Source organism: Equus asinus, chromosome 1 (assembly GCF_041296235.1).
Source record: "Equus asinus isolate D_3611 breed Donkey chromosome 1, EquAss-T2T_v2, whole genome shotgun sequence".
NCBI lineage: Eukaryota > Metazoa > Chordata > Mammalia > Perissodactyla > Equidae > Equus > Equus asinus.
In genome coordinates, this window is record NC_091790.1 from 116,695,373 (window position 1) to 116,767,461 (window position 72,089).

Here is a 72,089-nt window from a genome sequence, read left to right on the forward strand (position 1 = left end):
GGGTAGCATGCTATCAATGCTTGAGGGAATGCTTCTTTCACTGGAAATCAAAAGATACTGGGAAAATAAGATGTCAAATGGCTCAAATGTACTATTTCATGTGATTAAATTATGGAGTTTTATTTCATAATTTTTTTAATCAGTAAAACAATAAACTAGTTAATAGTTACATCTTCTAAACACACAAATATAAGAAATTATCAAGAAACATTTTTACTTTTTTGTCATGACTAATCTCCCAGCTGATTTATAGCTGAACAGGGTAAGAAAATGTCACGTCTTCCTTAAAATACACGTTTCTTTTTGGTGGGATTGTGTGGCTGTTAGTCTTTACTAGTCATTGAGCTATCTACCACATAAATTAAGGTCCACTCTTCAGATGGCTTATAGCTGGTAGAAAAGAACTCTACTCAGATTAGGAAGCGTGAGTCTCCTTTTTCAAATCTGAGAATTGCATGCACTCCTGAATGGGGGGAAATGGGCTTCCCGTCCACCTCTTCTCTGTGCAGGGGTTTCTACAGTATTGCAGAGAGGAACAAAGAGGATCCTCTCGTGCACTTTTCTCTTCATTGAGTGGATGACTTGGCAAATGTTCTAGATTATGTCAACAGACCTTCCTTTCTTTTTTCACCACACAGGCAGGGATGCTAAGCATAACTTTACAACCTGTATATTGTTCTTCAGTGTAAATGATGTTAAAATTTTAGATTATGTTAAAAATTTTTTATTCTATAGAAAAACGTATTCTACTTACACATACCCTTTAGTCCATAAACATAGACCATAGCCTCTTAAAGCCGTAAACAAATGGTATTGGAGTTCAGCTATGTGGCGTCTATATCATGGGCTTGTTCCTAGGATGGATAGGGCATGACTTGGGCTGACTATGTCTGTCTATAAATATCCCTGGGTAATATAGTTGCAGACATTTTTCATTATGCAAAAAGGATATTTATAATACTATCTATCAGAAATTTAGATGCTAACTCTAAACTAAGAGGAATATAAAAATTATTTCAATACTGCCTAGGAAAATGTGTCATATGGTTCAAACAATTAGGGAGAGATATCAACAAAGAGAAATCGTTTCTAGTAGAAAACTGTAAATAATGAATTTTACTCAAACAAGCAAGACCCTGAGTTACTATGAAGTAATCATCAATTATACATACAGTTTAATATTTTATCATAGCATTTACATTAGGATGGCAGGAAGCTGGGGTCCAGGGAATTAATTCACATGGTGCAGTGAGCTATGGGGTACCTTGTTCACTATCTCAGTGGCTCTTGAGAGTGATGCTGAGATGATGTCTCTTGTCAAACTTTGGGAAAATGGGGAGCTGCTGTAGCATGCAGGAGTCCTGAGAGCTCAGGAGAGCCCCATGGTATAGTGGGAATTGTTTTTAGGGGAAATCAGAGAACATCTAGAGTACTGGGGATATTGACAAACTAGACTTCCCAGAGGAGGAAGACCATGTTGATGAACAGACTAGACAGGGCACTACCTGGGCTCAACATGACAAAGATTCAGTGGTGTCCTTGATAGGTATTTTCCAACCTCTGAGGAGCTGTCATATAGTAGAAGGAGTAGCTCACAAAGACAGTACTTTTTCAAAAGACAGAACTCAGATGAGTGGGTGGAAAATTTAGGGAGGCAGATTTTGATTTAATATTTATATAACCCATGTTTTTCCACGTTACTTCAGGACACAGCATGATGTAGTGAAGAGTCAGACCTATTTTCAAATCCTGGTTTACATCTCAACAGCCATGAATTTGGGGCATGTTACTTGGGCCCTCCGAGACTTAGTTTTCTCAGCTGTAAACTAACAACACTAATACCAACTTCATAGTGTTATGATCGGCATTAAGGGTGAGAACACATAAAAAGGCCTAATATAGTTGTCATAAATGCTTGTCTTTGTGTGGCTACTGTTGTTATTTTCATTCAGCCTCATTGAAAAATAGGACCACAGTGGCATTAGTGAAACATTTGTTCTACTTCAGTTTCCTCCTGCTTTGAGGATATCTGGTCTTCTCAAATTCTTCTCAGGTAGTTCTGAGAATCCTCTGGAAAGAATATCACCTCTGGAAGAGGCTTCTCAGTTACTCTCTGGGTTCCACTACTTACTCTCCACCGTACTTCTCCTGTCTGGTTCTGATTCACTCTGGCAATATCTACTGTGGAAGCCACTGGTTGGTCAAAAACCTAAAGTAGCTTGAGGATCATACATCCTTCTTTTCCATCCCAGCTGTAGTCTGGTCCTGTCCATTCTCCAGAAAAAATCCCAGTCCTGATATACTTCCCATAATCAACTTGTATCTTACCCTCCGTGCAAGCTGGATTTAGTCCATGCTACCCTGTGATCCTAATGTCTTATGCAGAGATTTGTTTTATTTTTTCTTTTCTTCAGTGTACTTACTGCTTCAAAAGACTCAGTCTATTGAGCCCACTGGGGCTAGACGGAAATATGGAAGACTGACAATGTGGTCTATTCAAGATGGTCATACCATCTGACACCAGCTATTGCCTTTGGGTCAAATTTTGAATCACTGTCACATTGGTTAGCTTGGCTTCACTACTTCCACTGGCCTGACAAGCGAATCTGAATTACCATAGCTCAAATTTTCAAGCACAGAAACCTGTTACATGAAGAAAATGTTTTAATAGTTACACTTAGTCTCTTGAGTGGAATGAGGTAGCTCAGGAAACAATAACGTCCTTCCAATGGAAGTACGCAAACAGGGGCTCAATGCCATGTGAAGGAGGTGAAGGAAATAATTCTATATGGAGGAAGAGCAGAAGTGTGGGCTAAGTGTCCAATAAGGTCCTTCTCATCGATAATGTTCTATGGCTCTCTGGGCAATTCTGCCACTATGTTAGTATCGCGGACAGGAAAGCAAGATGCGTAGGAACAGTAAGAATGAGAGGAGGGAACAGATGCACATAGGTGCATACAAAGGCCAGTGAACCTTTATATAATGCTCCTTTGTCAAAAATTGGTTTGGTTATTTCTTTAGTTTTCTCTTGAGGATTATTTAACACTGTTAAAAGATGTGCAGCAGTCTCTTGTACACTCAGTAACTTAAATATAGACAATACTAAATATGTGAATAAATGAACATAAAAGATTGCCACTTTCCATTCATTTACTACCTTAGACTACAAGGTATCTTTCTGAGAGGTCATTTGCCTTGCCTTTCCAAATGGTAGGGCCGGGCTCATGGCTTATCTTTCCTTGTGGCTTTCAGAGATTCCAGGATCTTGACAAGCCACAGGAGATGCTCAGTTAATAACTAAAGTTCACCGTTTCACCCAGGACAGGTTGAAGAGTTACCGTGCTAGGTCTAAAATGGCCTGCTATGATCTCTGAGACTTGGGAAGGCCATTTTTAATGTGTGAGGGAAAGGATTTTCAGTTGTGCAGGATTTGAATTGTTTTTCTGTACCATGCAGCTCAGAAGTGAAATGGTTTAGATTAAGATAAATTGAACAAGAAGAAAGAAGACCCTGTATTCTAGTTCCAGTCTTACTAATTTCTAGCCATATGGTCTTGGACCAATTAATTAACTTCTTTTGAATCTCTGTTTCTTCATCTGTAAATACCATTCAAATTGAGCTATGGTGGTATTATTTGCTTACTGAAGGACAAAGAGATGTTTATGTACTACACTCAAAAGGTCAAACAGATGGGATTATTTTAGATTGAAAGTGCATGTGTAGGAGTCATGCCTTTTGTGAGCCATACAAATTCCCGTGGGGTCTGGTAACTTGCTATGTGCCCAGCAGGACCCCAACAGTCTTGTGACGGTGATAAATACGACACCATTCAACAAGGCCACTTTTTACACTGAGAGAAACCTGGGAAAGGAAACAAAACAAAAACATAGACTTCATTCCTAGGTAATTTGTGTGACTTAGGATGGGCCACTTTACCACTTTCAGCTCTTTAATTAATTCATAAAAAGAACCAAATTCTAACAAAGGAGGGAAGGCATGTAATTCGAACAGTAGGAAAGATTATCGAGCCCGTGAGGTGGGAAGTACAGGGCTCTGAAATGTATGGCTTCCTGCAATTCCTGGCTTTCTACATCCATTCCCCTCAAAAGGACAGACTTCTCATAAAAGTTAGCTCTGGACCATGCTAGTCAAGGCATTTATGGGAGTTGTTTAGGACGAGTGGTATGTTTGAATTGGGAAGGAGCTCAGAGATAGTTAAGGCTAACCTCTTAATTTTATAGATGGGAAAAGTAAGTCTCAAAGAAGTTATGTGAATTCTTCAAAATTGTATAGTTTATGAGAGAGCTGGAACCAGACTCACAAGGCTGTGAGCCGTTGGGGAATTCAAGTCTCTCTGTTCTGACCTGTTTTGCTTATTTTTGAGTTTACATGACAAAAGGTAATCTTATTTCCGTAATGTCTTAGTTTTAGAAAGCCTTGTCAATGCCCTCTCGTTTCTTGTCTGTAGAAAGAAAACGGATCTAAAAAGAAATTAATTTCACAAACACACTGACAGCCAGGAACTGCCCAGTGTTGGGCATTGATCATATAAATTTGCTACAAGATACTTGCCACCCTTGAATAGATTTCTTTTTCTTTCCTTCACATTATTGATATTCAGCAAGCTGCTTAGTCAGGAAAAGACAACACATTGTAAAGATATATACACACATAGAAAAGAGGAGTTCTATTTATGACTCTTTCCCACAGTGGTCTGGCTGTAGCACTGTCCAAGAGCAGTTTCCTCCCTTAGACATTAACTGCTGTCAATTTCTTCTCATGTGAAATAAGCAGATATTTTCTCTGCTAATGAGCTTTGTACTCCTTGGGAATCTTCTGTTTAAATCTGAGACTAAAAGAAAGAAGGCAAACTTTGTAGTGAGGGTGAAATGGAAATGACCATGGACTGTACTTCCCTCTCCGTCTGTGCATGGACATGGGAAAGAGTTTAGGAAAAAGGCAGTAGTTACAATGGCACAGTCCAGAAAACTGGGTGTCAAAGTCAGTGCCTGTGTCAGGGGGCTGCCCTGCTTTTTGCAATGTCTTGAACACTCTTAATCCTTTTGTGAATACTTGCTTGGTTGTAAGATAAGTCAAAGCAGAGTTGATGATGTCCTTGCTGAGAAAGAAATTGTGGCTGCTTGGATAAAGTAAAGGAGAGCAAAGAGAACTGTCTTTTAATAATAATAATAAAGTAATTTTTTATTTAGATCTGGCCTAGGAAATACGCCCTTTTGAAACTCTTCTTTTTTTCTTTTCGAAAAGTAAAGTGACCTGAAAGAGATTAAATGAGTAAAACGATGACTTTATGGGTTTAAAGCTACTGAGTTCCTACCGATCTCAATTTATACGGAAATTTACACCTAGATTCTGCACAAGAGAGGAAAGATTAACTGAGTCCCAAATGCACAGGAAGACACAGGACAGGCAAGTGAAAATTGTCCCAGGGGAACAAATAATCTCTCCAGCCCTGCAAATCATTTGCTTCTCCTCTATAGTTTGACTCTCCCAATCTGATTTCCAAAACAAATTAGTCCACCCCTGAAAAAAGAATACCAACTTTCCAACTGGCAATTACAAACGTGCCCCAGTCTGTGCGCATCTGATGAGTGAGCGTCTAGGTTATGGAAACAGAGATACCCTCTTCCCACTGTAATGTTTGTGGTGATAGGCTCTGTGTGGAAGATTAGTTCTCAATGTTATCATTCATGAATTACAGGGAATGAAAAACAGCAGGAAGGAAAGCAGTGAAGGATGTGCTAATGTTATGATGTTTTGGTAATATTTTCAAACCCTAAATTCTTCTCCTGATCAGACCATGTCACTTAAATTTAACACTGGAATAACATTGGCTTACAGAAATATTTTAACTGGTGTGACTTCACCCAACTCTGATGCCAGAGTTCAAAAGGGTGTGTAAATAAGATGGGAGGAGGGACACATTATCACTGACCAACAACAACAACAACAAAAGTAGCTCAAAACTGTTAACAAGCCTAAGTCGAGAATGATTGGAGGCTTGTGAAAAATACTATTTAATACAAAAATAGAAAAATTGCTTTTAGCAATATTCAGAGAAAGAAGAGTAATGGAGACCCAGTCATTGCACAGATAATGCAACTTTCACAATGTCACAGAGAAGGCAGAACTGCTGGTTCTATTTCCATCTTCTCTATCAGGGATCTTCGCTTTGGAAAGGAGCGGGCAAACGTCACCATTATGGTGGAACTGAAACCCTCACTTTGGAAAGTGGTGGCGAGGAAACAGCTGTATTCTGTAAGTCATCAGTTGAGAATCTAAGCTCAGAAAGTGCATGTTTAGAACATGAAATCTTTGTAAATTTGGTCACAAAATGTGTCCAATATGGAAAACTATGGAAAACTGAAAATGTTTCCCTCTATCCTGGAAAAATATAGATATAGGCTAATATTGTCCATTTCTTTTAGTAGCCTCCCGAAAATAAAGAAAAACTAGTGACTTTAATATAATTTCCCAAAAACTTTCTAGAAAATTACGCTAAGCTTATCAGCTTGCTTTCATGACTTATAAGTATCGGGAATAGAAAGCAGTGATAATTAGAAATCAGCACTGACTTATTAAAAACAATTCATGCCAAAATAAACTCATTGCATTTTTATAGTCTTCAGTCTTCAAAGTGGAATTTAATGGAATATTAGGTTAAACATGTAGAAATATGTGGAAATAAAGTCAGAGGAGACTCCGTTTATGGGAATTCATAACTGGCTGAAGAGCTGCATAAGTGCCATAAAATAATTTATGCCTCTATTAGTCTCTATTAGTGTGCAGCAAGAGTCAGTACTCAGCCAGCACTGTTGGATGTCTTTATTAGCAAGTCCAATGATGAAGTAGGAGTAAGCCAGGCTTACCAATTCCATGTCAGTTACCAAAATGGGCAATAAACAGACACCCCACTCTGCGGCTAAAGCGTGCAGGGCCTGGACTCCAAGGGGAGTTTGGATTCCAGCTCTACTTCTCAGGAGCTGTCTGGCTCTCGACCTGCACCTAGCAGGGCCGTGAAGGTCACGTGGGCTAATGCACGTAAAGTACTTGACTTGGTAGCTGGCACAAGGCAAGTTCTCTTTTCCTTCTCTTTCTACTCCCCTCTTGCCTGGAAAATGAGTTTTCAGAATTAATTTAACTGAGTCACTAGTGTTTTGGTTCATATGGAATAAGAGTCGTAAACAAAAATTGATCCAAGTGCCTAAAAACTGACATCACCTATATGCACAAAGTCCTCACTGTTCATGAGGCTGAATTCAAACATCACTACTAGTAGCTTCGGGTTTATTTTTTCAGGGTTTCCACTTAGCAAAAATACACACAAATAGTCATTATGTATTATTTCCTCTTCTTTCTAGGTAAAGGTTAACATGACAACTTTTTTTCACAAAAGGTACAAATACGCGCTATTAAGCACTTTTCTTTTCTCACCCAACGGTATATCCTGGAGACCCGAGACATCAGTATAGTGAGAGGTTACTCATTCTCTGGAATGACTCTAGTTAGTCCAGGTTTAGCAGGGTCAGTAGGAGTTTGCCAGACTTGTGGTGGAGGGAGTGGCTTTCCACAACCAGGAAACCGGATGTGTCAGGGTCTATTTGCCCATTTATTCAGTTTTTCAACAAATGTTTTTTGATACTTAATATGTGCCAGGCCATAGGCTAAATAGTTTTTCTTCATTATGTCATTTAATCCTCACCACAATTTTACGAAGTAAATAATATTATTATCCTCATTTTATAGATGAGGAAGTCGGGGCTAGAATGACTAAGTACGTCATCCAAGGTCAAAAGTTACTCCATAGAGGAAGTCCAATTTAGACCCACATCTTTCTCCAGAGACATGCTCTTAATCACACACTTGGCTTCCAGAGAAAGGGCAGGAATGGATCAGAGAGGGTGCTAGACGTGGGGGCAGCAGTGTAAATATCTGGGGGCGAAGGAAGATGAAGTGTAGAGGAACCGAAACTCACCTTGTGTTGAAGGACCTGTGAGTAGTACTAGCAGTTGCGCTGCAGGAGCAAAGCAGGAAACGTGGCAGAAGACGACTGCAGGTGCCGGCATGACGAGGGATTGGGAACCCAGCAGTGGGTGGCTTCAGTCCTGCTTCTTGAGCTTGGGCCAGGCTGCAGTGTGAGCATCCTGCTTCGTCAGGCCCTGAGCTTGGGACTGGGAGAGACTGCTGAGTCTGCGAGGCTGCAGGTTGCATGGGGTAAACTGCCACAGGAAAACCATGGAGTTAAACATGCTTGTGGGTGACCTAGAGTGGGCTCCGGGCTTCTCTGGGAAGCATGCGGGTCACCGGACCTCTTGAAGCTCTGTTGAGCTGCGACTCAGGCTCCTGCCTGGGTTGGGTCAGCACACTTTGGGTGTATCTGTTGTTTCTGCTGAATGCCAGTTGTGACAGTTGAGGTAATTGTCGAGCATCTTTATTTTTGACCCTCACTGTCCCTTTAAATTGCTTCACTGGGGCAAGCTCTTCTCTTTACAGTGATTGGCAGCCTCCGTGAAATCTTCTGTTACATTTAGATAATGAAGACTTTTACTTTATGTCACCAAACACTGTCACATTGGAATCATGAAGATGTCCCATATCAAAGCCCTCCCTGTTATTAGGGAAGGAGTGTAAGGCTGGCTTCTCCACTCTTTTCTTGCAGGATTTCTGTTCCTCTGTGCCTCTGTCCTCATTTGGCTAACTTTGGGGTTCTGAATCCCTTCCAAACAGGGCATGATGGAAGGGAGTGAGAAAAAGGTGCAGGAAAGTCCTCATTCACTCGACAATCCCCTGGTGATCCAGCTCCCCCTCTCTGGACTTGGCAGGTGGGCAAAGCCAGGTCATTCTACCACGGGCCCTCTCATGGGCTCTTAGAAAACCCTCATCTCTACCCCCACCCCTCAAATCAATGAAAGTCTTTCAACCACACTTCCCCTTGAGAAGGGCAAATGCTGCCCTGCTTAGGGTGATCACTTACTCATCCTTTAGATCCTGTGCATCCACCAGAAGCATCAGCGTCCACCAAGGTGTGAGTCATCATCTAGACACCCCTCTTACAGGACTTACAACAGCTCTCTGCCCGCTCAGCTCTGTGCTGGCTTCTCATGCGTGGCCTCCTCCAGGTCCTAGACCCACACTCACATATTCTTTGTTCCAGGACTCTGGGCCTGCTGCCTCATCTCAGCACAGCCCACTTCCTTCACATCCCTGTGGAAAAGATTCGTTGGCTCATCTCTTGTCCTCTAGATTTCCAGGTGGGAGTCAGATACCATCTAAAGTGCAAAGGACAAACAGTAAGTTGTTGCAGGAGTCGTAGTGAAGTTGCTTTGCTTAAGTGAGACTCCAGGGGCCAGCCCCTCCCACTACTCTCTCTAGAAAATTCTTCCTTGAGTCCTGTCTTGAAGTTCTCTGACTAGGTTTGAGGTTATGGCTATCATCTGCTCTCCTGGACAAGCAACGGCATGATTGTGACTCAGCAAAGTCCTTTTCAGATAAGTTGTCTCCTCTCTAAAAATTCTCTCCCGATCTCCAGCTGAAGACCCTTTTTCACTTTGATGTGGTTGAGGCATTTAAGAGTCATCTGAAGTAGATCTTAGCCACTTACTTTGAAACACTTTTGCTTCTTAGTCTATCTCCCCACTTCGAATGTGCCTGGGCCAAAAAATCCATTGAAATATCAGGTACACCATAGATATTATAACCAAGACAACCTCCTTTCCCTCTGCTTCAACCGGAGCACTCGACTACATGACTCTTCTGCTCATATTCCACAGTGGGAGCCCCATGTGACACTGGCAGCGTGATGGGGAAGACAGATAGCACGCAGGGACGCAGATAAAGCAGTCAGGACAAACTCGAGTGCATCGCGTGTCGAGGCAGAGCACACATGAGGAAGAGGTGAGTGGGGGCAGCCGGCTCTCTAGCTGTGCAGCCTTGGAGCAGCAGCACGTAACCAAGAAGGTAAAAGATAAATGCCTGGGTTCAAATCCCACCTCTACCACCTACTAGCTATTTGACCTGGTGAAGGGATTTATCCTCTCTATGACTTGGTTTCCTTATCTGTAAAAGAAGGATGATACTAGTTCCCTCTTATGGTTGTTATGAGTCTTCAAGGAGTTACTGTTTATAAAGTGCTTGGAAAAATGCCTGGCATATAATAAAGGCTACATAAAATTCCTTAAATAAATATAAAATGCTACTGTCTTTGTCTAAGTCTTAGGCCTTTGTGCTGAATGATTCAGAATTACCTTTCATTATTCAACTTAGCCATGGTTTCTTCTGAAAAACTTCAAATAAAGTTGTTGAGTTACTGCTTTCAACTCAGATCCTCGACATTCATTCAGGCATCACTTTTCCATGCTATCAAAGTATTGTATCCATATCAATATCACCACAATTATCCCACGGTATTGCAATTGACCTTCTCTCTCCATAGACTAGAAACATGCTGTTGAAAGTGGGAACCACAGCTGTATGACCAGAGGATCTGACACCCATTAAATATATGGTAACTGGATTAATAGAGGAATGAGCGATAGAGAAACTGTAATAGATAAGGATAAGATTACATACTTACGATTTGATATTTTTCTTTCTTTCAAGGTAGGAAGTCTTCTCCAGTTAGTTAGATATTTCACAGGTTCTACACAGAATCATAGTGTCCCGAGTCACTTATAAGACAAAGAGGCTGAGGATTCAACTAAAATTTAAATTTACAGAAACCTCAGTTGAGTTTAATTACTCCATGTAATATTTGCCACACTCGTCCAATATGTTGAAAATAGAATTCAGTTCAACAAATATTTATTGAGTGCCTTTCTGGGCACAGCCCTGTGAAAGATGTAAACAAGGGTAAAAGCTGGCCCTGCCATCCAGGAACGAAGAGTCCAGCAGAAAAAACAGATTTATAAGGGACTTATAAAACAAGGTGGAGTGTAACAAAATAAAAGCCTGGGGTTCTAAAGGAGAGGGGGTCATTTATTCACTGCTTCTTTTTAAGAGTTTGTTTTTAAAGTGAAGTTCCAATTCCTAATTACTTTGTGTCTTTCTGATTTGTTATCAACATTCCCTCTCTTGAATTTACTGTACTAACTGTGCCGGAAAAACAATTACATAATTGATTCTACAATTCACACAGAAATCAAAAGTCTGTTTTACAACAGACCTTCTTTTCCATCTTTCAAATTCTGTTTTCTTATCTTTTGAACGAGCCTAGGTTAATCTGTGTAGCATTTAGGTGGCAGTGTTCCCTGTATAAGATATTAGTGTTGTCAGTATAGAATTTTGGAGCTTGAAAGGAATTCAGAAGTCATCTAGTATAAACTTTATTTCTTTCTTAGTTTCTCTCTTTCTTCCTTTTTTTTTTTTTTACAAAAATCAGGAGGTGGCATAACTTAACAGCAAAGCTAGTCACCAGAACAGGCAAAAGAAAGCTCCGACGTCCTGATGCCCAGTACAATTCTTTTTCCCATTATACCATGCTGCTTCTAGAATAATTTTAGACTATAGGAAATGCAGTCCTCGAGAAGATATTTATAAGTCTCTGGCTCATTTAGCATGCCGTTGTTTGGGATATCCAGCTGCACACTTTGTTCTTGTCAGTAATAAATTGTTTCCTGACAATTTGGTTGACAAATGGGATCCCAGCCCCAGTGATTTGCACACATCTTTTAAAAAATGATCAGGTTAACCATTCCAAATAGGCTTTTTGTCCTTCACTCATCTTCTAGAATGGAGAGAAGGAAGACACAAGATCCTCAATAAGAGCATAAATCACAAGTACAGACAGAACTCGGTTTATGTAACACTTAGGGAGAAGGTGCCCTTTTATGAGCTTTTGTAATCCAATGGAGATTCTCTGAAAGCCACAAAACCTCTCCTCTGCCCTGAAACTGGCTAAGTTTGCTTTTCCAGCTTCCCAGTGGGCTAGGATACAAAGTTTGTGGACATTTCAAATATTTGAAAAGCAAAACAGGATGAAGAGGCCGGGGTATGCAGGGGTGGCCAATAAGGATTCTTTTACAACTCATATTTCTCTATTGGAAACTGAGCTTTCTGGTCACATCGGGGCAGAATAATTGATAGCAGCTGCAGATGGGAAGGTTTGAGCATGCCTCTCCCCAGGCGATACTTTCTTTGGTATTCTCTATGGTATGTTGTAAAGTATAGCAGTTCAATATTGAGTCATAGTTTCTTTAGTCACCTAAGTGGATTAAAACGATTTATTTATTCATTTTTCTTCATGAAACTTGCATTGTTCTATGTTCTTCCTTAGTCCACCTCTGATGGCCATGACATTTGCCCTGTTATCAGTGCAGGGGGTGTCGGGGACACCTTTTCCAGGATGCAGTGTGGAGCAGAAAGCGAGTAAACACAGTGAAGACAGGCTGACACCATCTCAGTGGCCAACTGGCCTCTTGAAGTCCGGAATCCTCGGCCTGATCAGTGAAGAGAAATGAGACTTAAACGAACGGGTCCTGTTTGAGCTTCCATTGTTAACAATAGCAAGATAAAGAAGAGCAAGTTGATCCTTGAAGTGTTTGAAGGTCTTAGTATAAGCAATAAACAAGTTGGAATTTAAGAGAGAATAATAACTCAAAATGGTGAAAAAGAGTCCAATATATTTCAAAACTGACAAGTTAAAAAGAGAAATAGAGGAGCTTTTCTAAGATGGATCCTCTTAAAAGGCAGTTCTTTGATTCCTTTAATAAAATATTTCTTCAAGAACTTCGTATTACTTTCCTTTAGTGAAGAGTTCTCATTTTAAATGCTCCTGTTATGGTAAATAGAATGGAAAGGGTATGAAAAGGCTATTAAAATAATTACAGAAGTTCAGGTCATAAATTATCTGTTGATTCAGCCTGTCAGCAGGTAACTCAATTGCTTCAATGTTAAGACTAATTGGCTAGACTAGAGAATTCGCTATAAATGACTTGAGACATCTGGATCAGATATAAGTTAGCAGCTCTGCCAGTGGGATCCAATCTGCACTGAGAATTCCCCGCGTTTGAGCAATAGTCATCAGGTGTTATTGTGTTATTGGAATTTTGTGATATTAGTTTACCATCATGCCGCAAAGCATGATGGGATAAAACATAGGCATTATAACAGCGTGGGATAATGGTAACCAGGAATTTGGGTGGTTCATCTGATAGAACATGGCCAAATGAAACAGTTAGCTAGTGAATGTTTACCATGGACTGGTTCATCAGCTAACTAAATTATTTTCTGTTGCTATGTTCAAGAAAACTCATATTTAACCAGTTTTGCATGCTTCCTAAAATGCCTAACCTAAAAACTACCATCTTGCCCAAACTCCTCCTTTCCTGCCCCTTTTAAAAACATAAGACCAGGCATAGTTTATACTTTCATATTGGCATGTGTGTGTTTATGTAGAGTGGATCATCTGAAAAGAATCATTTCTTTTTTAAATAAAGAATCTCCAGGGACCAGAAAAATGCAGGGTCTAGCCAAACCCGGAAATGAAGTCAGCAGCAAGGCACCGTGGTCTGACTTAACCCCCATATCTTTGTGATTTGCCACTCAGCTATTGTCCTCTCTCTGTAAACATTGCTAATTGGCTGAAAAACAATAAAACCAGGACAGTCAACAAAATCCTGCCTTACTGGTTGCGTTCACCTAGTGACCAGCAAAGCATTTTCAGTGTGACCAAGGGCTCGTTCCGCTCTATCTGAAGTCCTGATGCCTTTTTACTTCAGTAAAAGAATCATTTGAACTTTAAAATTATATCAATACCAAGTGTCTCACTTAGTCCTGTGTTTGCCGGAAAAAGAGGTGTTCTGCAAAAGTAAATTTCCTAAATATTCAAAACTCACACGTTTTTAACTTTAAAACTTAAAAAAAATCTGATTATTTTTATTGGAGACATTTATAATTATATTTGAAACTACGCTCTTAAACATATTAGAGAGCATATTAAACATAACTATTTTTATGACTGAGGTATAACTATAAATATGTGTACCAATGCAGGCCCATTAAAAGTATAGACAAGTTTTGCCTTTTAATAAATCTCAAGATTTTCTCAAATTACTATATTTTATTTGTCTGCTTTTAGTAGTTTTTCTTTTATTTATTTATTTATTTTGAGGAAGGTTAGCCCTGAGCTAACATCTGCTGCCAATCTTCCTCTTTTTGCTGAGGAAGACTGGCCGCGAGCTAACATTTGTGCCCATCTTCCTCTACTTTATACGTGGGACACCAAGCGTTGCATAGGTCTGCACCCGGGATCCGAACCAGCAAACCCAGGGCCACTAAATTGGAACGTGTGAACTTAACTGCTGCACCACAGGTCTGACCCCAGTAGTTTTTCTTTTAGTTATTTGTCCTTGTCATTGTTGGAGTGCTTGCTCAATTACTCAGTTCTATCTTTTTTCCATTTATAGCTTCTAATCTACCATGGTCTAGAAAGTGCATAGTTAACATTCTTAAAATTTTGTGAAAACAGGAGAAAAATGTATTATGAAGTGAAGGGATTTTACCTCCTGGATGTCAGGAAAACTATTTCTGTTGCCCAGAGGCCTTATTTGCTTATGTAATTGAGGGACAAGAATTATTTGTTTTCAGATGACACTAGATTCGCTTTGTAGGGAAATTCTGTGATGTCTGTGTAACTCTGCCACTAAAGTTCCAGGTGCTTTAAGATGTTGGTGAATGTAGAATGAACATACTGATAATAATAAGGGCTCTTATAGACATGCAAAATATGCATTCTAGCACATATTCATAAGTGGCTGTAGTATGATGAAAATGTTTTGATGTCAGGAAAATGAATGCTCAAAAGGCTGACATAAATATTGTGGTGTATATGTTTTGTTTTAATACTAACTTAGCTATTTTTAGTTTGAGTGGATCCAATAAAAATCATCTGCTTATGTTTCTGTTTACACATTCTAAAAGGGAGCATTAAGCCAAAAATCATTGGCAGAGAAAAAAACAAGCTAAATGAAAATTAGAGATGGACAACTTATTGCCATATAGAGGCAATTAAAAATCTCGAAATCTTTGTAAATGTGAGAGGATTCCATGAAATCTCTTACTGAGTCTTTAAAAAATATTTATTGCTTGATTTAACATGTTTCCCCCTTAGGGAGCAAATGAAGCATTTAATGTATGTTTCTAACATTCACACTTAATATAACTAGCCTTTTCATTAAGAAAGAGCTCAGCATCCTAAAATCCTAGGATACTCTGTTGTATAAGCCATATTAAAGACTTCTTAATAAGCATTTCTACTTTTTTACTTCTGATCCAGGAAGCTTCTTTAGTAGGTCACAAGTAAACTTGAAGTTTAATTGCATTTTGAAATTGAGAGCACGTTCACATAGTTACTAAAGTTGGAAAGCAACGTATGAAATACACGGTTTATTTTTTCAAATAGAAATTTTGCAAAGTTACTACTTGGAAAATTGCCCTAGAAAAATATATGTGAATTTGTATTCTTTTTTAAAAATTTATTTTGTCAAAGTCTTTCCTCTTTAAAGTTTTCTACATTTTTTCTAAGTCGTGAACTTGTTCCAGCGCTGTTGAAATAGTTGTATGGTTCCATCTATTTCTTGTGTTTGCGTGTCTGTGTGTGTGTGTTGGTGGGTAGCATGAGTGGGATATGAGGAGTAGGTTGTAGAGGAGAAAACTGAGCGAGATTTGGGGGTATATATGTGGTGATGTGTTGGGCAGCTCATGTTAACCTTGTGATCTGATTGCCTTCGGCTTGACTGACAACAGTAATTTTTCTTCCTTTACTTTTTTTTCCTAAAAAAAAATCACTAACAAGTCAAGGGGGGGTCACAGGATCAAATTAAATGCTCTTGGTGAAAATGGCCTTCATGCTGCAATGCTCTGTGAGAATGGTGCATGGCCAGCGATGGAGTCAGGCCCCAGTTCCTGCTTCATCCTCACACACAGTGGCTTGTTTATATCTTTCCCCTGGCTAAAAAGCAACAACAGTAAATACAGAGACGATTTGCTCTGCTTTTTGCCATCTTTCTGTGTATCGTGCAACAGTTTGGCTAATGGGGCAGAAAGTTAGCGAGTTGACTCCCAGGAGAGATGCCAATTCCTTGTGTCTTATTAAAACATTCAACGGGATCAACTTCACTTTAAATATTAAAGAAGTGCCCCCTTAAGGCACTTTTTCTGAGCTCAAAAAGCAATTCATTTCACAGAACATGAAAAACAAATCATCAAAATAAACTTCCTGAACTGTATTTGTGAGCTAATTCTCCATATACTTATAAATATTATTAGGAGTATTGGCTAAATGCTACCATATGTTAGGGCAGAATTTGTAAAGTTAAAATACCATACACATCACAAAATAACTGGGGTTGGCTACGTTTATCATCCTTAGTTATTTCAACTTTATACTCGTGGTGTGTTATGAAAGCTGTTCCCCTCTAAGGAAAATGTGCTGTGTGTAAATTATTAACTCATTGATTCCTGAGGTCCTTATGCCTAAGCACACAACAGCTTATTTTTCTCTAGCTTGCTGGTTTCATAAATGTGGAAACTGAAAGACTTATAGCAGGAAATCAGTGCTAGAGCCAAAAATAGAATTCAGGTTTTTCAGTTCTTAGTACAAGGTTGAAGAGCTTTTGCATAGAAATAAATTATTGCTATTTATGGGCATGATATCAATTAAGATTAGGAAAATTGTTTTTGACTTACCATTATTTTAAATTATTTTAAAATGCTTTAAAGCCTAAATATGACATTTTGGCTTGGGAAAACATCTTGCCCTTAAAGCAATGTCACTCAATTGGAATTTATCCAATGAAGTTAGTAATAGGCTGAGAGAAAGGGAGAACTTGGTGGAGCCAACACAACTCAATGTGTTCCTGTAGTCACATACGTATCACGAGCGTGGTGGGCACCTGCTGCGTGGCGCTTGGAGAAAGAGGGGTCAGGGAGTTAGAACTAAGAGGATCCAGTCTTGAGAGGAAAAGAACAAGTGTATGATGGCTTTTGGGTGATATCTCTCAGAATTCTCCACAGGCGTCTCAAGCTATTTGGAATTTTCTGAAAATGATTTCTATTGTATATGCTCAAATCATATGCTTAATAACAGCTCATTTTAGGGTCACCCATGAAGAATGTGTTGCAAATACACTTTGAGGATGTGACTATAATAATAACAGAAGGTAGCTGAATCTAATAATAATTTGACAAATACTAATGAAGAGTTTACCAAGCAGCATCGATTTAAAGGGTGCGAATAAAGCTAAGGAAATAATAAAAGAAAGAAAACCCAAACAAGTGCAATTTGTGTCTACAACAGAATAACTTAGCTTTCACGTGATGGAATACTTTAGGTGATATTTTACATTTAAGCATTTTCTAAAAGACTGAGGAATTTTTTAGGAGCTCCTCAGCATTGTAGTTGCTTTTTTCTTTCCTTAATATGCTTCGAACACCAAAATTGCTGTGAGAATCAGTGAGATTGTAATCATACTATATAAATATGTTCCCAGTCACTTGAATTCAAAAATTAAAGGAACAAGACAAATGACCAATGGGTGAGGCATAAAAAGAACTCAGTGGTTTTACACTGAGAAGACAGAGGTGGGGAAAAAAACCTAGGAAACTACATTTTTATTAAAGATATTTTCCATTTACATGTATAGATTCAGTGTCTCAACTGTGAAAATTAATAGGTATTCAAATTCTAAGAAAATTTGATGTAATAGTGGTCATTTCCATAGTAAAACGTGGCTTTTGATTGTTTCCCAGAGAAGCGAGATTCTGTTAATTAGAGCCTGTGTGGGGATGGGCGGCAGAGGTGGGGAGACGAGAGTAGGGAGGGCTATACTGATGGGTTAATGAGGGACGCCGTGGGTTCCAGGGGTCCTCCATCCTTGTTGTTCATGAGAATTATCTGAGGAGCTTTTAAGGAATTCTGACGCCTGCCACAACCTCTCTCCCCTTCTGGAACGCCCTCACCCCCATATTCTGATTCAGCTGAGAGTGAAGGACAAGCAAAATACCATCTTTGGGCAAGATTGGAAGAGCGGATTTTCAGTTTGCAAATTCTGGTCTGGTGACTAGTGCTGAAGATCACTGAGAACAGTGACGAGGGGAAAAACCACTGAGAAAATTATAATATAGACAGCATCAGGAGAGAAAGAGAGTGAATTGACAGAAACAGTGGGAAAAGAGGCCTGCCATTCATGGACAAACATGTATAAGGAACTTAATTGAGATGAGTAGGAGGTAAGTGAATATTCCCAAGAGATATATCGTTTTCTATGTATGGATGTAAAGTAGATAATTGGTATTTCTGGGTTAACCTCCCCAAAGCCAGCTTTTTCACACTAGATTTCCAGCAACTGCTAACAACTTCCACTATGCATTCAGCCAGAAGTCTCTGAAATTGGTACCAGACAAAGAAAGCCCTCAGGCATTCTCAGCAGGCCACAATATTCTGGATCAATTAACTAAGAAAGGAACAAAAGGACTAAATTGGTAAGCCAATGGTAGGACTGAGAATATCTATGAGGTTTCTACCCTGAAACAAAATAGTTCAAGAGTTATGCAATTTGTGTGAGGTTTCTGAGGAATCTTTATTTTGCAAGATTTGTAACACTATGTTATTTTGGCTGAGGTTACCATAAAAACAGAGTCATTTCAAACAGTGCAATGAAAATCTTTGCACTCTTTCTGCGTCCAAGCACAGGGGACAACCCACCGCTCTACAAATATATCAGGCCAAAATACTTCCCTCTTTGTTGTTTCTCTCATTGGAATGTCTTTGCCCTTTTGATACCCCCTTTAAAATCTCACTCCAGAAGGCACATTCTGTGTAAAACTTCCTGCAGTTGATGAAAATAGTGTCCAGGTGTGCTCTCCTCCAGAATGCACGCATCTCGAACATCACTTCTCATGTTGTGGTGTTTACTTATCTGTCTCTCCTTCTGGACTGACGGGGAGTAGTCCCAGGGGAATGTAGAGCCCGTGCCTTGCGGAGTGTCTGTTTTTAATTGCACTGGAAAGCTAACCCTTCTGTTGGTAACTCAAACCCCTAATGAGAGTGCTCACCAAACGCTTATTGCATGAAGTTCACACCCTTCGCCTACTTGGAAGTTGTCCCTTTGGCCAGTCTGCTGAAGCAACTTCAGTGATGTCAGTTGAGCCTGTCCAGGGGGTGTTTTTGTGTGAGTGTATTCATCAGCTTCACAGGGTGTATGCCTCAAATAAAAATACATGAAAAATTTGCTTGTTTATGCAGCACATATATTTCTAGGGAGGAGAAAGAGGGTCTGTAACTTTTATTAGATTCTCAAAGTGGTCTAAGGCCCCAAGCAAATTATACAACACTATTGTAAAAGGTGAAAAACTACAGGCTTTCTTATTGAATTCTGAAGTAAGGCAAGAACGGCCATTAGCATTAATGCATACGCATTGGAAAATAAAAGGCAGAATGTATTACTTATAATATTATGGTAGTCTACCCAAGAACAAAACCAAAAACAACAACTTGACACCAACTGAAACTTTACTAAAACTAATAGAATTTAGGAAAGTGGCTAGAAATAAAACACAAATTCAGATATCAATGAGTTTCATTTGTATTAGTAAAATCACTGGGAAATATAGTGAAAAAAATCCCAGTTCAACAGCAATAGAAATATATAATGCATAGAAATTTAATAAGAAATTTGTAAGATATCTATCAGGAAAATAATATAACTTGACTGAAAGACAGAAAGAAGACCTGATATACACACAGCCGTGGCATGCCCCTTAGTGAGATGACTCAGCATTGTGAAGATTCCAAGTAAATGGTGTAAATAACCTCAGTGTAGCTAACAATACAAATTTAAACAAAAGCAAGATAAATTTTATCTTTCAGATTAGCAAAGCTTGAAAATATGTGTAAAGGCATATTTTCTCAAACACTGTTCATAGGAATGTAAATTACTGCAACATTTTTGGAGGTAAATTGGAAATATGTAGCAAGTTTTTAACTTTTAACTTCTTAGTCTTGTTTTTAGAAACCTATCTCCTCCAGACGTATTTACCCAAGTGATTGCGATATTGATACAGCAGAAACATTGTAAACGTTGTCAATAGGAATTGGTTAAAAAATTATTTTCCATTCATTGAGTGAAATACTGGACAGATAGTACAAGAATGTGGCAGTTCTATACATCAAACGAAAACATTGTCCTTGAGGGGCTGGTCTGGCAGCATAGCAGTGAAATTCGCGCTCTCCAGATCGGTGGCCCAGGGGTTCACTGGTTTGGATCCTGGGCACAGACCTATACACTGCTCATCAAGCCACTCTGTGGCAGGCGTCACAGATAGAAGAACTAGCAGGACTTACAACTAGAATATACAACTATGTACTGGGGGGTTGGGGAGGGGAGCAAAAAAAAAAAGAGGAAGATTGGCAACAGATGTTAGCTTAGGGCCAAACTTCCTCACCAAAAAAAGCATACTCTGGGAGCAGGGGTGGGGAAACAGCATTGTTCTGATATATTACCAAGTGTACAAAAGCGAGCTGAAGCAGACTGTTTGACATGGCTTCATTTTTATTTTTAAAAAGTGTGTGTGTGTGTGTGTGTGTGTGTGTGAAAATGCATGTAAAAAAGTCCAGTAGGGAATCCACAGTGGCTATCTCTGGGAGTAGAATTTCAGCATTTTCAGTTTTTACTTTGTCCATTGGCACAACTCTTCAAGACTTTTTACGACAGTATATTTCTTTAAGCAGAAACAAACATGAATATATATATTTTTAGTTGTTTAGGTTTTCATCTTATGATTGTTGTTGCTTCACCTCTATTTTCCCCGCACTTAAATTTCAGGACGCAGCCCTGTGGAGGAGACCTGACTAGGTAGACCCTGAGCCCGGGGAGGATGCAGATAACATTCACTACTTCAAAGACGAGCAAAGTTAAGGATGGAAATGACAGGGATAATGACAGGAGAGGGCCTGACACACCCCTGAGGTTTTTTTATCAGCTTTTACTGCCCTCTCTTCATCTCCCTTTTATCCTTTGCCCTCAGTGGGAGTTTCAGAATGTGTGTCAGTAAAGTTCATTGAATTCGAAATACATATATGAAAAAGGGAGAAAAGAGCCACAAAGCTACTTCTGCTTCACCAACAGAGAGACGTGGTCCTCAGAGGGTCAGTGCTGGGCAGAGCTTCTCTTAGACTGGAATTTGGAATTTCAGATTACAAGTTTTTCTTGATAAGGAAAATTACCTCCAAAGTGAGAGAAAAATTAACTTGGAAACATCAGACGTATTGAGAGAGCCTTAGCTGTTGGTTTTCAAAGTAGTCACCACCTCCCCAGGCCTCTAGAGTTTTTATTAAAATATTTGTTCAGAAAAGTCTCGTCAATGTGTAATCTATTAGGCACAAAGAAAATGTTCCACTGCTATCAACTACTTGAACAAACCCTATCATTTCTTTAATTTTATTGCTGTTTCGATTGCATGATTATTTGTTTCAACATTAAAGAATATTTCTGCTTTTAAATTCGCATCCGATCAAGCTCACAATGAGTTATTTTAAAACACATTCCAAATATTTTCTTTCGCCCAGCTTCATGTTGACAGGTACAATAGTCCCATCTTAGCTTCTGTTCACACACGAACACATTTTGAAACCCAATTAATAAAAGGTAGTGCCACGCAAGCTCGGCAGAGCCCAGCACCTGCTGAGCAGACTGTCAGATGTTTGCCACGGTACTTAGAGCTGTATTATGGCAAAATGAAAAAAAAGAGGCATGGGAATGAAATTAAAAACTCACAATGAAATAGTTGATTACGAAAATTAAGCCGTTTAACACAAACCCGTGCCTCTGCCTCCTCGAGGAAGCCTTGGGCCGTGGCTGCGGAGCAGAGCCAGTTAAAACATTTGTCCTCATGGCAATGACTGCTTAATTTTATTCACAAAGGATTCCTCTGGCATTCATCTAAATTTTCAGACCCCCTTTCAAATTTATTCATAAGTTTCCTCTTTCCCAGTGACCCCAACATACTTGGTGCTGGGAAAGGTTCTGTCAACAAATGCCGATCTGCACCCAGACCAGAATGCAGCCTTAGGGGTCCTGGGGCCCACTTTTAGACAGCCCCTTCTGCGGGCGGAGGGTAAGCTCTCAGTCTCCTGGGCCAGACATTTTAATTGTGAGATTTTTTTTTTTTTAATTTTTAAAGGAGTAGGGGAGGAAAGTGTGATAAGAGAAGCTTTGAAGGAGCAGTGATGAATAGACCTGGCCCAACGTCTTCCTCCTCCAGAAAGCCGCCTCAAATTAATTTTATTCTTACACTACCATCCTTTTCTTCCGAGTTCCTCCAGCCCCTAGGTATCGGCTGGCCCAGAGTATTTCTGTCTATCCTGAGTTGTTTTTGTTTGTGGCTTTACTCCCTGAATCGAACTCCTCAGCTAAACTATGGAGACTTCCAGAAGTCTAGGATGTGCCTTCCATTTCTTTACGCAGTTTAACAGGGCCTACGTTTTACAGGGTAAGAAGAGGAGCTCGATTAAGTAAAAGTTTTAGACTAATTTATTCATTCATTAAAGGAGTTACATTGTCCATCTTGAACAGGGGCTTTCTGGAAAGAAAAAACGTATAAGCAAATACCGTCAGCAGACCCGTTCTCCTCGGGGAGACCCTTGTCACTTTGCCTTGGCCATGCGCTGCTCACAGCTCAGGTCCAAGGGGCCCTCTGCTAATAAGCCAATTACTGAATAAGCAGGACTAAAATTTTGATGTTTATTAGGAGTAATTTTGGTGACGTGACACAGATTCATGACACACGGTTAGAAAAAATCAATAACATGGTAACGATCTTGTTCTGTAATATTTATTTATCTATTCATACTCCCATCTTGTTCTTTAAAGGACTTGAAGAGATTAATAAGATTAAGTAAAATACACCAATTAAAAGTTGTTACGGAAAAAGAAAGTAAAACATGATAAGATGCATAAAAGAGAGTCAAAATTAAGACTAAATAAAACGGGCGGGGGGGGGTGGTGTCCCTCCAAGGCTTGCGCACGCACAGACAGCTCGGCTCAGCAACACGGCCCTTCCCAACGCGGACGGAGATCTCAAGCCGTCTGAAGAGGTCGTCGGTGACCCGCGCACTGCCCCACGCATGCACCGCCCCCAAGTGTGGACCAGGGTGGGTTTCACGAGCGGGGTCTACAGCGTCCTTCCATGCGGGCGGTCTTCACGCGAAGCGCTGCCCAGGATGTGCAATTCTCCGCTATCCGCGCTGCGAGCCCCGCAGGTGTCATCTCCCCTCGTCCGGCTGGACGCGGGATGGGTTCCAGCGTGTCTGCCCCGGGAAGGACTGCTCTCGGTTAACGTGGGCTAGTTTGTGCTGTGATGACAAGTACCCAGAAACTCTTAGTGGCTTGAAGCTCCAGCGTTTCTTTCTTGTCCGCGCTGTCCGTTCCCCGTGGGTTGACGGAGGGGTCCTGCTCCTCGTAGCCATCGGGAACCCGGGCCGCGGGGGCGCCGCGCGTGCGGGGCGGCGGAGACCGGGCAAGGAGCCTGGCAGAGGCCACGCAACTCTGCACACGGCTGCCCGGAACGCTGGCCACGGACGTTCCACCGCCGAGGCCAGGCAGCCCTCCAGACAGGCCGGTCCTCCCCAGGACGGGGATGCGCGGTCCTCCCGCAGGACGGGGATGCACGATCCTCCGCAGGACGGGGATGCGCGGTCCTCCCACAGGATGGGGATGCACGGTCCTCCCCAGGACGGGGATGCACGATCCTCCCCAGGATGGGGATGCACGATCCTCCGCAGAACGGGGATGCGCGGTCCTCCCACAGGGCGGTGCACGGAATACTGGAAACAGTGTAAGTCATGACAGCCGTGCATCCTGAACAAAACGCTCTGAAGACTTATTTTCCTCAGCTGACATTTCCCAAGATATTGGGTGACAAAACCCTCCAAATCGCATTATTTCCTGTGACTTCTTGAAATACAGTGCTCTGCTGGCAGTTAAAAATGAGAACTGTCTGCTTTCGCTCACGGCCCGGCTGGGGTGGATTGATACTCCACCCTGGAAATGCAGCAGCCATCCAGACCCCATGCCAGAGTACTCTCCTTGACAATGCTTTATTGTTTTGACAACGTGTACCCTAAATTTTCCTCCTCTGGTTACAACATATTGGCAGCTGGACTTACATGCAGCCACATACAGGTAGAATGATGATGTCTTTTATGATTCACCTTGACCTTTCTTTTGTGACTCCTCCCATTAAAAACATTCAGTGACTCCCAGTGGCATTCCTAGCACATTTGACACCTTGACTGGATCGTTTTTTATAGCACCTACCTCTCCACCCCCCCCATCATGTGATGAAATTATTTTCATGTTGTAATTGGGAAGCAACGTAAGTTTTCAGTCTTTTGTTTTGAAACAACAAATAAAAGGAATGATTTTGATTTTAAAGATTACTCAAGTTCATAGCGTATTTTATGCATGAACTAAAATTTGTGCTTTTCAAATAGAAATATTACACTAGCATTTTGCATTTAGACAAAAATTAAAAATTCCAAGTGATCCCATAGAATGACAGAAGTGAAGTAACTCAAGTTCTGATTCTTTGACTTATAATCACAGCTGTGTCTGCCCAGGCTGAGCTTGAAGGTTCCCAGGTCACTCTGCACTGTCTGTGGCAAGTGCGGCTGTGGCGGGGCAAACTGCGTTAATAGGGTGTTTGCCGAATTAACTTCCACAGAGAACGTAATGTTTAGTAAAGGATAGTAAATAATAAAAATGTGATAATTGAAACCTTATAATGTATTTTTAAAACTCAACACTAGTGGCAGCAATTGTTTAAAAGTTAAATTTACAAAAGATTTTTTTCGAGGAGGAGTATTTTATCACTTCATTATTTAGAATTGTAGGCACGAGGTGATGATTAAAATCAGAATGACTAGGTTTTATTACAGATTTAAAGTTCTCTACGTACATGATGCCCCCTTTTTGCTTGTACTGGGGTTTACTACTAGCACTCCCGTATTTGGACAACCAAAGGTAGCTCCCCGTTGTTAACAGAATTGAGTGCAAAGTGATGACCCTAACACAGTTCTCCTTCATACGGCCTCATCGCTTTTTAGCTTACTCTTCACTATGCCCCTCTTGTGAAGATACCCCGTCATCTAGAATAGTGGAAATATTTTACTCCCTGAACCCTCTTCCTTTTTTTTAAAAAAAATGCTTCTCTGTACCTGTTCATATTTCTCCCTCTGACAATTCAAATATAAAGAGCCCAGGTTTGAGAGGCAGGATTTTCTGGGTTTGAATTTCCTCTCTGCAGGTTATAAATTGTGTGATTTCAGGCAACTATTGAACCTCTCTGGGCCTTAGCCTCCTTGTCTGGAAAAATAACGATAAAAGCTTCATTTACAGATACTGCTGGATTAGATGAGAACGTAAAGTATACGTGACATGGTCTCTCTAAAAAGACGATTTTTATCTTTTATCTCTCTTTCTAAATTGTACATATCCAATGCTTCCAGAGCTTTGGTCAAAACAGGTCCTCAGAGAACTTGAAGTGATTGAACTTGAAGCTACGCAAACTGCAAAGGTACACGGTATAGGCTCCCGCTCCAGCCCTTTCTGTAACTGCCCCAGCTGTGAGCCTTGAGAGTTGTTATGAGAAGAAAATCTAGGCTATTTCTCATTTGCTCTCAGTTCTTCTTCAGCTGTCAAGACCTCTCTCATTTAGAACAGCCGTGTGAGAAAACCAGGAGGCAGCAGAAACACAACTGGGAGAGTAAGTGCATGGGAATCTGGGTGAGGTGTCCATGTCGCCTTCAGAACTGCCTTAGCATCTTGAGCAGCTCAGAGGTCAGGAATGCTGTTGTCATCGGGGTTAGAGCCACGTCCTGAACAAATACCAAGTTAGGAGGAAGATGACTCAGCCCTCCGAGCTGCCTAAACCTCATACTCCTCTGATATTTTAAGAAACTGAGAGTGGTAAGCAGCTGTTAGATATCTCTGCTTCTTTGTTCAGGCAAAGCTTAGCCTGTTCCATTTGGAAAGAAAATGGTCATAATTTCCAGGCCATTTAAAACTCTCCTTTCTTAGAACTGTTACTGCACAATAACCTGGACGATACAGCTTAGTTTTATATAGTCTCATCTATTTTTCTAATTATTTCCTGATTCCAAATGGGTATTAAGTTTGTTATGGAAAGAGACCATACGTTGTATTCCTCTTACATTCTCTCTAAACTTAGAGATTAGTCTTGGGCCCATAGTAGGTGGTACATACAAACACTAATTTCATTTGTATAGGACTTTAAAATGAACAAGTTACTTCTACATCTATTCTTTCCTTTGAATTTCACTACGACCTCATAAAGTAATTGTTATTATCTCTATTTTATAGGCCAGGAAACTGAGGTTTGGAGAAATTAAGTATACTGCCAAAGATCATACAACTAGTAATTAACAAAGCCTGAATATATATACATATATATATATATATATTCCTAAAATATATTCAGAGAATTCACAATGTTTTGGGGCATCATTATTCTTCTTCTTAAAGATAAGGAAGGGTGAGCAAGAATCTGTGTGGTTAAGGAGAGCAAAAACAGTGTGAATAATTTAAATTGTTAGACTCATTTCTTTCAGTCAACAGGCATTTATGGAGCACCTGCATTTTCTGTCATGGCTGGAGAGTGGTTTTGAACACGTATTAAAATTGAGGGAGGTCAGACACTCTGGGAGTTCAATCAAGATAACCCAGTTGATATACTAAAATGACTCAGGAGGAACTGGTAGCAACTAGCTTTTTCATTTTGGTCTCGTGCTGCAAATGGACAGCAACTCTGAAATTGATGGAAGACACTTGTCTCAATTATTATGTTATGATTCATGGATTCCTGGTGTGGAACATCGTTGAGTATTTTGTCTCCAGAGGCTTCCTCTTTCAATTATTGCTAGGCTAGAGTACGTAAACATCCTATTTATATCAACAAAGTAATAATTTAAGCAAATTAAATGTTAAAGCCTATTAAAACTGTAAAAGAACTTGAGTTTTGGTATGGGTGAGTGCAAGCACAACAAGTTAGTCTTTATTTGAGAGATTATTGAGTATGATGTGCAAACATTTTATGTTGCTTGTATAATTAATGTCCTTGGTAATTTACCACACCTTTTACTTTATTCATGAAAACTGTGAAGGATTAACTGTAAATGGAAATGTGAGGAAGTTGGCTTGATGGATCCCAAAGTAGGGGAAGAGTGGTCCAGGGAGGGGTCGGGGGAGGAGAGCGCTCAGAGATCAGCATTGCAGCTACTATTCTCTCTCAGTTTAATCCTTGTGTCCTGCTCACTGTGCATTAACCTGGAATAGATCACTGTGCTTCTCTGTTAAAAATAATGCACAGACATTTAGATTAATGATTACTGCTGCATTCAAGGTTCTGTAAATAATGATAACATTACTGTCTAGCACATTATATAAGATCACCTAAATTATAAGTAGAAGATGTATCATGTCATGGTCAAGTCTAATATATATAATTTACAGGCTTAATTCACTGTCATAAGTGTCTGTTGAAGAGGACAAGAATAATCACCCTTATCCAGAAAAATATGTGAAGCCTATGTCTTTTTCTAAATCTGGAGTTCAAGAAATTGTGCAATCCAAAGGAAAATCCCTTTCAAGGGGAAAAATGAAATCATTTGTGATTGCTCCCTCCCAGTAGATTTCATTCAGCACATCTTGTGAACTGAGCATGTCAGACACAGTGCTGAGCGTGACGGTGGTGAGGGAGGCAGGGGCAGAGGCACTGTCACTGTTACTACTAGCCCACTGCGGAAAGTGTAGAAGTCTGTCTTTTTCTTCTGGTTAGGAAGCCTCCTGAAGTGTTATTAACAATTCTTTTATTTAACTTTCATTTTGTCCTCTAAGTCTTAGGCCTTGATTTTGTTGTTGGTCTCTGTAACCATATTTAGCTAATTTTACCCTTTCTCACAGCTGTGACTACCCATCTTTTAAATATTTCTTTCTCTCCCAAGGCAGCTTTAACATTTCTTGTATCACCTGTCTTCTTTCTTTTCCATTTTTGATCATTTTCTTAGCATGACAACTTTGGACTCCATCTTGGTAATTTTTCCATCTGTTATGATTTTGTAAGTTTGTCTGCATACCTTCCACCACCATCACCTGTTGGTGCATAGAACTGAGTTATTATTTGTGCAATTATAGCTTCTCACACATCGAGAAAAGAACTTTCTTTCATTTTATTATGTTCTTTAATCCATTCTTCTATATCTATTCTCTTCCTTTCGTAGATAATCATTAGTCATTTATTGTATTAGGTTGAACTTTAAGAAATGACATTCTGGTAGGTCAAAAATGGTTGACTATCAGCAATTTCATGCGATTCAACCTAATCTGTCTTTCCAATCCACATTTGTTATTAATTATATGTATGTGAATGAAAAATGTACAATATTTTACGTGTATGTGTGCATCTCTTTCCTGACTAAATAGGTGCTGCCACCTTTATGAAGGACCCATCCGTGTCCATGTGGGCTCTTCTTGCCCTCCACCTTCTCTTCTGCTGGTGTTTGCTGCTTAAGATGCGATGGCTTTGCTGCTTCTCTAGATACTGTTTTAGATACCCATGGGTTTTTTATAGATTTTAGCTAATATTTAGCAATTGTCCATTTTTTAAATAATTTCTCTCCTATTCTCCATCCCTTAGTCTGTTTGCTCTACTGTCCTTTAGATTTGTCAACAGTATTATTTCAGATCTTCTGTTGCATTTTTTATGTTGACTGTTATAATTTTAATAGCCATTATCTCTATCATGTTTTCTGATTGTTCCTTTGTAACAGCATCTTGTTCTTGATTCAAGGATGTGATATGTTCTCTTATCTCTTTAAAAATAATAATAGCTTTATTTGTTTCTTGTTTAGTTTTCTTCTCCTTGCAAAGTCTCATTTTCCCCTGACTTGCTTCTCGTCTCTCCCATCCCCAGGGCTGGGTCATATCTAAAAGTGGAGCTTGGAGAAGTTGATGGGAAGCTCTGTGCTCACAGTTGGACCCTGTCAGCTGAACTGGCTAGCCTGTTGAGAAACCTGTAAAACCAGTATCTTAAGGCCTCTCCTCTTTCTTTATCAGTTTTCCTGGAGAATAATCTTTTAATTTCTAGCCTCAATATCATAAGGTTGGCCATTAGCATCCTGGTAACAGAATCAGAAAGAGGAATGGAATTCTCAGATTCAGTATGTAAACTTGCGCTTAATTCCACTATTTTTAGTATGCCATTTAATTTTCCCACTGGACTTGGTGTCCCCTAAAGTCGGGGAATCTTAGTTTTGCTATCTCTAGAGACTTTTTAGTTCTTCTGTTTTGTAGAGTTGAGTACTTACACAGAATGTAGGAGAGTATCTGGACATCTGATTCATAAAGAGTTTTAATCAGTCCTCTTCTGTTTTGGCTCCGTTCCACATTTACCCCCACTTTCAGAGGTGCGTGGTGCTGACAATATCTAAGCATTAGGGAGCTTTCTTGAGACAAACGAAGAGTTCTCTGCTACCAGTTTAGGATTCTCTTCCTTAGTTCACAAAGTCATTTAATACTCATTCTTTTGTTTTTCATCATCCAAAGTTTTGGTGCTAGTCTTTTATCCTCTGTTCTTTCTGTCCTTATAGATTTATGCCTTCAAAGATCCCTCCACCATTGTGTTTTGGGGTTTGTGGAGGGGGTGGATTAAAGGGCACACATTCATCCTCATCTTTACCTGGATTTCCTGCTGTTATCTTTATTGTTTCCTTCTGGTTTTCTTGGTTTCTTTGGTCAATCTTTTTTTTTTTTTTTTTAAAGATTTTTTTTTTTTTTATTTTTTCCTTTTTCTCCCCAAAGCCCCCAGGTACATAGTTGTGTATTCTTCCTTGTGGGTTCTTCTAGTTGTGGCATGTGGGACGCTGCCTCAGCGTGGTCTGACGAGCAATGCCATGTCCGCGCCCAGGATTCGAACCAACGAAACACCGGGCCGCCTGCAGCGGAGCGCGCGAACTTAACCACTCGGCCACGGGGCCAGCCCCAATCTTTGGTCACTCTTTTACTGGTGCATTCAGCAATCACTTAACTCATTTATTTAAACCTTTCTTGGTTTCTGATAAATGTATTTAAAAATTAAAAATTTTCTCTCAGTACTACTTTACTTCCAGAATTTGGTCTATATCTTTTCATTGTTATCTAACTGTAAATATTTCACAATTTTCCTTATGTTTTTCTCTTTAGCCACAGCATGTTTTTAATAATATATTCAACAGTTTCCAGTAACATGGAGTTTTGAAAGCTATCACTTATTAATTACTAATTGTATTGCATTGTGGTCAGATCAAAAAGGCTATGCGATATGAATTCTCTGGGGTTTGTTGAAGCTGTTTTGTGGCCTCCTGCATGGTAGAGTTTCTGGATAATCCATGTGTACCTGGAGAGAAAATGTGCCCTCCCTGTTTATTGGGTGAAAAGATTCCCAGGTAGCTATAAGGCAAGTTATTCATCCTCAACTCTTCTTTATTCTTGATTACTTTTTACAACTGCTTGGTTCCCTTATCCTTCCTAAAATCTGAAAGCCTCACTTTTTGGTGTTGCATCTGTAGGATTTACAGAAAGAGCCAGCAACTGTTTCAAACTGGGCTGGTTCTCCATCCTGTGAGTTCGTCGGCTTCCTCTTCCAGTTCATTAACACAGTGCAGTTTTGGCTGTTTGTATTTTTCCGCTTGGCTGTTTGCTGCAGGAGGGCTCTGTTCCTTGTCTCTGTTCTTTAAATCGTCTCTTCTTCTTCTTCTGACGTGTTTTCAGAGCAGCCTCAGTGTCAGGCACAGAGACCTCTTAGAGTTCATCCTCCCAACATTTTTAGAATTAAATTAGGTTAAGAGATGGTCCTGTCTAGACGATTCTTACATTCTGAAATCAAATAAACAGTAGCAGAGAGAGAGGAGGACTTTACAGAGACTCACGTCAAATATTTTACAAGTAGAAAGACTGAGGCTCAGAGAAGTAACTTTTCTAAAATTCGGCAACTAATTATTCTATTTAGTATATCTAGTTAGTGAATATGGTCTATTAACACCTTTCACAACTTGGAATTGGGGACAGAAATATCTTCACAGACCTAATGATAAAATATGATGATATTTGTGAATGTGCATTTTAAGCAATCAAGTGTTTTGCAAATGTAGGGAAATTTTATTATAGTTCGGTACAGTTTTCACGATAGCAGAATTCTTCTGAATGCCTGATGCACACATTAACTATTATTCCTGTTAATATGTATCAGACACATTGTGAAGATTTCCTGTCTCAGAAATGATCAAATATCCTAGCTCTCAGGACTTCCCGTTAAGTAGAGAAGGCACAAATGTAAAAGAGAAACCCTGTAGAGTGAGGTGGTGCTCAAGGAGAGGAAAGCTGGAGTCAGAGGATTTCTAGTGAGGGAGGCCACCTCTCCCAGGAGGCCAGGGGGCTGCACAGAGGACAGAGCGTGCTCTCCAACACCTCTGAGTCGACACTGCATCCCTTCCTTGAAACGACTATCTCTCCTTTGTTCTTTGACGAACGTCCACAGGAAATCGCAAGTCTCCTGGTATTTCTACAGAATAGCGTGGGAGTGGAGATGTGGCAGAAAATAAGGTTTCAGAGTTAAGCTGTGCTTAGTCTTTGGAGAGCCTGTGAATATATATCTTGCAGAAAATGGGAAGCCATTGGAAGGAAATATGTATGTGTAGCAGCAGTGATGCCAAGTGTATGGAAATACCGTTGGGGTTGCTGTTCCTTCTTGTTCATGGTTGTTCCTCTTCCCTGCACTGCCATTTTCCTGGTGAAGCTGAAATTTGAGTGAGATGCCAAGAATCCGTGTATGGAGGAAAGGAGAGAAATTTTGTGAACACTCTGAGAGAAATTTAGGGGAGTCACTTATGTTCTCCAGACTTGTCAACCTCTCAGCTTTCTTTCAGAAATTTTCCTTTATCTTCTCTTCTCTTGCTCCTTCCTTCCTCCTTCTTTCTTTTTTCTCTCTTTCTACCCCACATTATTTCCATCCTTCTTTCCTACCTTCTTCCCTCCTTCCTGCTTTTCCTCTTTCCTTTCCTCTCTCTCTCTTTTCTCTTTTTTTTTTTTTTTTTGAGGAAGATTAAGCCTGAGCTAATCATTTTGCTGAGGAAGATTGGCCACCAAGCCTCCTCTTTTTGCTGAGGAAGACTGGCCCTGAGCTAACATCTGTGCCCGTCTTCCTCTATTTTATATGTGGGACGCCTGCCACAGCATGGCTTGCCAAGCGTTGCCATGTCTGCACCTGGGATCCGAACTGGGGAACCTTCGGTTGCAGAAGCAGAGTGTGCAAACTTAACTGCTGCACCACCAGGCCCACTTCCTTTGCTCTTTTTTTCTTTCCTTCCTTCCTTCCACACAGGGCGTAACTCTATATTTTTCTTCCCTTCTAGTAGTTCTTCTTGGATGAAGATGAGGTTCCAGCAGCTCACCCTCTGTATCCATTGTTCTCTGGTGAGCCCTGAACTAGCCGAGCCTCCTTCCAGCCTGGGGCAGAGTCAAAATTCTCAGCACCTTGACTCAGAATTTTTTGGTATTTCAGTAGCTTATACCTAATTAATTCAATGGGTGGAGAAGTCAATTTTCAAACAATGAAATCATTTTCGACCCAAATAATTACTTTTCTCAATCATTAAACCGGAGAAATTTCATAAGCAGTAAAATGTTAAAACACTAATGATTTTTCATGTTGGTTTAAAAATCCCTTGCCTTTGCATTGCTGTGATCACGTGTCCACCCAGAATGGCAGCCTTTCATTTGTTTTGTTGTTACTGCATGTGCTTCTGTAGTTAATTACAAGTGGTAGTGGTGACTTGGTTATTGTTCTGAGTTTGTATTACATTTTATATTGTTTTTTGTTTTGTGTTGTTCCAAGTTTGTATTACAATTCTTTATTTCTAATATTACTTCATCTCTTTTCTCTGAATTAATCATGTTTGCATTATAACATCAAAGCGACAGAAAATTTTATTTTCCTACAAAATAATATGAAATTAAAATATTATACAGTTTAAAATTGTGAATGCGTTAATTACTTTCAATTTGCTTCCTTTAATAATTTTAAGGCTATTCTTCTATTTCCTTCTTTAAAGTTCGGAAAGTCCAGCAGTGTGGCTTTGTGTGTGTGTGTGTGTGTGTGTATGGGGAGAACCTTCTGGCAACTGGTAGGTGTGAAGTGATTCATCCAGCTTGCGAGTAGGCAGCACCAGAACTAGAACTCAAATCTCGAGTCCTAATGCATATATCTTTTTTCTCCACTGTTCTGCCTTTCATATAATTAACATCCTCCATCAATCGCCTTGGTTTCTGAAAGTAAGTAAAATAATTCCAGGCTGTAAATCTAGTCCAGCATGAAAGTTATGGAGGCACAGAACAGGGCAGGTGGAGAGCATTAAAAATTTTGTAGTCACAAGGTGGTCTTTTATGTCTGGTTGGGCATCAAGGTACAAATCATGGAATTTACAATAACACAACTTATCAATACAAATATTCAAACAAAATTACAAAATGTTTCATTGGGTCAAAGTGATTTTTGGAGACCTTATGGGGTTGGTTTGTCCACCCCATTCCTCTCATGAATTAACTATAATAATGAAACTCATTTTCTCTAGATCATAAAATGATGGAAGTGGAAGAGCTATGATAGTACAAAACTTTTCCAAGTAGATGAACACCTAGCTTGTTTTTGAGAGTATTCCATAATCTACTAAAATGAACTTTTAATTCAATTCCAGTAGACAGATACTTAATTAAGCTCTTACAGAGATCAGAAAGATATGGTCTCTGAATTTTTCCAGAGAGTTTAAAATCTGAAGAAATGAATAATCAATACTTATAGGTAGATTATGGTAATGCTCATAAAATACATATTAAAAACCCATGTTCTGGGAAATCTGAGTGATAAGGTCATCTGTAGGTTAGGCACATCAGGAGATGCTTCCCAGAGAAGGCATCAAGATGAACACTGAAGGATGTGTAGGAGTTCAAGAGGGAGGCCAGGTGGATGGGCTGGAGGTGAAGCACATGTACAGAGCAAAGGGCTGGATCTCTAAGGCATGTGACCTGATCAGGGAGGGGGCGTAGGTCACAAGTAAGGAAGTCCTGAGGGAAAATCTGCACAGGGAATAGAGACAGAATGGAATCAATCTTAATTCCAAAGTGAGAATTCGTAAATTATTCTCTAGGACAATGCTGGGTGATCAATGTATGCTTTCAAACCAAAGAATAAAGAGATGAGAACAATACTTTGGCATGACTGACATGCTGAGCTGTGTAACAGGACTGAGGGGATGTGACTGGAGGCAGGGAGGGTGGAGCAGGAGATGTGAGGAGGGTGCTGATAGAAAGGGGATTTGGAGGGAAGGAGATGATGGCAAGAGATTTCTTGGACTTGCCAGCTGATTTGATAAAAGAGGCAAAGGAGATGAAGTAAAGAAAAAAGAGACCCTCTCCCCAGAGTCTGTGTCTGGTTGACTGGAAGCACGGTGCATGGTGCTTGGTGGCTGCACAAGACGAGCAAAGAAGTCTGAGGAGGAGCTTTTGGGTTGGGGCGAGGGGTGTGGATGGTGAGTAAAAGATGGCTTTACATCTAAACTAAACGCCTCATGTGTCAGCTTAAACTACCGGACAAATAAAGGACTTGGCACCTGACCCTGTGTTTTCACAGGGCTGGTGTGATTTTTTGTGCTGCCTTTTGCTTATAGTCTATATTTTATGAGCATGTACTCACTGAAAAATAACCAGGCCTATCTTGCAGTGTAACCATATTATAATTTCCTGAGCTGGAAAGCAACATCAACAACAATAGCAATAACTTTGACAGCAGTCACAACAACCATAAAGGGAACATCCTGCAAGAGTGGGGGTTTTGTAGCCTTCTGTGGCTCACCACCACATGAAACACTCCTCATTAGATTGGTTCCCACTCGTGACTCCATGCCAAACTTCAGCCCGCTCAGGGTCAGAACTTGTGGGGGTGCCCCTGCTCCATTGTGTGTGCTGCGCGGCGATCAAAGCATTCTTTCTCCTTCCTCGTCCACCTCTTCTCCCTACTGCTTGTCTGCCTGCTCCTGCAGGGGGTCAGGCTGGCCACATTTGCACGTCTCTGTGCACAGCCCTTTTATACAAAGTTTTCTTTGTTAATCAGGAGAAGTAAATGCAAATCCTCTCTATGTACAATGAAGTGCTTTGAGAAGAAGGTGTGACAGTGATATAATGACCTGGTGAATTTTCAGACAAGGAGGATCAAAATATCCCGGTTTTATTTTCCAGAGATTAGTATTTGAGAGATCTGTGTGTGCGTGTGTGTGTAGATGTGTGTCTTTTTGTCCACATCTTCCTCTGGAAAACGATGTCACTATGCAATAGTTCTTGAATTCTCTCCTTTTCTGTGTCCATATCTGAATCGTCCTTTATATTTGATTGTCAGTGCAGGAAGGTTTGGTTGTCGTTGATACTGCAGGATATGTAATCTATGTCTTTGGCCGATTAATGGGCTTTAATACCTAACTTTAGTGTGTTACTCTTGCAGCTCCTGGCTAGGGTCGAGACGTGTACGTGGGCTCCGTCTCTGTCATCAGTCATGAAGCCAAATTAAACTGAAGCATAAGCATTGCCCTCCATCATGTTTCTCTGCAAGATATTAATAAAAACACGGTGGCTGTTCATTCCATTTTTCACTTTTACTTGTCATTACCTTGTTGCACCAATCAAGCAAACAGATGGTGATCACTTAATTGAAGTACAGGTAAGTTACAAGGTGGTCTTTTGAACAACCCAGAGGCCTTTGGGTATGGCTTATGCTTGAAGACCTTCTTGGATGACATACTAGGTAGTTATTAAGCGTTTTTTTAAGAGCTGTGAAGAGGTCTGTGTTGTGTTTTGTTTAATTTCTCTTTCTTCTGTTAGCAGAGTGGAATCAAGAAGGTGGGTGCTTTATTTGACCTCCACTCCGTGGGAATAGTGACTATAATGGGTTTAATTAACTACGTAGTATTGATGGAATTAGTTATCCTGGTGATTCTATTTCTTTAATAAAAGCACTTCATTTGAGATGCATTGCTGTTCTGCAGAGGCTGAGCTTTACACCTATATTTCATAACTGTCTGGACGATGGAACCATGTGCACGTTTTACCAACAGCCCTTGAGAGAGGTTATCTTGCATGGCTTAAGGTAATTGAGAACTAATGATTTTGCCCCCTGGTTTCAGGCTCGCTCACTGCAGGGAGCAGAAAATGGTGGGGGGAGGGGTGCTGCTCATTCTGTGTAAACTGAAAGGGAGGGAGAGGGCTGTGTTTGGGAAACCATATGCTCTTAGAAACTGTTTCTCTTTAAGCTAGCTATCAGAAGACAGTAACACCAGAGGGAATTGGGGGTGTTTAATCTATGGGTGGACTGCATAAATACATCGAAATAAATGTACACAGGGCATAGAGACATGTGCTCACATTAACAGGAATCCTGGCTATACACATGGCTATTAACAACCACGCTGTCCATTTCAGTATTGAAAGTAGATCACTGCTTAAATTTGGTCAGCAGGTGACTGGCAATGTCCCTTTCGCCTGGCAGTGGACAATGAAGTCAGACTATATGAAAAACTAGGACAAATATAAAAGAAGAAACACATAATGCAAAAACTTCCATGTAAACATGTCAATAATAATATCACAAGAAACCCTGAAGAAGAACAGAACAAAAGCAAAAAGATTATCTAGCTGTGTCTGGACCTGTCCGCAATAAAATGTCCTGCCTGAACCCCCTCAGTCTCGTCTCTATTCAAACTTGGGTAATGGAGGGGGAGGGGAAAAGATGGGGGTGGGAAAGCCAACGGTGCGGTCAGAGAGGGGTTTAGAAACCTAGCTGAAATAGATTCTGCTGAGAAATAATAGGTTTTGCACAGAATCTCTTTTGCAGCTAGAAGTGCTATTTCTTTTCCAGTCTGTTTGATTTGACTCTTCTTTTTTCAGAGATGTGCTCTCCCTGTCACCTCTTCCTGCAGCTCTTTATCCTGCAGTACTGCGCCTCCCCTCCCTGGCTCCCTGTCTAGAGACAGACAGCAAAATCTTTACTGCAGGCATTTGACTGCTTCCTGCAGCACAGGAAGGAGCGCTGTGGGTCATCCTAACAGCCAAACCCATAAACAAGCTCTGTGCAAAACCAAACAAGTGGAAAAGAAGTGCCTCAGTGAAGGTACCTGCCAACGAGACTTGTTCCTTGGCTGCGAGGGATGCTCTGGAAAAGCCTCCATCCCTCATTAAATCAATAAAATCAAGTGTCCTTTATTTTAAGCCTCTTCACTGTAATCCAGTTGCAAGGAGAGGGGCCCAGGCTTCTCATCTCATTGTTTCAAAATAGATCGTTTGGTTGGCATTGACAAAAGGTTCATTCCTTTACCTTTGTGGAAATGTCAGTAAAAAGGCAGGTGCTGGGCATTCGGACTCTTTTGCTCAGTGGAAGAAAAGGAGTGTGTGTGTGGGGGAGGGGAATCTGTGACAGGCTGACTGCATGCACTGAAGCTTTCTAAGATGTTGTTTAGCTGAGATTGTGCAGCAGCGAGGAGAGAGGTGGGATCTATTGTGTGCAGCTGCATGAATCACCGGATTGAAGTCTCACGGCCTCAGATCCTCTTTTATACAGTGAGGGGAGATTAAAGCAGGGAGCTCGTATGTCACAAAATAGAGGTACAATGCAGTTCTGGCTGCTCAGTGCACTCAGCCAGCATTTGATCCAAATTTAGCCAAAGGGAAGGAACGAACGTGTGCTGCTGTCAGCTGGGGAGGTGACAAATGTCGGGCTGTAATATCCAAAATTCCTTTTCTGTTTCCAAAATGTCATCTCTCCTTTGTCAGCTTCATTATGATCGAATCTATGTATAGTCACAGACCAACTGGAAACAAACAAAAACACCCAAACCCTAGCTAAATTATTCTACAGCTGCTTCTTTCTAAGCTGTGTAATTGATACTGAGCACAAAGAAGTTTCTATCTAGGACTCACAACCTCATTTATTTAACAAGTATTTGCTGAATGCTGTAGCACATTCTGGAAGCTGAAAGGGACACACAGGGAGTTGAACACGTATCTTTCCACTCTCCAAAATCTTGCAGTCACGTTAAGGAGATCAGATAGACAGACGTACCCATAAACACATGCTCTCAGGAACGAAGGCAAAGGAGCATTTTGTTAAAGGACTAAATAAAGGAGCGTAAACAAGAAGTGCTATAGCAATTCAGAAAAAGCGAACTATGAGTAATTGTTTTTTCAAAACAGAATAAAGGGAACAATTATGTTTGGAGTACTAAGCCCTTTTAGGTATCTTACAAGCTCCACATCATGTAACATAGAGTGTGCCTATAGTTGTATTATTATCATACCTATTTAATAGACAAGGAAATGGAAGCCCAGAGAGAGAATTAATTACCCAGAGTCACATAGTTGATAAGAGGCAGAGCAGGAATTCAAGCTCCCGTGCATCTCCAACCTGCGGGGCAAGGGAATGAAAGCGAGATGCTCTGAAGGAGAGACCAACCTGGGCTCTCTCCCTTTCCCCCTGGCTAAGTGAATTCTCCATCTATCCCAGCTGAAACTTCCATGCTCTTGTCTGTTTCTGTTTCAACTGAATTACCAGCTCCTTTCTCTGTATTTAGATTTCCTTCTTCGGACAGACCTCACGTCAAATCAGTAATAAAACTTCACTTCTAGAGGAGATCATACTGCTGGCTTGTCTAAAGTCAAATGGGTTACTAGTGGTAGACACGAGACACATTTGTCTTGAAGCCCAGCCCAAAGTTCTCCCTGCTAGCCTCTGCTGCCTTTCTTCCTCCATGCTGATGTCCAACGTTTACTCCTAAGACCTAGCAAATTATCATACCCCTACTGGATGCTTTTCTTTTTGCTTATAAAAGAAACCTCAAGGAAGTCAGAGACCTATGCAGCTCCAGCATCTGCAGAGTCAGGGACTCCAGTTACAAGTGAGCAGTCACGTCTGCTCTGGACACTGCTGGTCCTCTCTTTTTGAGACTCCCAGGGGCTGTTCCAGGCCTTCTCTCTTTTCGTGTCCTCAATGCAACTGGTAAATGATCTCACTTTATACCTTAATGAGAATATTGACATCACCTGACCTGCGATCCCTCATTTCACCTCAGTAATAGCTACTAACTCCCGCTCTGAGCGCCCTTACTGCCCGGCCCAATGCCAGAAGAGCCGCCCTCACTGGCTTTCTCGAACTGAGTAGGGTCACTGAGGGTTGACTTTAGGGCTTGTGTCCTTCTTAAGCTTTCAAGGTTTCCCCCATTCTGTCTCAGAAACCCAGGTCCCAAACCATTGATGTGTTCTTCCATCAAAATGTGAACTGAGAGAAGAGCCCGAATAAACATGGAATTGTAAAAATCTTTAAGGCTTAATATGCTATTTCTCTTGATACATAAGTTTTTCTTTTTTTTTTAATAAGAGAAAGAATCCACATTTTGAAGGAACACATTTATAATTGTGGGATATCAGGCACCACTGACAGTGACTAAAGAAGTTTGGAGGCAACGGTGCTCAGATCTCATCTTCTCCTGGAGTGGGCCATCTCTGTCTATTCCTGGACAGTCTGCCCTGCTTATCAGCTCACAGCTAAATCTTCCTTCCACCTGAACAGCTTCTCCCATCCTCATTAACTCAGGACGGTCGCTGTGCTCAGGATCATCTGACACTTTCTCTGGCTTTTTTCATCCTGACTTCTCCACGTTCCATGGGTATCTTCCCCTTCACTTTCAAGGATACACAAGTTCACTCAACTTGATAATTCTTCATTTGGTTCTGTTGCATACTCTAAGAAATCTGTCAATCTCCTCTCTTTTACTGCCCAAACTTTTTTTTTTTTTTTTAAGATTTTTATTTTTTTCCTTTTTCTCCCCAAAGCCCCTCTGGTACATAGTTGTATATTCTTCGTTGTGGGTCCTTCTAGTTGTGGCATTGTGGGACGCCGCCTCAGCGTGGTCCGATGAGCAGTGCCATGTCCGCACCCAGGATTGGAACCAACGAAACACTGGGCCGCCTGCAGCGGAGCGCGCGAACTTAACCACTCGGCCACGGGGCCAGCCCCTACTGCCCAAACTTTTAAGTGTATATTATATACGTCCTCTGCCTCTATGTTTCACTGCCTGCTCATTCTTTAAAATTTTGATTAAATTTTAACTCAACAAAACTTCTTGTGGCAACATCCTAAGTCTTTACTCTTCTTGATGCCTTTTTGAAATTCAACTCTTCTAACAATCCCTTCTTCTGGAATAATCATTCGCAATCTTATCAGACCCTCAATTCCTTTTAGCACAAATACTTGTGATGCTTCCCTATCATTCTGTAATGAAATGCGTTGACAATATAACTTTGCTCACAGAATTTTAATAGTTCTGTTTAATGCCTTAACTGTATATACATGAGAATTAAAGGAAACATTTCTAATGAAACAATATGCATCAATATATGGAATCACCATTAATAGAACAGATACAGATGCAGATTGATACAAATGTAATTCAAATACCATGAGCAGCACTGCCCTCAAAAATAGGAATGTATGAACTGATGAACAAGATTTGATAAAGACTTCAAAGAAATCAAAATAGAATGGGCTGGCCCCGTGGCCAAGTAGTTAAGTTCGCCCGCTCCGCTGCAGGCGGCCCAGGGTTTAGTTGGTTCGAATCCTGGGCGCGGACATGGCACTGCTCATCAAACCACGCTGAGGCAGCGTCCCACGTGCCACAACTAGAAGGACCCACAAGGAAGAATATACAACTATGTACTGGGGGACTTTGGGGAGAAAAAGGGAAAAAAATAAAATCTTTAAAAAAAATAAAGAACAATGTAGTAGTTATATTTCTAGAGAATTCAGAGTATTTAAAAACATGGAAAACCTTTGTGTTTGTATGAGATAAGTTAGGTCCTAGACTGAAATAGTTTTAGACATTGTTTTACATATATGAATTTCCATGAGTCATTTAAAAGTTTGTTTGGTGAAGACAATTCCTCATTCTGTGGGACCGTCTCATACATTGCAAGGTGTCTAGCATTCCTCCCCCCACTTTCACCACCACACACCGTGTAAAAATATCCTCCACTATTACTGTCAACCAAAAATTTCTAAAGTACCCATTAGTGGTTGGTGTGGTACATCTTAAGAACCAGTATTCAGATTATCTCATCTTTGGCTCAAGTGGCATTTTTCTTTTTCTTTCTGCGTCTCTGATCCCTCTTTTTCCTTTGGTGAGCTATTGTCACCTTTCTCCTTTGCACATTTAACTGTGGACTTTCATCAAGACAGGGTCCTTGGGCATCTATTACTCTCTCTATCTCTCTGCTTCATTGAGACATAATTTATATGCAATACAATTTTAAATGTACAATATACACTTACGTGTATATAGCCATCACCACAATCATGATACAGAATATTTCCATCGCTCCAAAAGTTTCCTTCTGTGTCTTTATGCTCAATCTCTTCCCCACAAACCTAGCAAGTGCCAAACACTAATCAGTTTTCAGTTTCTAGGGTTTTACCTGCTACAGAATGTCATATAAATTGAATCATACAGCATTTAGTGTTTTAGGTGTGACTCTTTTAATTTAGCATAATGTTATAGATATTCGTCCACGTTGTGGATGTCTCAGTAATTTGTTGCCGGGTAGTAATTTGTTGATAAATAGCATTCCATTGTATGGTATACCAAATTTGTTTATCCATTCACTCACTGATGGACGCTGTGGTATTTACAGTTTTGACCTTCTATGAATAAAGCTCTTCTGAACAGCTCAGAAATATATTTTCATTTCTCTTGGGTATATAGCTGTGAGAGCTACTGTTGGTACATATTATAAGTATATATTTTAATCATAAGAAACTGCCAAAATCTTTTTCAAAGTGGATGTGCCTTTTTGCACTCACACTAGCAATGTATGAGTTTTAGTTTTTCTACATCCTTGCCGACTTCAGGTATGGTCAGTCATTAATCTTAGACATGCTCCTGGGTTTATAGTGGTGTCGCATGGAGACTTTAGTTTGCATTTTTCCTAATAGTTACTAGTGTTGAGCATCAGTTCATGTATTTATTTTTAATTTGTTTTTTGGGGGATGAAGGGGAGAAGTGTCTGTTCATATCTTTTGTTCATTCTCTAATTGGATTGTTTGCCTTATTACTGAGTTGTATAAGTTCTTTATATATACTGGATATAAGTTCTCATATATGAAGTATATGTTTTGAAAATATTTTCTGTGGCTTATTTTTTTCTTTTCTTTGCAGTATCTTTGGAGGAGCAAAATGTTTTATAATATTGATGACATCTTCTTTGCCAATTTGTTTTCTTTTTATGCTTCAGGCTTTTTGTATCTTGTTTGAAATTTTGCCAATCCCAAGGTCACAAAGATTTTCTTCTATATTTTTTTCTAAGAGTTTTATAGTTAGTATTAGCTTTTAAATTTAGGTTTATTATCCATTTTATGTCTATTTTTATATCGCTCTCCTGATTCTTGTAGCTTTATAGTAAAACTTGCAGTCAGGTACTGTGAGTTCTCCAATTTTGTTCTTTCGTATAAATTTTAGAATTGACATCAATTTTTACAACACAGCCTGCATTGATTCTACAGGACTGTTTGGGGAGAATTGATATCTTAACAATCTTGAGTTTTCAACCCATGAACATGTCATACCTCTTCATTTATTTAGACTTCTTTATTTTCTCTCAGCAATTACGAGTTTCAGTGTACAGGTCTTGTATGTATTTTGGGAAATTTATTCCTAAGTATTCATGATTTGGGATGCTATTATAGATAGTATTTTTTAAAATTTTAATTTCTAATTACTGGTTATTAGTATATATATAAATACAATTAATTTTTTCTTTGTTCATTTTGTATCATGCAATATTTCTAAATTTTCTTGTTAGTTCTAGGAGCTTTTTTTAATCTATTCTTTAGAACTTTCTATGCTAACAATCACATCAGTTGTGAATAAAGACAGCCTTATATCTTTCTTTCCAATATGTAGGTCCTTTATTTCATTTTCTTACCTTGTTGCATTGGCTGGGACTTTCAATACTGAATATTGAAGAGAAGTGGTGATAACAGACATCTTTGCCTTGTTCCTGGTATTAGGAGGAAAGCATGCATCTTTTTGCCATTGGTTATGACTTAGCTGCAGGTTTTTCATAGAGGCCTTTTATTAGGTTGAATAAAAATCACAAAAGGGTGTTGAATTTCATCAAATGCTTTTTTCTGCATCCATTGAGATGATTATATAACTTTATCATTCTTTTAATAAGTTCTTGGATTCGATTTGCTGAAATTTTGTCAAAGATTTTTCATGTATGTTCACTAGGGATATTGGTCTGAAGTTTTCTTCTTAATATCTTATTATCATATTGATATCAGAATAATACTGGCTTTGTAAAATGAAACTGCTCCCCCTTCTATTTTCTGGAAGAGTTTGTGCATGATTGGTATTAATTCTTCCTTAAATGTTTGATACAATCAACAGTCAAACCACTTGAGCCCAGCATTTTATTTTTTGGAAGGTCATGATCTAGGAACTTAATTTCTTTAAAAAATAATATGGCTGTTAAAATAGGTTATTTATTATTATTTTCTTCCTTGAGTGAGCTTTGGTAGTTTTGTGTCTTAAGAACTTTGTCCTTTTCAACTGTGTCAAATTGGTTGGCTTGAAGTTGTTCATAATGATTTTTTATTACCATTTTCATGTTTGTTGGCTCTGTACTGCTGTCCCTTCCTTCTTTCAGGGTAATGATTGCTTGTGCCTTCTACTTTGTATTCTGAATTGCCTTGCTAGATGTCTATTAATTTAAATTGATATTTTCAAAGAACCAGTTTTTGGTTTCATTTCGTTTTATTGATATTTTTCTATTGTTTTCCTGTTATTTTTTCTTCTTTTCTCTGATCTTCTTCATTCCCTTCCTTCTGCTTACTTTTGGATGAATTTATTCTTTTTCTAATTTCTTAAGGTGGAAACTAATAACACTTATTTGAGACTTCTAATATAAGCTTTCAATGCTATAACTTTCTTCTCATCATTGCTTTATCTAAATCCCACTAAATGTTGATATGTTGCAATTTTCCTTTTCATTCTGATCAATATGTGCTTTCATTTCTCCTATATCTCTTTAACTCATTGGCTATTTAGAAATTTTTTTTAGTTGCCAAACACTTGGAAAATTTTTCAGATGACTTTCTATTATTGATTTCTTGTATAATTCTATTGTAGTCAGTGAAGTACTTTGTATAATTTCAATTTTCTTAACTTTATTGAGACTTGCTTTATGGTCCAAAATATAATCTATAATGGTGAATGTTCAATTTACACTTGAAAAGAATATGCATTCTCCTGTTGGACAGCATGTTCTATAAAATTCTTCCAAGTTGTCTGGTTTCGTAATGTTGTTCTCATCTTTTCTATCATTACTGAGTTTTTGTCTACTTCTATTAATTACCAAGAGCAGAATGTTCATATCTTGAACTATATTTGTGGATTTTTCTATTTCTTCTTTAAATTCAACAAAATTTTTTATTTTATATAGAAACAACTCAGAACTTAGGATTGTCATGTTCTCTTTATCATGAAATATCTCTTTTTACCCTTGGTTATTTCTTTGTTCTGAAATATTTATCTGACATTAATTTAGTCATTCCATTTTCCTTCAGTTAGTGTTTGTATTATATATCTTTTCCTATGCTATTAATTTTAAATTCTCTGTGACTTTATATTTAAAGTAGGTTTATTGTAGACAGCATATATTTGAGTGTTGCTTTTTTATCTTATCTGACGTATTTGTTTTTTAGCTGGAGCATTTAGAGCATTTTCATTTAATGTACTTATTAACATGATTAAAATCATCTTGCTGTTTGTTTTTGATTTGTTTTACTTGTGATTTGTCCTTTTTTTTGCTTCCTTCTATTGGATTAATAATTTTTTGCGATTTTCTTTTCCACCACAGACTGATTGGAGAAGCTTCTTTAATCATCTTTACTGCAAGTCTTTGGCATTAATTCTCTCAACTTTTGTTCATCTGAAAAAGCATTTCATTTTTACTTTTGAAAAGTATTTTTGCTGGGTATAGAATTTTAGGCCAACAGATTTGTTTTTCCCTTTGAGAATTTTAATGTTATTAAAAAGTCATTGTCTCCAGGCTAATGCTGGTTTTTTGTTTTTGTTTTGTTTTTTTACCGATTGGCACCTGAGCTAACATCTGTTGCCAATCTTCTTGTTTTTTCCTTGTTCTTCTCCACAAAGCCCCCCTGTACATAGCTGTATGTTATGGTTGTGAGTGCTAAGGCTGTTTTTGATAAAAAGTTGGCTGTATTCAGGATGTTTGTTCCTCTGTTAATACGGCATCTTTCCTTCTATGGCTGCTTTTGGGATTTTTCTCTTTATCATTGCTTATCAGCAATTTGATTATCAATCGCTTAGTGTGGCTTTCTTTATATTTCTTCTTCTTGGTGTTCATTGACTTTTGTGGACTTGTATATAGCTTTCATCAAATCTGAAAATTTCTTGGCCACTAGTTCTTAAAATATTTTTCAGTATCTCCTCCTATCTTTCTGGTACTCCAAATGTATGTGTTCATTTACTTGATTTTGTCCCATAAAATGCTAAGCTCTGTTTTTTTAAATTCTTTTTCATTCTTTCATTCGTTTTAGATAGTTTCTATCACTACATCTTTGACTTACTAATCATTTCTTCTACAATATTTAATATACTGCTAATTCTATCCTATGTCTTTTTTATTTCAAATATTATATTTTTCATCTCTGGAAGTTTTGAGTTTATTTTGATTTTTTGTTTTTCATAGACTATATTTTAGAGTAGTTTAGTTTCACAGCAACATTGAACAGTAGGGACAGAGCTTTCCCATATACTTCCCACCCCAACACATGCACAAGGGGTTTATTTTTTTAAATCTCTTCCATTTTTCACCTTATCACTTTCATGCTTTCTTCTACCTTCTTTAATATATGGAATATATATATATATATATATATATATATATATATGAGTTATTTTAAATTCCTGGTCTATTAATTTTATTATCTGTGTCATATCTGTGTCTGTTTCTATCAATTTTTTTTTCTATTGGCTATGAGTCATTATTTTCCTACTTTTTTTCAGATCTGGCAATTTTTTTTTCTTTGAGGAAGATTAGCCCTGAGCTAACATCTGCTGTCAATCCTCCTCTTTTTGCTGAGGAAGACTGGCCCTGAGCTAACATCTGTGCCCATCTTCCTCTACTTTATATGTGTGATGCCTACCACATCATGGTGTGCCAAGCGGTGCCATGTCCACACCTGGGATCTGAATAGGTGAACCCTGGGCCGCTGAAGCAGAATGTGTGCTCTTAGTGGCTGCACCACTGGGCCGGCCCCCAGATCTGGCAATTTTTTATTGGATATAAAATATTGTGAATATGTTGCTGAATGCTGAATGTTTGTTTGTTTTGGACTTTTCCTGGGGCACATTTATTTGGAAGCAGATAGTTTTAGGCTGTATTTGAAACTTTCTGGGAGGTGAGTGGGGTGAAATCTAGAACAGCCTTTAGTCTAAGACCAATATTCTAATAGTCTAAGGCCACTACTAACTTCCAAGAACTCTACCCAGTCCTCTGTGCCTTTCTATACTGGCTGGTAGGAATGTGAACCCTTCCCAGTTTTGTCTGATCTCTGTGAGTCATTTATCTACTGATTTCCTGTAGATTTTCTTCGGCCTTTGGTAATTTCTGCCCTCGAATGTTCAGATCAGTACTCAGACAGATCCTTGAGGGGCTCTCTCTGCAGTTCCTGGAGCAGTCTCTCTGTGTCCTTCCTCTCTGATAGTCTGCCCTATAGATTCCAGCCGCTGTGGCCTGTTTGAACTGCAGGAAGAAATGTGAGGGGCAATTGTAGGACTCACCCCATCTCTTTCCTTTCTTTCAGGAATCATAGTCTTGAAATGTGTGCTGTTGAGTGTTTCAAAATTCTTGTTTCATGTTTTTTAGTTGTTTAAGATAGGCATGTAAATGTAAATCTGCTCCCTGTTCATCCATCATGGTCAGAAGCAAAATTCTCGACTATTCTTGAAGGCCTCATCATTTACACAAATATACTATTTACCTTTATGAGACCTCCCAAAGATGAACCTCAATTTGTGACCTCTCACTCAGGCATATTGTTATATTTCCAATTATACATTGGACAATTTCACATGAATTTCCTCCTTTCTTGTCAAAATTGACAACCTCTTTCCTCTTTCTTAGGGTTCACCAAAGGCACTATTAAAATTTATCAGATATTCAAGTTCTCAGTTTTGAAGTTATTTTTGAATCCTTACACTTCTTCACTGCCCATGTGTCATCTGTTACAAAATGCTGAAGATTCTTTTAAAATTTCACATCTGTCTTGCTCTCCCTATACCCATTGCAACCACTGTGTTCAAGATCTTTGTTATCTCATGTCTTCAATATGTGAGTATCTTGTAATTGCCTCTCCACTCTAGTTTCTCCCCACACTAATTCAACTTGTGCAAAGTGTCATTTATTGTCTAGATATGCTTACAAAATAAAATGTAAAATACTTGCATTGGAATATTTGACATTGAATAATTCAGTTCTAACTAGCATTTTATAATTTATCTTCCCCTCCTAGCCTTACCTTCCACTTCCAAAGAAACACTCAGGATATTCTAATACATGGTTTCTCCTCAGGGTCTTGTGACCACATCGTACTAATTCAGGCCTCCATGCCTTTGCTTGGATCTTGTCCCCCATCCCTGGAAGAGCCAGTTCATTCCTGCTCATGACAGAGAGGTTCTAACATTTAACTTCCTCCTAGCTCTGGATTGATTTTTTCTTTTCTGTGCACATCAGCATTTCATCACATGATGCTGTAGAGTATTAGTCCTTGATTTAGTGTGGTCTCCCAGATACTCCTGTTCATTATACCCAACCAATCACATCCACGCTGCAACAGCACGTACAGCAGGTGAGAGGCCAAGCTCTGACCTTCCAACTTCCAGCTGTGACTTAACCCCACAACTTCTCTCTTTATGCTGAATTAACTTTTCTTCCTACCTTTTGTCATTAGACTCTTTGTTTATTATGGAGGTAAGTGAATCAAACTGAGATAGGGAAGAAGGAAAGGAGGAGAAAAAGGGACTTTTACTTCTTTGTAGCAAGAAAGTAATGAGACTTTCTTTTAGATAAATGATAGATAGATATACATAAAGATTAAATATGGACATATATCTAGTAAAGTACTGTGACTATAATTCCAAAAAGAGTTCCAAATCTTTCTCAGGCAACTGTAGTGACATGAATATGTGTATATCTACCAAGGAGCCTGTTGTTGAGTACTTTCTTCTTGGTTAAGAGTACAGGTGTGCTCATGGGCTTCTTTGGGTTCAAACTTCAGCTCTGAAGCTGTGAAATGTGTGGTTGTAGGCACTTTGTTCTTTGGCTTCTTCTTGTATATTATGGGGATGATATTAATCCCTACTTCACAAAGTTGTGGCGAGTCTTAAAAGAGAGAATCTCTGTGTCAAGTGGGCTGATGGTGAGAAAGTCATGTTTTGACGACATTTCAATCTGCTGTTATTTGGCAAAATGAAAAGTTTCTGACTGAGATAGATAGAATTCAGTTCTTTTGATTCAAAGTAGGATCTAATTCTGGCCACCATTCAAAAGTTTTTGATTCTTGAAAGCAACTGCTAGGTTAGGCATCAGAAATTCACTGTAAATAAGAGCCAGCTCATGTAGGTTTATAACTTAGTCAGGTTTTTGACTCAGCTTTATCCGTCTGTTCTGTTTCTTTCCCACACAGTCTCCTCCAACTTCTCTTGGGCTGATCTTATCACTTGTTCAGTCCCACAAACTCCTGCGTGCTTCAAATCCCCAATGTGACCTCTCTCACTATATATATAAGTATATAATGTATAAGTAGATATAGATATATATACAGAGAGAGATTAATTGTTTTGAATCTAACTCAATGGCATACAGTTGACTTTAAATAAAGAAAGAAAAATTTAACTAAACTAGTTATTTAGGCATATAAAAAATTCTCCTTTCACACTTTTATTCTTGACCTTCTTCTTTTTACTTTTAACTACATTCACCCAAATATGTTTAGTGCGGATGTAGTAAAATGTAGCTGACTCTACAATCATCTATGGCATCTTCAGACTGGCTTCTGCCTATCTTGTATGTATCATAATCTCTCCTCATGAAAATGAGTATTCAGCTAAGTAAGCATCTGTCCACTGACCCATTAGTAGGACCTTGACAACATAACCATAATTCTAACCAGGAGGAATGTTAGTGGAGGCCGTTTCAATCAAGAATTCAAAATTTTAGAGAAGCATAAAGTTTACCAGAGACAGAAATCTAGGTCAGAATAGATCACCTCTAATTTTCAGGTTCCTAATTTTGTTCTCACCTCACATTATTCCATCAAACCAGCATCAAGCAAGACTGATTAAGTATTCCCTCTGCCTACAGCTGTGTTAGGATTTTGATGATGCAAATTAATTGGTTATGGTTCCAGTCATTTGGAAATTTTCTGAAAAGTATTTCTTCCATGCCTTTTCTCATTTTTTTTTTTTTAAAGATTTTATTTTTTCCTTTTTCTCCCCAAAGCCCCCCGGTACATAGTTGTGTATTCTTCGTTGTGGGTTCCTCTAGTTGTGGCATGTGGGACGCTGCCTCAGCGTGGTCTGCTCGTGCCATGTCCGCGCCCAGGATTCGAACCGACGAAACACTGGGCAGCCTGCAGCGGAGCGCGCGAACTTAACCACTCGGCCACGGGGCCAGCCCCACCTTTTCTCATTTTAATGTTAAACCATGTTAGGTATCAAAATATGTGGTGAACTCCCATTTAATGATAGTTTTATTCTTGTTTATTTAGTCTACAGATAAAACTTCAATAATTCCAAAGCTCTTTTATCAGTCAGGGACTAGGGGACGACTGATTACTCACAATCAGTGTATAAAATTGGTTTATAAAAGTTGATCAAGAGCTGCATTGGAAGTAATATTTTTAAGGAATAAAGTGTCAAATTTGGGACTAACCAAATAAAGAACAAATCAGGGTTGATTCAATTGTATATCAAAAAATTTTTAGTCCCACGTTTTTGTTATGTGTCTTTTTGTGAGTAAGAGAGAATAGGTGGAATTACAGGTAGTGTGTTTAGAATTAAGGTAGTAATATATTATGTATTGCTCATTATTATGCACCAATCGTTATGTTTTATATGCATTATTTCATTTATTTCCCACCAAAACTTATGAATTAAGTATTATTATTTTCTTCATGCTTTACATAGGAAATAAAAACTTAAAGACACTAAATAAATGGCTGAGCAAGGATTCTAATGCGGATCTGCCTAATCTTGAAGCTGGAATGTGGGAGTAGACTGTGTGTAAGAGCATCATCCATCTCCAGTGGTACAGCAGAAATAAGGTCAACAATGGCTGTGCTGTGGTACGGGATAGATAACACCAACTCACATCTATAAGTTGCTTTATAGTTTATATGGCATATTCACATTTTTTATATCCTTTGAACCTTTCAATTTTACTGTGGGATAGTGATATTATTACGTCTACTTTACAAATGAAGAAATTGAGAATCAGTGTTGCTGAATAAATTGCCTAAGTTCACAGAGCTGGTAAAACATAGACCCAAGATGAAACTCAGGCCTCTGACTCAATGTCCCCTTACTACTTCCACTATATTTCATTGCTTCCAAATTTAAACATAATAGTTATCAAAATCAAGCATGTGTGTGCCCATGTGTGCTAAGTATGAACTTAAGTTACCATTGTTTATTTCATTCTTGTAAATAGATAGACCAAAAGATAATCCTGGTAGACTTTGGGCTATATGGCATACAAAATATTCCATGACAAGACAAAAAATCTCTTAGTTATGAAAATCAGTTCTTTATATACACCAGGCCTGGCATAGAGAAGATCAACAGCTGGCTCTTAACCTGGCACATATGTCCTAATAGGGAAGTTAAAATAGGGAGAGAGACTGTTTAAAAAGAAATGTCACTGCAGAATTATTGACATGCATCACACAAAAGAGTGAGGTGGAAAATGGGACTGAAAAGGAGACATTATCGGATTCCCCAGGCATAGGATTTAGCTATGTTAGTTTTATCCAGAGGTGGACTAGATAATTTTTCTTTATCATGATTTATGAGGTATAAGAAATAACTTCCCTGGGGCCGGCCCGGTGGCGCAGCGGTTAAGTTCGCACGTTCCGCTTCTCGGCGGCCCGGGGTTCGCTGGTTCGGATCCCGGGTGTGGACATGGCGCTGCTTGGCAGCCATGCTGTGGTAGGCATCCCACATATAAACTAGAGGAAGATGGGCACGGATGTTAGCTCAGAGCCAGGCTTCCTCAGCAAAAAGAGGAGGACTGGCAGTAGTTAGCTGAGGGCTAATCTTCCTCCAAAAAACAAAACAAAACAAAACAAAAAAAGAAATAACTTCCCTGATCAGATTATCTTTGCCATTTGCAGTGACTGTTATCCTCAGCATTAGACTTTATTTTCACAGAGTGGAGGTATTATCTCCATGAAACTCTATAAAAGTACCTTCTTTCCTCTACAGAAATCTATATTCTATATGAATCATCATCAGATTGTTTTTGGTAACAATTAGCAGGGGAGAAGAGCATATTGGACTAATATGGGGAAAGGTAGAGAGAAAAGCCAGGAAGCTGTGCTATTTTGTTGGAAGGATAGGTCCAATTTTGGTGCCGGGAGACCATCATTAATTCCCTTAGTCATTCAACAAACATTCAATGCCGGCCTGCTGTGTGCAAGGTTCTGTCCTAGGTGCTGAGACACACCACCAGTAACTATGAGCTTGTATTCTCATAGCCAAGTGGAAATAGCAGCACCTGTAGTCTCTCTTCCCTCACTCACCACAGCTTTCTGAAAAGATGTTGTCAAGGCCTGAGAACCTAGAGCATTTTGGATCAAATGTATTTACACCTTGAAAGAGGTAAAATGAACAAAATGGCCCTGGAAAGAAGAAATGTTTGGAAGAAGCTCTTTGCTTCTTTTTCTTCTGGGGAGAGTGGAGGCTTCCAAGATGGAGAGCAGTAAATTGTGGTGGAAAAGACTCAAAACATTAGAGCAGATAATGTGTTTGAGAAACATATCAGACAGTCTGGCATATTATCCCAGGAGCCCGTGAGGGCTTAAGCCCAACCGTGTGAAAGATGCCTCTCCCCCTTGGGAGATTCCCTGAGGTACCTCAGGGTCCTGTTATGCCAAGATTATTTTTGACATAGCGGTTGCACAGATGAAAAAATGTCTTCTGCTAGCAGGATTGATCACACAAGGAGAATTTCACTCTTGGGGGGTGTTTCTCCTGCTTTTTGATGTGTCCAAGGAAATGAAGAGAACATGAGGTGAAGAATCAGACAGGGAGATACAGGCCCCCTGAATACTGAGACGGGATTTTTATAGGCCAGGAAAGAAGTATATGGTGTAATACATATAGGTTTGAACAACAGTTATAAGCGTGGTATGGGGATCCTTGGGGCTCCTCAAGACCATTTCGGGAGTCCATGAACGTCAAAACTATTCTCATAGTAATACTATTATTTACTCTTTTCACTCATTCTCTCATAAATAGTTGTTGGAGTTTTCTAGTGCTTCATATTACAACAGACAGAATGCTGAAGTAGATGAGAATCCAGCTGTCTTCTATTATGCAAGACACATAAGGTATTTTTAGAAATGTAAAACAATGCTACTTTTCTCACTATTTTTTGTTTTTAAAAACATGGTTATTTTTATCAAAATATATTAACAGGTAATATGTTTGTTAGAGCTATTTTAAAACAAATTAATAAATTAAATTTTTTTTACATTCTGTTTTAATTTATGCTGTGGTGTACATAGCATATAACACACATAAAAGCTCGTTGGAGTCCTCAATAATTTTTAAGATCACAAAGGGATCCAGAGACAAAAAAAAGGAAAATTGAGATCTGTTGCTTTAGAATATTAGGGGGGAAAAAGGCTTCTGATATTTGTTAGAATGTGAGAGAAGGAAACCATAAATTATCTCCTACTATTCCTCAAAAATCAATTGAAAAATGATAAAAAGAGTGAGAAACAAAAGCAGAAGCTCTATATCCAAAGAAATCTGCTTAGAAAAAAATCACCATTAATCAAAATAAAAGATGAGCAAGAAACTTGTAGAAAAACTTTGTCATTTGTAATTTCTATAATATATACAGAAAGTAAAAGACCGATCACCCAATAAAAACGAGTTAGGGACATAAGCAAGAGTTCAAGAAAAAGGCAATAACAATGGCTGTTAAGCCTCTGACGAGGTACTCAAGTCACACGTAAGAGAAGTGCGAGTGAGCACGCACACCAGCAGACGTTGTCTTGACCTATGAGATTGGCAAAGAACAAGCATTTCATGCCACGCTGCACTAGCGTGTGCACTACATGTGTTGGGTACTTTCTTGAAGGCATAATTGCTGCACGAAAAGGTTTCTGCTTTAGTAATTTGTGTAAATATTGCCAGGTTGTGATCAGTAAGAGCTGTCCTAATTCACACTCGCACCAGTAACGTACCATGCTAACATTGTAATGGTGATTTTTTTCTAAGCAGATTGTTAATGCAGAATAATCTTTCCATCTTTATCTTTTTATGATTACTGAAATTTATATCTTACTTAAAAGTTCTTGCCACTCCAACGTTATTATAATTTCTTTCCTTATGGCTATCCTTTCTTTTGAAAACAATTATTCAGTAGTGCATCCTTTCTCCACTGATTTAAGGTGATATCTATGTACATTGAACTGTTTCTGGACAGCTATTTCTGATCCATTGATCTATCCACCCATTTGTTTGCCATTACCACACTCTTTTGATTTATGTAACTGTATGTTATTCTTCTCATTCAGAATTTCTCTGCATCTTTATTTTTTCCATATGAACTCAAGATTCAAGTTGTTCCTGAATTCTTTATTGCTCTAGATCCCTCAAAATCATGTTGGCATTTTGTTTGCTATTGTGTTAATACATTGACTTAAAGAAAATCGATATATATATTATACTGACTTTTGCTATCCAAAAATATCATGAGGTTCTCTTTGTTTAAGTCCTTATATGACTCAGGAGTGTGTTAAAGTTTTCTTTATAGAGACCTTGAATATTTCTTGAATTTATTCTTAGGTATAGAAATCTCTGTTCAACAAATATACGTGCAACTTATGTGAAATAGCATATCTTCAAAGTTTTTCAGTACAACGTTGTTTACAATAACAAAAGAATAAAAACAATCCTAATATCTGTCTACAGGAGCCTGAATAAATTATAATACAAAAGAATGCTGCACAACTGTAAAAGAAAAGAAAGAACCAAAGAAGAAAGAAAAAGGGGAAAAAAGGAAGAAAAAAGAAAAGAAGCTCTTTATATATTAATATGGAAAGGTCTCCAAGATATATTTAAAATACAAAAAAAAATCAAAATGTAGACTAATATGTATAGGGTGTGCCACTCTTTTCATAAAAATGGAAAATAATAAATATTTTTATTGCTGGTATATCTGAGAAGATACAGAAGAGAATTCATTGTCTGTAGGAAGGGTGACTAGATTTGGGTACTGGGTATAGCCCTTACTCTTCCTAAATTTTGAACACTATTCATATATTATTTATTCAAGCTGTAAACATAAAAATCACAATTACAGCTACCACCAAAACAAAAATGGAAGAGAAAAATAGAACCACCTTAGAAAAAAAGTGTATTTTGAAAGCAGATAAAATTATAGCTAAAAACACAATCAGAGATAGCAGAGATTTGGTGAAAAATGAACAAAATTACATAGAAAAAAGGAAGTTTTAAAGAATTAGAAGGAAAATATGAAAAACTCTAAAGAACCAGCAGATGTAAAACTAATATCCAATAAAAAGATAAAGTTTACACCAATACATTCAAAGAAAAATTTCCTAGAATAATAGAAGATATTCTAATAATTGAGAATGGAACATGTCCCAGGCAAAACAAATGCTGATTGATCAACCGCAAGCCTTTCGTGGGAAAATTTATTGGATGGAACCATATCAGAACACTCCTGTGAGCCTCGAGCATGGGAAGGAAAAATAGAGTCTGATATTTAAGGAGGAAAAACACTAAGTCTGGATCAAACTTCTCCAGAATCACATCCAGTGCTGGCAACGGTGCAACATGTCTACAAAGTTTCAGTGAAAATGAACATCATCACATTTATGTCCAGCTATACTACTGTGCAATAATCAAAACTAAGGAAAAATATTTTCAAACTTACAAGAAATCAAGAAATATTGTTTCCATAAACATTCTTGTAAAAACTATGAGAGGAAAGTCTTCAGCCAACCAAAATATGAGTTTAGAAGTCAAGAGAAATGGAGTCATGGTGAGCAGTGAATCCACTTAAACATTGAACTGATGCTCACAACTGTGGGAGTTATGCTTATGGAACTGAATTTGCAATTTTAGAAATGCTATAACTAATAGAAGCAGAGGGGTAAGAAAATGTAGGTAGTAGCAGATGTAGTTAAAAAGGCTTAAAGGAGGTCATATTTTATCATGTTTTTAAAAGTGGATTATGTAAATATGGTGAACTTGGTGGAGGAAAAGAAGCCTGGGACAGGACTTATTCTAATATTTCCACAATATCTGTTTATAATAGAAGCCATATATCCAGGCCTTTCATCTATATTAGAGGTCTAATGATGAGGCCATACTCAAACAGATTTATCTCATGCAAAAAGTTTAAGGTTAGAATTACCATGTGATCCAGCAATTCCACTTCTGGGTATATACTCAAACAAATTGAAAGCAGGGGCTCTAAGAGATATTTGTATATCTGTATTCACAGCAGCATCATTCACAATAGCTAAAACAAGGAAGCAACTCAAATGTCCATTGATAGATGGGTGGATAAGAAAAATGTGGTATATACATACAATGGAATATTATTAAGCCATAATAAGGAAGAAAATTCTGACATTTGCTACAACATGGGTGAAACTTGAAGACACTATGCCCAGTGAAATAAGTCAGTCACAAAAAGATAAATACCATATGAGTCCATCTATATGAGTTACTTTGAGTAGTGAAAATCATAGAGACAAAAAGCAAAGTGGTGATTGCCAGGAGCTGGGGAGAGAGGATAAGGGGAGTTATTGTTTAATGGATATAGAGTTTCAGTTTTGCAAGATGAAAGAGTTATGGAGATGGATAGTGGTGTTGCTTGCACAGCATTATGAACATATTAAATACCACTGAACTGTGCACTTAAAAATGGCTAAGATGGTAAAGTGTATGCTATGTGTATTTTACCAAAATTGGAAAAAAAAACAGTTCAACCTTAGGCTGTTGTATTTGTTAGGTTTCCTAGCTGGAAACAGCAGAATCCACTGTACCTAGTTATGTAAGAAGGATTGCTCATGGAATCACTGGAAAGACTGGAGTTACAAGAGGTAGACAAGGTCTTCAGGAAACACCTCCTAAAGCAATATCCCAATACTGGCCTGGAAGGGAGCCGCTGCCACCATCTCCAGTTGCTGTGTGGCGGCACTCCAAAGCCCGTTCAGCTACTGCTTTGTGACTGTGGTTAGGATGCACTTCCGGCTCAGCCCTTGGGTATTGATTGGTTGGGGACATTGGTGAGTACGCCCCAGTGCTCAAGGCAGATGAGATGCCCAAGTGTAACTCAGAAAACCCACGTCTGCCTTCGAACCTGCAGGGCTTACCCCCTGCTTCATAGCCAACAAGACGGGGCATATCTCTGTGGGAAATCTCACTTGTTTCTGTGTTCTTCTGCTCAGACCACTCTGTAGTTTGTTTCACACTTTGTTAATACCTCTCAGCATCTGCTCTCTTCACTTACCCCTCCTGTTCTTGCGTTTCTTCACATACCCAAGATGCAGGATATAGGAGAGTCTTTTCTGAAGGTTTCAAGATAGCGAAGCATAATTATAGCACAGAACAGAAAATAATTTTACTGCTATTGATGTAGAGAATATTTTTTACTAAAGGTTTGTGGTTAATGAAGCTATTTAATCAACAAAGCAGAATTAATTTCAAATTTGATGTGAGACATTAATGTAGTAGAAACACACTGAGAATCTCTCATCCTGGTGTCTTTCTCCCTGGTCACACCCCTCCATCATGTTGCTGGTCCTCATCTCTTTCCATAGCCCCTTCTCACATCTTCTTATTGTTCATGGGCCCCTTGTTCTCTCTCCATGATGCCAACAGGAACTTAATTTTATTCCTTGATTATCTTTTTGTTTTACAATCTTCTTCCAAATTGTGTCTCGGGGAGGGGGCTTATTTTTCAGACCAAAGTAGATTCATTGAGTTATTTTTCAAAAAAAATTCTTCCTTCCTCACACAAATTATACTCTCCTACCTCTGTGAGTATGAGACCTATCTCCAGACTTTGTTGTAATATAGCCACTTTGCCCTCCCTGATACAGTAATAATGGAAAATTTAATGGTGGGGATTGAAATGGTAAACTCAAAAAAGAGAGAAAAGGTAAAATTAAGATTTGATTTTAATAAAAAGAGTGGAAACAACTTTTGACCTGTATACCCAATGCTGGTACTAAATTCACTAAAAATTATTAGTGGGCTTCAGCATATATTTTATTCCTTGAATTCTGGACATCAAAACTAAATGCATTCCTTTTGATCTTATTTTTACATAAGTCACCATTTTTCTTTGATCTAACATTGTAATTTCTTCAAATAAGGTCCCTGCTACCTTAGTTGTTATATTGGCAGATCATCGAAGACTATAAATTAAATGAAATGAAGCATCACCATCAGCACCCACATTTTGGTAGTTCTTTCAGAGAAGCACTAAGTATGGGGCACTCAATATATTGGCAGTGAAATGGAACTTTTTCCCAAAAAACAACCATAGTCCATGATGGCAGAAATGAGAGCCGATCTTTTATTACCACAAGGCCAAGAAATAGACACTGTAATTAATATTCTTAACTCTTTCTCTGTTTCACCCAAACAGACCCTGTAGTATGCTAAAAACCACTGCCCAAGTGTCAGCAGATGATAGAGACCAAGTTCATTCTTTAATTTATTCCGTATTTGCACGTTCATCAGTGAGGGGAAAATTGGGGTGCTCTGGAGGTTCACATTCTCCCCACTTTTGGTAGTTTGGCTGAGGGTTAGCTCAGCAAGTTTGAGTTAGACTTACCAGAAAATGGGATAGAAGTCATAGGACCAAAAGGCACTACATTCTAACATGCCACTTCTCCAACTATTGCTGCTAAATGCATTATGGAACGGAGGACTCTTTCTGCTGGAACGTCAGCCACAGGACACAGATAAGGACCATTTATGACTGATCTGAGCAGCAGTGCCAGGGAGTTCAGATACGAACTTGCACTCTGCTACTTCTCCTCCTGCATTTCCTCCCCATCCAAATAAATCCTGTATCTATACCATGTGACACTAGTGGTTTGTGTCTGTCACCCTTTTGGGAGACAGTCATTTCACAAATATTTATTGAGTACTTATTATGTGCCAAGCACTGTTTTAATTTTTGAGATATCTCAGTGAAAAACACAGAGTTCTGCCCTTCTGAGGGTAGAGTACGGGGAGACAAACAATAAATGTGTCAGGTAAATTATATAATGTGTTAAAGATCAGAAATGCTGTGGAAAACCAAAATGTGGAACAGGGCAGGCAGGGATCAGGTGCGGATGTCAGAGTTGGGCACCCGTGATTGACATGTGGCTCTTCTGCGGATAAGTGATAATATACGTAAATTCTCTAAGACAGAGTTTGTATTTTATTCATCTACACACCCCTAGTATAGTGCCCAAGACATAGTAGGGGGCTGAAAATTGTTTGCTCAGTTAGCTTTTCTGATGCAGTTTAGAACACAAGAACTGATTTGTCAGGTTTTATACGTAAGTAACACTACCTCAGCACTTTTCTGACTCAAGGACATTCCTCTGCTTCTGCTGAAAAGATACCTGGCAGATACTCATTTTAAGGAAATCTCATTAGAAAATGATGTTCTATGCCATCGCCTTCAATTTAGTTAATGTCTCCATTGAAAACTGGGTCACTGTGCTATTTCTAGCAACCAGCAAAACACAGCATATAGCCTAAGAGAGGTTGGTCACTACACACTCAGAAGTGGAGGATGCAATAAGCCATCAGGTCTGTGTTTCAAAATGGGCATAGTTCTAGTGGACAGAAAGGAAAGAAACACAAATTATGCAAAGAATCATGGTGCCTCTTTATATACTAGCTTTGAATTCTGACAATAAGGTGACATTATTGCTGTTCCTAACCTTCTCCTTTGTGTAACTTGGTCTGTTTTCCTTCATAAAGTTGTTAGACAGCTGATGAGCTTCCAGACAGCCTCTGTTTTAACTAGGGTAGAGATTATGCTACCATGCCAGCACAGCCCTAAATTCGATGGCTTAAATAAGATAAAAGTCTGTCTTGCTTTCAAGTAAAATGTGACCAATTTAGGCTGACGGGGCATAACTGCAGATTGTCTGGGCATTTTCCACGCCCACACAATCAGATCCAAGGCTCCACCTCGTCCTGGGTGCCAGCCAGCAGGGAGGAAAAAGAGAGCATGGAAAAGTCACATGCAATGTTTTAAAATTCAGACCTGGAAATGGCAGACATCACATCCCCTAACAATCCATTTGTGAGAAATGTATCTCATGCCCGTATTTAACTGCAAGAAAGGCTGGGAAACTGCAGCAATGCAGGCATGGGCTAATTTTATAGAAAAAGGGGAGAATATATTTTGGTGGGCAATTTGCTGTCTCCTCTATCATCTCTGGATCAATACAATATAAGAGTGAGTGTTTTGTGTCTGCTTGTAATACATTCATGCATGTGGAAAGGCCATTATAAGATTATGCCAAGATAAAGCTCCATCTCTCGTCTCCAGCTCCAGTGTCCCCTGGAAGCTCTTGGAAAGCAAATCAATACTTTCAGTGCTCCAGTACGAACAATGTAGGTCAGTCTGGGTAAGTACTGCTGATTCTTACATGACTCCATGTGAAGGTCATGAGAAGGTGCTGCATGTGACAGAATAAACTCAGAAAAATCACATTACACCAAAAATCCTTCTAATTTGACTCCACTCATCTCATTCTGAAAGGACACTGAACTCTCTCAAAGCTTGATGCCATCCATGCCTCTTAGTCAATGTGCAAGCCAATGATTCTATTTTCTTTTTCGTTTGCAGAGGAACACATAGAAATTACTGTCAACTTTATCCTGTTTATAATCCTATTTATATCGGAATTTATAGGATGTTTTAAGGATAAAAGAAAATCTTGAAAATTATTGCTGGAAATCAAATGGTTCAATTCAACGAATCACATTGCCAGCAGACAAATGATCTCCTGGTTGTAAAAGTAGTGAAACTGTCTTTTTGCTCCCTAAAACTGATCTTGACAAGGACACTGAGATTTTCATTGATCCCTGGTATGGAATACTTCAGATGACCTGGTTCAATAGCAAAAATTAAAACGAATAAAGATTGGTTTGGCAGCCTAGAGAAGGATCACCTTGGAATGAGTGGGTCAAGAGCCTTGACCAGAAGATAATCCTCCAACTCCTTTCAAATTTGCTTTTGTTATAGAGTCCATATGATCTTAATCTGGAAGCACCAAACGGAATTATTCATTCCAAGTAATCATACATGGAGAAAAGAAACATCAACTCAAAATCAAACTTATATGCTATTAAAAATAGAAATGGGGGGCTGGCCCCGTGGCCGAGTGGTTAAGTTCGCGTGCTCCGCTGCAGGTGGCCCAGTGTTTCGTTAGTTCGAATCCTGGGCGCGGACATGGCACTGCTCGTCAGACCACGCTGAGGCAGCGTCCCACATGCCACAACTAGAAGGACCCACAACTAAGAATACACAACTATGTACCGGGGGGCTTTGGGGAGAAAAAGGAAAAAATAAAATCTTTAAAAAAAAAAAAATAGAAATGGCACCTAGGTCCTTTTGTTAACATCTTTTGGCTCAGAATTTATATAAAGAGTCAAAACACTATTTTTACATGCAATTTTTTATCAGACAGACAAAATGCTCTTCAAAGGAGCAAATAATGTACTTATGAAATGAATACAGTAGAAAAGCAACATCACCAGACGGCTCCCAATTTATATCTCTGGAGCCCAGTTCCCTCTTTGGTAAAGTAGGGGGTGATGATGGCTACCTTCCACAAATGGCATGACAATCCAGTGAGCTAACGCAAGTGAACATGTTCCATAAAGCATAAAACCCTGCACAATTCTGAAGTTTCATATTATTTATTATTTTTCAGTGATTCTAGGGCAAATGATCTCTTAACCATATCATTGCTGGTCCCTGGATTGCTATTAGTCTGAATGTGACTTTCAAACACTCCCTTTGCTTCATCTATCTATCTCCTCACTTTCCTCTCATCTCTCCTGATACTCCCGTCCTATCTATATTACCCCAAAAAACTCCAATTTCCCTTATTTCCAAAAATGTCTATGCTGGCACCAACCCTCTGCCTACCCGATAAGGAATACTATCTATCTGTGTTCCCTTGTTAATCTATTGACCTTTAAGCACAGTTGTGTTTCATTAAGAGGACATGTACTTTGAGGCAAACATTTTCCACTGGTTTAATTTTAGCCGTAAGAGAGAGAAGGGAAGTGTATCACCAAAAGAGGTCACATACACAGAGGCGGAGAGAAAGACACTCTACAGCACATTCCTCTGGTATCATTTGGTATCTAATTTTCTGCAGCAAAGAGATAGGCTGTACTGATTTTATGGAAAATACAGAAAGAGGTGAAACGAGAGTATTTCAGCACTCCCGCTAGGAGGGCACACTGCTGGTGCGTTAGGAGCACAAAATAAAAATGAGCTTGAATATATTGTTTTGACAGAGTATTTATTAGTATCCCAGTTCTACCAGTTTTAACTGAGTAAGTTTGGGCACGTCAAAAGCTTCGTAAACTTCTTTTTCTTTCTCTCTCAGGAAAGGATAACTGACTTTTTTGTGGGATTATTATGGGGATTAAATATAGTATTACATGTGAAAAACTCTGGTATAAAGTGGGGGCTTAATAAATATTAATTACCTACACATTTATAAACAACAAATATTATTTGTTTACGGATCTATAGCTCTAAGTGGATATTGGCCATGTGCCTTTGCTGAGTGAGATACAGGGAGCTCAAAGAAGAGGCACACGATTCATTTGCTGAAGACGTAAGCGATGGATACATAGAGTCTTAAGAGACCTAGAGTCCAAACTCCCAGGAAAACAAGATTTCCTTCCGTATCATCCATGACTGGCGGATATCCAGCCTCTGATTGAACTCAGCAAGGTACAGGGTACTCATTAGCTATCAAAACAGCTCATTCGTTTTAAGAATAGTTCTAACTATTAGAAAGAACTTGCTTACAATCCACCAAAAGCTGCCTTGCAATCAATTCTACCCATAAATCGCACATCTTCCTATTTCAATGTTAAAGATGAAGCTGAATCATCACTGTTTCATGACATACCTGTTGACAGAATGAAGACAGTATCATGTCAGACTTAAGTCCTCTTATTTTAGTTCTTAAATTGATTCTCTTATGATACGATATGGTAAATAACCCTTGACTAGCCTACGTTACTCTAGTTTGTTAGTCTTTTTTTTTAATGTATAGGAACCAGGTTTGAACTCAGTACTGTATGAGTGGCTCAAATACAATGAGTCTCTTTTCTGTTTTTAATTGTCATGCTGTGCATTTGTAAATGTAATCTAAGTTTGCAGTCTATATTTACCTTCCACTAGGAGCACCATATGTTTTTTTATTCAAACCAGGACACTTTTGAGAGTGGAAGACGTGCTATTAGCAATTACTGTTGGAAAACAGACATAAACTGGGATTATTGAAGCTAACAGGGACCAGTTGTCATCTTAGATCAAAAGTGCCCCCATTCTGTTGCATTCTGTCTCTCTTTCTCTCTTTTAATTCTCACCCAGATGGCCTCTTCTCTAGTTTGCTCTGCTAGTTCATCGAAGTTTATGTAACTGCTTAACCCTTTTTCTATTGTCCTAGACTTTAACCACTTCCAATTGATGTGCTTTTGGTAAACACAAGGTTCATTTCTCTATTTCAAATCTCATTAACACATTGGGCTTCTGTATTCTTTTCTGTAAAAATTTCAAGCTTGCTTGACTCTAGCCTTCTCTGTACATTAGAATATAATTATCTGAGACTCTTAATATTACCTTGGTGTTATTCCCCGCTACTTTTCTCTTGAATTAATGCTTTTCATATATACCTGATGCTTTTGGCTATTCCCAGCTTTATCAATTTACCTGAACAATTATCTCTCTTTTTTTGTTCTGAGGAAGATTCGCCCTGAGCTAACATCCGTTTCCAATCCTCCTCTTTTTTCGATTGAGGAAGATTGTCCCTGAGCTAACATCTGTGCCAGTCTTCCTCCACTTTGTATGCGGGACACCACCACAGCATGCCTGATGAGTGGAGCAGGTCCACACCCAGGATCCGAACCCATGAACCTTGGGCTGCCAAAGTGGAGTGTGCTGAGCTTTAACTACTCAGCCACAGAGTTGGCCCCAATTGTCTCTCTTTTACAAATTTCAGGTTAATATTTTTTAGATCAGGTCATCAAGTCTACAAATAGTTATGCAAAATTGCATTTGTTTAATACTTTACATATCACAAAATTGCTTTTATATCTGCATTTGAGTGTTCCAACAACTCTTGAGAAAGCCTGAAGAAATATAATTATCTCTTCCTTACAGAGGAAGAAATGGATGACTAAAATCTAAATTTTTTATATCTATCCCAGGGCTCCTTTAACTATGCCATGATGGTTTTTTTCTATTGTCATTCAATAAACACCCTCACCCGTTTGCCTATTTTTGCATACTGGGTGATATGTTTCTGAAAAAGCAAGTAGTTTTCAATATCATCTAAATATTTTACTAAGCCATGAGACTCAATTTGAAGAAAATCTGTAAATAGTACATGTGTCTCCACATTTTTATCTTTCTCCCTCTGGAGTCAAAATCACAGATACAGACTCTGTTTCTCTCTGTATATTTTTTGCCTTATTATTTGTCTCCCTTATTATTTGGTTCATGTGAATAAGCAAAATTGGTAAGGGTTGGTGGGTTCCAGAAACATAAGCAAGCTCTCCATCAGATGTTACACATTACTGTACTTCTTCTACATTATTGTCACATCAAATCAATACGTGAACGACTCCAAATCCCTTCTCTGAGAGTTCTTAATCACTACTAGACAATGAACATGCCTCATCTCATTTCAAGGGGATCTTGAACTCATCCTCAATGTTCTGTGAAGCCAGCAACCTATTTCTTTAGATCTTGATTCACCTTATGAGCTTTGGAAACTTCCTCATGCCACACACGTGGATTCCATGACGTAGTTTTTCTTCTGTTTGCTACATTATTTTGTTCTCCAAAATCTTGAGGTTAGGTTCAATCCTTTCAGCTCACTTTTTAGTTTTTATTTTTACTTTTTCAGTAGCAATCTTTCATATTTTCTAATACATCAAAAATGGAAACTTTCCCCTTAAGCTCCTTTATCTTTTCTCTAGCAAGTGTTTTATCTACAATACAAGTTATAATGTAACTCCTCCCTTGCCTTCATGCTGGCCTCTAAGACTAGATGTGTGGAACAAGGATGACTAGTGGAGACAACCCAAGGCCCCTCAAAGGAAATCTGTGATTGGAATGTTCCAAATCTCTTTTTTACTTGCATTTTTCTATTCCTTTGCTGCCGTTCTTCAATTTTGATCTTCTGGCAAGATTGGAAATCCAAGAGAGAAAAAGAAAACCAGTTAATCTCAGGCATAATACATCCATGGTTACTCTTTATATGGCACCAAGACCAATTGTGATCCACAAAAAGTGAAGAGTGCGTCCCTGGACCGAGAGTCCAAATCCTGGCTCCCACAGATTAGCCGCATGACCTTGGGCTCGACACTTAATCCTTCTGAGCATCAGATTCTTCGCCTATTTAAAGTGAAGGGGTTGAACTAGCTGTTCCTCAAGATGTTTTTTTCCTATTTTTGACGTTAGCTTATTCCAACCATGAATAAGGGATTTCCTGTGTGACTTTTAGTATCGCACAGTAGTTGTCTCCTTGGTTGGGAGTGATGCGCTTGATGATCAGAAGATGGTAATTGATTTTCAGTGGTGTTGTTTATAAGAGAATGATTTACTTCTTTTCACTTCCTAACAACTGCTCATGAATATCCTTCATTTTATCTTCACATTTATTTCACATATTTCTTTCTAGAGTATTAAATGCCTGGAAAAATCCCTTAGCTTGAAGAGACTATTTTTTTTAAAGCTTTCACATTCATAACTCATCATTGAGCTTCTGGAACTTTAGAAGATTTGTGGACTTTAACATTCTATACTGTTCAGAGCTTGTGTGTGTGAATATATTTGTCCATGATGGAGTCTGGGTACCTGCAGGGTAAGAAATATGCAGTTTTCAAAGGTAAAAGTCTATATCTAATTTTAGGTGGTTTCTGTCTCCTATTTGTCACACTTTTTTTTCCTCCAAATGCCCAAGGTTTCCTAGAGTCCAACATTTCACAAGCCTTGCAACATCACTGTGAGATGAGTAACTAACCAATTTATGTTTTATAGGCACTAAAACAGGCACAGAGAGAGTATGTAGTCTGCTCCAGCACTTTAGCAGCTCAGCAAGGAACAGCAGAATAAAGATCAAGAAAAGAAATAATCTAATTCCTCTGTGATTCTCGTTTGCTGAGGATCAGAGGACCATAGGGCTGAAAGATTCTTTGAGAAACTAGCAGCTTACTATTCTCTTTGTAGGGAAGCCTGTCTGTGAATTTATCCGATAGAGATGTCAAGCTCCTTACCATAATCCATACCAATGTTTAACACTCTTCATTGCTAGAATGTTCCTCCTCAGACTTTGCTGACCCCTCAGCCATACCCCAGCACTCATCCTTGTGACAACGCTTCTGACTAGACCGGTGTGGCAATTCGTCTCCTCCACTCCTCCCAGCTCACCTCGCCCAGTTCGTTCTAACCTATGCCCACTGCTCTTCCTTAAGGCACTATTTCATTGTGCCACTTGATTGTGTAAAGCGCATAAAGACTTCCTATTTCCCAGTTTCCCAACACGTCAGGTCCATGATTCTCTCCCTGGCTCTCAAGCCCACCCACAACGGGACCCTGCTCTGCTATTCAATCATTTCCCATCATACCCCGAGTTCTGATGTGCAGATTTCTTTTTCTGCCTTCACCAGGATATCGCTTTGCTTTTACCCTTTCTGCTCTCTGTGCAGAGTTTACTTTAAGCTCGTTCATCTGTTGATCTAAATCTCACTCGTCTTGTGCCCTCCTAGGAGTCTTCATTGACTGCTCTAGCTATAACGATCTCTTTACTGTGTTACACTAACTGTCCTGTGCTCAGTATGACCTACAATCATTCTCTCTTTGTATTTGTGTGTCGCTTGAATCCATCTAGACTCTTAAGCTTCCTAGGGTGTGGGATTGTGTCTTCCTTTTGTCTTAGCAATAGTGCAAGGCACAATAAATAAAGATCATAAAACAAAGTTCTCAAGAAGGACTAGTGGATTCTTTGAAATTCAGTGAATTGGATTTGTAAATTGTGTGTGTGTATTTATGAGCGGACTTTTTACTTTGGAAAAAAAATGGTCATAGATAGGAGTAAATGTAATTTTCTGGATTTTTTTGAGGATAACTTATCCTCAATTATCGCGTGAATTTCCAATGCTTCCAGAGTGCTCCTTCCTTTGACTGGAAGCTGTTTTGCTGCACACGAGAGTGGTATCTTCCCTGCTGGATGGCTGGCATTTGACTCCACTCTGATCACCCTCTCGTGTTCTGAGCCTTCTAAGCCTAGTCCTTCCCTCCTTACAATATAGGACTAAATCTTGATTTTGGATTGTTTCACATTTTAAGTGGCTGGAATTCATTTGAAAATGTTGACGTAATCATATAAACTTAAAAAAAAATTGAAGGCAGATAAGATGTGAACAAACCTCACCACAGAGAAAAAATTAGCAGTCTTCATTCTGTAATTATTGCTTTGGTCTAGAAGTTGTCTAACATTTGTAATGTCTTGATTCTGAAATATGAATGTTTCTTCTGATTCCATGGGGTTGAGTTTAGAAATTATGAAAATTTTATTATATAAAAAATTATAAAAATTTATACATAGGCCCTTTTGAGTATGACTTAGAGGATTGTTCATCCAGGGTAGCAGTGTACCCAGCAAAAATTCTTTCTTGCCATCTGCTCAAATCTTGTTCATGTCTTTTGAGAGGATAAGTGTTGTAAAGCTCTAATTTAACATTTTTTTTTAATATTGAATGGAAACTTATCTCACAGTAACTTCCACTCACTGCCTATGCTGTCTAAGCAGCATTGTCCAGTAGAACTGTTTCTGTGCTGAAAATGTTCTCTATCTGCTGTATCTGCACTGTTCAATGTGGTAGCCACTAGTCACAAATGGCTTTGAGCACTAGCAATTTGAGAAACTGAATTTTTTAATTTATTTAATTTTACTGAATTTAAATTTAAACTTAAATAGTCACTGTGGCTCATGTCTACTGTATTGGAGAACACAACTCTAGTCTTTTGCAGAACAAGCCAGCAACCATTTCACATGTTGACTTTTTCAAAATAAACAAGAAAAAGGAGTTGATCTTTTTGTTTTCTTTTTAGGACACTCTTTATTTCTTCATTCATAGGTTTGCACTTCAGAATTTATTTTATTGCTGCTGCTGTTATTATAATCCTCTCTTTTTTCTAAGGGCCCTTCCAACTCACAGATTCTCTGACTGTTCCTAGACGTTCCTTGGAGTTTGAACTCATGGAAAGAAACAAACTGACATGTAAATGGCTGAATTGGAAGGCATTTGGAGACATAGAGCACATAAGACTTAAGTAAATGGTTTTCAACCAGGGACGATTTCACCCCACCGGGGACATGTGGCCATGTCTAGAGACGTGCCTTGATTGCCATGACTTGGCAGGGGAGATGCTTTTGGTGTCTACTGGATATAGAGCAGGACTTCTGATAAACAGGCACAAGACAGAGCCCCCACCACAAAGAATTATCTAGCCCAAAATGTCCATAGTGCTGAGGTTGAGAAAGCCTGATTTACACATCATTTAAGAAGCAGGTATCATTTATTTAGGCACATAAAGACTTCATTCAAGAGAATTATACAAAATTGCCTATCGAGATGTGCTAAGTTTGTACAGTTTTATAAGTTGTGTATTTGCCTTTGAATTCCATCTTTGAATCAAGGGCTCCATTGGGTCAGTGAAAACACTGATAAATTTATTAATCCAAGAAACATTTCATGAAGCTCTTTACTTCTTCCTTCTTTTCCCTCTGAAACTATCACTGTCCATCTTGTTGTCATTATCATTATTAGACAGTCATAATTTTAATCCCCATCTGTGCTTTCATTTTCACAGAGAACTATCTGCGTTATAACAAAGCCACTGGTCAAATAATGGGTCCAGAGGAAAATTACATGTATTGTGATATTGTGATGTCAACTTCTTTAGAAAATATTTGATGGGGCTCCCTTTTCCTTGGAAATATTTTACTTGGTAGTGTAAAGACTGTTAATCTTTCTCCTTCATCTTGAGGCAGAAAATGACTACTATGACCTGAGAGGAGAGCCTGGCTAGCTGGTCAGAGGAAATCTGACCTCTAGTGAGATGGGCTTCGTTTCCGGTTTCAGTCCTAGCATGAAATTTCCTGAGGTTCATAGAAAGGTTCATCAAATCGTGGCAAATCTCTTAGTAAACTGAGCGGGGTCAGATTTCAAAAGAAATGTGAAAGTTTTACCTGACTTCAAATTTCCAGTGTTAAAAGTTTCAGCTGTCTAAGAAAGAAGGCTCCTTGCAATATCAAGAAAAATTCCTCTTTCTTATTTTGGATAACTTATTGGAAGAGACAACTGACTGAGAGTAAAACCTTCAGGGGAAAAAAAATAAACAAACCTCCAGGGAGACACTTGCATAGCAACCCATCCAGCCTCATTCAGAACATGCAGGAGTTTTCAATGGATCTGGAGACTACCACTCCACCAACAATTTCACATTGTTCATTATCACATCGTATCATAGGGTTCCCACATTCAAAGCCAAGCTAGGGGCAAAATACTATCCCAGAGTGTTTTTCAAAGTTCACACGAGAGAGAATGCATGAGACATTTCCTATCAAGTTCCAAAGGTCGAAAAGAAAGTACGACGATAAGAAACAAGAGAAAATCCCTAAATATTGTTCATGAACTGAGCTCTAGCAGGCTATGAAGGTGAAGAGAGAAGTCACACTCCAAAGTTCTAACCATTCTGGACTTGGAAATAAATAAGACAGAAAACCTTGTCCTGATTTGAGTGGCTTCAAGGTCTGATATACTGCACACATTTAAAAAATCTCCTTGCAAAACCTTCATCCATCCACTTAGCACCAAAGGGTTGCTTTGCCCAGATCCCAGGGGGCTCTAGCCTGCAGTCTGATTGCAGCCGCGTGGTACCCCTTGTAAAGGAGCTAATCCTGCCAAGGCCTTGGGATCATTACAGCCTCATGATAAAATTTCTGGCAATTTAATTAACACAAAGACATTTGAATAGTTTCTGGTGTTTTATAATCTCCTCTGTCTGAGAACCATATAATCAAGGACATTCAACTGGAACAGAATTAGCCTACTTTAAGGACACCCCAAACAAACTCATACATGCTGAAGTTATTTGATCACTGGCTTGAGAGATGGATGCGGTTAAGATGATGGACAGAGCTTCTCCACGGTGTTTTTTATTGAAAGGAGTGCTCCTGGAGAGATGTTGATCTCTGGGATAAATAAAAACACTGGGGATTAAAATCACATTGATTATTACTAACTACTCCTCCTTTTTCATTGAAAGCAATACAAGGTCCATCAAATAAGGTCTATAGCCACAAATCAAAGACGTTTTTCCATGTCCAAAACATGGAGAAAAATGTTGTTACCAAATCTATCTTTTCAATCACCCTCATAGCATAGGTAGCAACCGCTGTCAGCCGTGACACGTGCTAACATGAAGAGTGATGATAGGTTATTCTTTCTTGGTCTTTTTGGTAATCAAGCACTCTGAAATTGTGATTGATTGCTGGCTTCAAGAGAATGTTTTTTGAGAGTGATGTTCCAAAGGTTTCCTAAGGCCAAATCTAAAATAGCACAGTGAAAACAAATTATAAATTTAACCCAATAGGTGATGCTAAAAACAATTTTAAAAATATTCCTGAGGAAATCATATCTTTCAATGCAAATGACTAGTATTGTACTAATCTGTTTCAATAAGAGTAAAGCTCGGTCACGTAGTGGTTACATTTGCACACTCTGCTTCAGCTGCCTAGGGTTCACAGGCCCAGATCCCAGGTGCAGACCTAGCACCATGAGTCAAGCCACCACGCTGTGGCGGCATCCCACATAAAAACAAAATAGAGGAAGATTGGCACAGTTGTTAGCTCAGTGACAATCTTCCTCACCAAAAAAAAAAAAAAAAAAAAGACTACTAATCTTAAAAATAGCCTGGAGTGTTCTGTTTTGCTTAGTGGTGAATGGGGTTTAATACCTGAAAATTAAAAATCCATTCAACAACGTGCTGGCCTCAGTATCTTGCTTTGGAATGAAAGAAAGTTATGAGTCAGAGTTTGAATTGATTTGTAACACAGGTACTGGGATCGGCTTCCAGCAAACAATGATAGTACCTTTTGGACTCATGCAGACAACTGGTGGCCCAGTTGGTGAACTGATTCTTTGACTTGAGAGATGAGAGCACACTCTGTAAGGGCCCAGGAAGAGCTGAATCATGTCAACTCAGGAGTGAGTGAAGTGAGCAAGTCTGAATCACAACAGGATTTTCTATAACTCCAGGTCCTTACCCAGTAGAAGGAAGGATGCACTTTTCTCCAGAAAGTCAGGAGCAGCAAAACTCAGTATTTTCCTAGAGGAGACAATTAGGGTCCTGTTAAACTGAGAGTAAAATGAACCTGTCAGTCCCTCGGGCTTGAACCATCCACTGACATGGGACTAAAGAATTGCTCAAGGAAATTAATGGCAGACACTTGAAAAAACTAAGTGGAAAGGAAATTCTGTACCAATGGAGAGTCAGTCTGAAATTTATGGCAGTAGAAAGTCCTTTAATCAAATACTGTAGCTGTATTTTAAAAGGATTGGATAATCTTACGATCAATAACAATATTTGTAAGCCTGTATGCTAAAATGGGGAGAGCAGATCTCATTCTTTGAAGACTGAGCTAGTTGCTGCAGGTGTCTGGGAGGAACGTTTCCATTACACACATCATTAGAAACCAGCCCAGGCAAATTACCATCTAGTTCTGCTTTGACGTGAAGCATGAGGCATCAGTCCCTGCAAGCAGCCTGAGACTGAGTTAAATATCCGACATGGCGGTTGTCTGGGCTCTTTTCCCATTAGCCATTAAAGAATGGAGGTACTAGGTTTGTGTGGGGCTGGGTGGGGCTCAAAGGGGAAAGGCAGAATGTTATGAGGAGTTACTTTCCTCACATTTGGATAATTTGAAGCTGACAACTGTATTTCCGTTACCCATTGGTAAAAGACTGAGAGAAAAAAGGCAAATGCCAAACAATGATATCAGCTAAACACCCAAGATTTAACCAAGAGACAGAGAGCCTGGTGCTCATTCTATTTCCAATGCATATTGTTGTGAGCAGAGAGCTCACTAAAATCTCCATCATCTCCTTATGTAGGTCCAGTTTTCTGCAGTTGAATTATGGAGTTTACTTTAAAAATCACTTATAAAAATGTTGGAGGGAATTTAATGTAAAAAGCATTCAACATTACGAGTAACAAGAGCAATAGTGCTGTGCCCTT

At 39.0% G+C, this 72,089-nt stretch overlaps 1 long non-coding RNA gene across 2 annotated transcripts; it reads left to right on the forward strand.

Annotated features, from left to right (window-relative positions):
- Positions 1 to 25,671: 25,671 nt before the first annotated feature.
- On the forward strand, positions 25,672 to 51,190 carry LOC139041165 (uncharacterized). Of its 2 annotated transcripts, none has more exons than XR_011496076.1 (4): positions 25,672 to 25,776; positions 35,614 to 35,829; positions 36,155 to 36,255; positions 50,426 to 51,190. It is a non-coding gene; the product is annotated as an uncharacterized lncRNA (long non-coding RNA). The 2 variants fall into 2 exon arrangements; XR_011496060.1 differs by lacking the exon at positions 50,426 to 51,190 and adding an exon at positions 37,053 to 37,425.
- The last annotated feature ends 20,899 nt before the right edge of the window (positions 51,191 to 72,089 follow it).